The sequence below is a fragment of the Thalia democratica genome, chromosome 2 (genome assembly GCF_965202585.1).
Source record: "Thalia democratica chromosome 2, ktThaDemo2.hap1.1, whole genome shotgun sequence".
In the NCBI taxonomy this organism is placed as follows: Eukaryota; Metazoa; Chordata; class Thaliacea; order Salpida; family Salpidae; genus Thalia; species Thalia democratica.
In genome coordinates this window covers 70,560,153-70,632,241 of record NC_139166.1, presented here as the reverse complement: position 1 = coordinate 70,632,241, position 72,089 = coordinate 70,560,153, and the positions used below count along the sequence as shown (strand labels likewise).

Genomic DNA, 72,089 nt, shown 5'->3' with positions numbered 1-72,089 from the left:
TTTTATATCTTAAGCTATGTTATTTGAACTGTTCTTAAACTGAACTATAAGGTACAACATCTTTTAAATTAAAATTCTGTAGTATAATTATTCAGATTTTCAATTTTAACTGTATATTTTAAAAATTATTTCATAGATAATTATTAATTGAAAATTCATTACAAAAATAAATATAAATAAACGTTATGATCTAATTTAGTACGAATTAGTTTGATTATTCATACAATGTAATAAAATAATTAAAAAGAGTATAATTTAGGTAATTTAACTGTTGATTTTGAAAAACTTACTCAAAGACCGAATTATTTAATGTTTGTTCGTATTTATACTTGTTGAAACTATTTAAAACCGTATTGCTTTCAAATTTGATATGCACGTCAAATCTTTGAAATTTTTTGTTAAAGAGCTTAAAGTTTATTTAAAGAATATTTACGTTACGCTTAATTTTTAATTGTTTTTTTAAATGAATTAATTGTAAAGTTTTCAATATGAATGAAAGAACTTTGTTGCTAAATTAAAGAATTTTTAACTAAACATCTAATTGAGATTTTTAAATATTTTAAACTAAAAAATCATAGCACATTGTTTATAGTTTTAAATTATATTAAAAACAAATTATTAAGAATTTTATTTTTTTTTATTTGTACTAAGTTAAATGCCTCATAATTCTCGTTTATTTATACCCAAAAACTTTGGATTAATTAAAAAGATGTTTTGATCTGTCAGTATAAATGATTCGCTTTCCATTGCAATATTATTTCGTAAAAGCTTTAAAAATGTTGTTCGAGTAAGTAAATTAAATAAAGACATATTGAGTTATTACTAACACCTAATTATACTAAAAAGTAAAGATACCGTGTCATTGTTAAAAATAATTTTTATTGCTGTTTTCGCAACACTTTCTTTGTGTGTACTTTTCATAAGCCTTGTTTGCTCAGATAAAAATATATACTAAACATTGAAGCTTTATTTAGATTTAAACCATAATTATAAAATATTACCTAATATTTTATTTTATTTTTTATCAAATAGACGTACTAGTAAACTTTGCTGTTTACTTAACTATGTTTACTACCGTTTAAATATATCAGGTCATTTTTTTAAAACCGTCAAAAATTGCAAAGTTATGGATACAAATGTAATGTTTCATTTATATTAAACATTTTAAACAATATTGACATTTTTTTGATAGTTATATAAGTTTTATGCAATTTATAAACACATGGTATATATATATATATATATATATACAAAATAAGGTTAATGTTTAAACGTAAACACTTTAAACTGAGCCCACTTGAAGGGCTTTTAAATAATTTATTCAAATGGCGATTTTAAAAATTTTGGAACATATGTTTCACAAAGCTTTAATTTTTCATAAAGCTTTGATCATCAGCCAGTTAAATTCAAAATACAAAGCACTGTACTAAACAAAGATACAAAAGTTATGCAAAAAAACAAAAAACAGTATGACGTAATATTGTACATTACAAATATTCAGTACAAAAATCGATCTACCTTCTAACTAATTAAACAACTAAAATTAACGAAAACAACAGTTAATTGACTATAAAATGCTTGAAAATTTGTTGTGTTTTAAAAGAAGCTTTTTTATATGTCGACAAGACGATATAAATTCGCTTCGCTTATTTAAACAACCTTCCTTTTTTAACGCATACATAACGGCTGTTGATTCTTTTAAGCACAGCCTACAAACAGGGTTGTTACCATCTGCTATTGGCTGTGCTCTTTTTATCACCTCCCAAGTTAATTTAAAATCAATGGTTTTGCGCTTAAGGCCGCAAACATACTTCGAAAGCTCAGTTTCATTTTCGTATACACCACCTTTAACGGATTTTTTATGGTTGGCATACCGAAATCTGAATTGAGTGGAGCATAGGCCGATGTAGAACTTCTTTTCAAGGTCAGAGTTAACTGTTACCTTGTAAATAATGTTCTCTGACCGGCAATTGCCCCCCTTCAAATTGTATTTACAGCCACCGGCGCAATTACACTGATTTTTGATTGAATTACTTTTGTTTAAAATCCCTTGATTATGTGACTTGATTAATCTTTCCAAATTCGCCATACATGAATAACTGATTCGCATATTATGTTTGTTAAATATCTTTGATAATGGGTTATTTTTGTTGAAATATTTTTTTACTAGATTTATAAATTCTCTGCCGATGTTTGTTTTAACTGAAGTACAGAATGGGGGATTATACCAAACTATATTTCGCTTTCTTTTACTTTTATTAGTCGTTTTGTTTTTTTGCTCCGTTGTTTCAAAATTAAGTTTATCATTGTAACCGCATTTTTTCATTATTAGTTCGTAATCTTGTTTTGTCTTTAAAAAGTTTTCTTCGTTGCTTGATCTTTTATTTAAACGTTTATTAATTATTTTTGGTATTTGGTTTATAATATTTTTTGGGTGGCTAGAATATTTATTTATATACATAATTTTTGCGTTTTTCTTTTTATAAGGCATATAGGAGAGATCATGCAAGTTGAGCTTCACATCCAGGTAGTCAGTCGTCAACATTGGTGATTCAATAGTGACTCTTAACCCCATAGACTTGAAGAAGGCGTGCGTTTGTTTTTTTAGCCTTTCAACTATAAAGCCAGAAGAATTGGGCAGTACAGCTAGACCATCGTCCCTGTACAACCCAACTCTTTCTAAACCAAAGATATTCTTCAACCCATCTAACAAAAAAAGACCTACTAATTCACATAACTCTGCACCCATGAACGATCCCTGCGCTACATCAAAAAGAGAGCTGGTGTTATTTGCTCTCTTCTTTTGCCACAGGTTTCCTTGTTCATAAAGTACTGATTTACATGCGTTTTTTATTATACCTAAATCTTCAGTAGGTACGCTAGTATAAATACCAGCAAATTTTAGTGATTTTGTTACCAATTCTTCGCTGATAGAAGGATAAAAATCGACTACATCAAACTTAAAAAAGCTGTACGTTTGTTTTTCCAAACCAGTGAACCAATTTAAGACTTGGTCTGTATCAGTCCACTGCATAAGTTTAGATTTTAAACGCACAGCCTTATTAATACAGTCAATCTTAACCTTAACTATACGACCTACATCGGACTTAGAAGTATTAATCAATCTACACTTGGGATGTGTCAAAAAGTTATCTTTATGGTCTTTGACCGTTATGTATGCGTTTTTTAAAGGCAATTTTTTAATCCTATCGTGTATTTTTAAGTTTTTAGTTAAATTTTTAGCTTCTACATTAATATCATTTAAAGTTTTATCAGTACATTTTTCGTAATCTTTAGTAATATTGTCTTTTAATAATTTTTTATAGTCATTTACTGAAATTTCGTAAAAATTAGAAGTTTTATCAGAAGGCACAATCAAATTTTTGCACTTACTTATGTCCTGCACAATCTTTGAAAGTTCATTTTGGAAACGGCTTCTACTTGTTCTGAACTCCACGTCTTGCACCATTTTTATTAGGTCTTCTTCAAATGCCTGTAGATGTTGTATTGGCTTAGGTGTGCGTGTTGTTTTGAACCCGTATGTTTCATGTTCTTCTGCAGCCACTTGATCTTCTTCTTCGAAGAACTTTGCTTTCCACCGCATCCGTCTTACTAAGTGTTGAGTCTTCTGTATTAATGCTTCCTTATACACATCTTGTTTACCACATGGAATATTCTTAATCGAATGCTTGATATCAAACTTTTTAAAATCTGACATTTTTTATATGAACGTGTTTTTGTTTACTGTGCTCGACAAAAATTTGGAGCATAAATATAAAATAAGGTTAATGTTTAAACGTAAACACTTTCAACTGAGCCCACCTGAAGGGCTTTTAAATAATTTATTCAAATGGCGATTTTAAAAATTCTGGAACATATGTTTCACATATGTTTCACTTTCACACTTTAATTTTTCATAAAGCTTTGATCATCAGCCAGTTAAATTCAAAATACAAAGCACTGTACTAAACAAAGATACAAAAGTTATGCAAAAAAACAAAAAACAGTATGACGTAATATTGTACATTACAAATATTCAGTACAAAAATCGATCTACCTTCTAACTAATTAAACAACTAAAATTAACGAAAACAACAGTTAATTGACTATAAAATGCTTCAAAATCGCCATTTGAATAAATTATATATATATATATATATATATATAAATATATGCATATATATCAATGCATCGTTAATATTTGTACTCTAAAGAAGCGTGTTATATACAGAGTAATATTTATAAAACTTACCCTAGACCGAAACAGTATCTGAACTTTCTAAACACATAACTTATTGTTAGTGAATGCTGGCAAAATAAATTTAAATTCTACAATTTTTTAGCAAATTATAGTATTGCCCTCATCAGTAAATTGGTGCTTGTTTATATGAAAGTGTCTTAAAAGTATAGAAAACTTGCACTTCACCTTATTTAAATTAAAGTATAGCTGTTATCCACTTTGAAGCTCGTTCAAAATCAAAGCAAGTTAATAACGTAAATCGTTGGCCTAAAATTACTGCAGTTTATTTTTAAATAAAAAGTGATTTAAACGCTGTTTTATTTTTAAACAACTAAGCAAAAATAAAGTACACTGTGGACTTAGCTATCTTTCTAGTAACAAAAAGTTTAAGTAGGTATTTGCGTTAATAACTTGATTTCTAATATCAATAACTTAGCTTTTTTGTCACTTTGAAACAATAAAACTGTTTTAATATTTAAAGAGATAATTTAAATTTAAAAAAAAGAAGTTTATCAGCCTTTTTAGCACTAAAAGGTAAATAGTTTTTTTTTTTCATTAGCATTTACAAAAATATAAATTAGCTGTTTCCTCGAACAAATAGTTTTGTGTTATAGTTTTTTGGAATTTATAATTTGAAGTGTGTTGTTAGACTTTGTATAATAACTAGATTCCGACATTTTTAATAACAAGTTAGTGACAAAATATCTAAAAACATAATTTTTTACAATTTAGACTAAATTCTTAAGTACTTAGCGTTACTTGAAGAATATTTCACTAGAAAATTAATTTATTAAATACAAAAAAAAAGTTTAATTTTTAAGTGGGAACTTAGAAATTTATAAAGTGATAAATGTTAAAGACCGACATTGAAGTTGTAATTGCTTTTAACGGGCGTTTAAGATAACCTATGTTTTTAAAAATATTTTTGTGAATTCTTCGAGCTTGTACTATTAATAGTCTGAGAAAAAGTTGTTCAAAAACACTTACTCACTCAGGTAATAGTACTTAATAAGTATGAAGTAATATTAATTTGAAATAAGCTTACCTAAGTTATGTATCTTTAAATTTTTTAAAAATATATGTTGATTGTTCAAAGTTTATTTTTTTAAAGTTTTATGTAAATATGTGCAACCTTTCGAAGAGAAACATTTCGAAAAACAAAAGATATTTAAAACTTTATAAAAAATTAGACACGTGTATAGACATCAAAGCATTATAAGGTTTTATATTGAGTTGTTAAAAAAGAAATGCTTTGAAGTTAAAAACTAGAAAACGTCTGATAAATGTTTGAACTCGGATTAATGATTGTCCTTGTTCTATTGTATGTTAAGATTTATGTATTTATTCAAGCTGTTCAACTATAAAACAATATGAACCACTAAATTTAAAGTTTCTTCACAAGTCATAACAGTTTATACTCTTATTAAAGCACTAAACGTAAACAAAACTAAAAAAGTCTAATGAAAATATTAAAGCTAGGTTAAATTAAATAAAATTTGTTTAACGTAATTTTAAATTGTATCAGATTTATTATAAACATAATTAAAACTTTATTATTAATAAAAATAAAATATTTTAAGGTGTAAGGGCGTTTTGAATTCTGAAAGAATTTTAGCGTAACTGGTTTTGTAAGTTACCAAACTTTCTAATAGACATTAACAATAAATTAATTCATTATCTATGCATAAAATATTTTTGTGTGAATCAACTCAAATAAAATTGTTTCAAACGTTGTATCTAATATCATTAAGGAAAAAAATCGATTTTCTTCTTTTAGCTTAGTGATAAACTTAAGTAGGTCTTTTTGTTTTTTGAAAATTATATTGGAAATAAAATTCAAGAAAATTTGAACAAAATAGTTAATAGCAATTTGTCGAAATTTTGTAACACCTTGTAGTTTCAAGTTGTTTTTGGCACAACAAAAATGAGTTTCAAAACACAACAAACATTATTGAACAACTTTGACTGTTGTTGTTTTCATAACAAAAAAGCAAAATTTGAGCTTTGCTCACAAAAACTGTAAAGTATTTTAGCTTTTATAAAATAAAAAGCATTTTTTTAAATTGTACAAATAAATTTTTGACTATGTTGTTTAAATTACTCTCGTTTATTGTTAGTTTATTATATTTTTATATTAATATTCTTTTTTCTTTTAACAGTCGAAGATTTTAACAATTATTTGTAAGTTTAATTTATAAAACTACTTTAAATACAATTTCTTATAAGAAATAAATAACTTTTGTTTTCATTTTTTGCATATCAGCAACGCTTCTAATAAAGTTTAAAAAGAAATAAATAATCTTTTTTTGTACTTAAATTACACTTTCACAGCTTTTAACCTAAATTATTCAACGTATTTCTCTGCTATAATGAGTAAATTTAAGACTAAGCTACTTATTAATCAAAAGTCTTTTAAAGATCAATTTTTGCAACATTAATTAAGCATTAGGAAATTAGTTATTTGCAAAACGATTGTTTTCTGCTTTTAAAGCTAAACTTGTAAAAATTTTAAAAGTTATTTTGAAATAAAAGGCTTAGTAAAACTTCCAAAAGATTTTAAGATAACTACTATATACTTAATTTTTAGTTGTTAAACCACTATTTTTTAAATTATACTAATTATATTTAAATTTAGTTCCTAGATTTTACAATTCTATTTTAGGTTTAGCTATTAGCAATCAAAAGTTATCTTAGTAAAAATTTTAACAATGTTAATTAAGCACTTAAAAAGTTAATTATTTGTAAAATAACAATTTTTAATTGGAAAAAAAAAATTGTTGTAATTTAGTCACACATGTATTGTGACAACAATGAACCACAAGTTGATGTGACAAAAAAGTAAATTTATTTAGTTCTAGGTTTAAAACTTTAGTAGTAAAGGGTTATAAAGTAAAAGTTGTAAAAATATTACTGAATGATGAAACAAACTTAAAGTCTTTAATAATTAGACTTGATTTATAAGGTTATCCGAGATGTAATTTTATTCAAGAAAATATCAACAGCAAACATAAAAAGCAACTTTAAAATATAAAATTCGCTAATGTTCTGCTAAACTTTGTTTGAGTTCTTGATATAAGTTTCTTATTTATAATAGCGATTTGAAATGTTTTATAATTTTATTTTTCATAAAACAGTTTTAAAAAAGGACAAAGTTTTAAACGTTTATTTTAAAAATACTTTTAATATTTTACTGGTTTTTATTATAATGTCGTTTTTCTACAAGTTCAAATATGTTTGTAAATTGTACTTAACGAGGTCAATTTAAAACTCTATGCGAGCTTTTGCTGTCAACGTACGTAATTGTAAAACTACACGACAATTACTTATCTGATTGCTCTATTGTGTAATAAATGAAACTGTGTTAAAAATTTTCGACATATACATTAAAGTATAATTATGTAAAAAACAAAGCTTTTTATGTTTATATGTTAAACTACAAATATTTGTTTTTTGATTTGTTATTTTAAATTTTAGCCGGCTGAGTTTTGAACTATACTTAAGTATTTTTACTAGTAGTTAAGTATAATAGCTAATTATATAAATTATTCAAGGCTTATATTAATAATAGGTTTTGTTTGTTGGGTTTGTTAGGGTAAACAACTCGATGAGCGAGAGGTCTTTTGGTGTATCCAGGTCCTTGAACCAATAAAACTTAGGCAATTTTTGTTTTTGTTCAATGAACCATCTTAGTTGTAATAAATAGTTGCTAGTAAAACTTAAAAAGTACTAAAAATTAAATTCATCCTACTATAATTTTTTGTTTTCTAATATTATTATAAGCATAATTAAAAGGTTCGCTAAAAATATTGATACTTTAATTAACTTTATTTCTAACTTTACACTAGAAAATTATCAAAGTAATATGAACTTTTTGTGGTTAAGAGCAACTTTTGTATTGTTTTATGTATATATACATTTTATTTAAGTAGAAATATGTAAACTAAACTTAAACTACACAGTTGTTTCATTTATAGCTTTTGACCCGAATAGAAATTTAAAAAGCAGTGTAGCAGCTTTAATTACGCAGTTTGCATTTGACAAAAACGGCAAAATATAAATAAAAGTTAATGTATATCAAATCATAGCATTGCCCTTAGCACGCAATTGGTGCTTATTTATACAAAAATTCAATTTATAAAAATAATATAGGATATTGAGACCTCGCCCTTAACATAAGTGCAGCTGTTATTCTGCCTTCAATGTTTAATTAAAGACAGAAAAGTTTTATTTAACTTGATTTTAATAAATTTACCTAGATGAAAATTAGATCTGAAAAATTAATTGCGTTTTTGAAATAGGGGCTTTTATAAAAAAAATGCTTATAAGCAAGAAATAATATCAATAGAGATTAAAACATAAAATTAGACAAAAATATAAAGTAAATACTTTGTAACAGACAACCTAGTAAGCATTATATTTAAACTTATTATGAAAAAAACAAGTTTTAAATAAAATATAATTAATACGTTTGTTTTACAAACATTGTAGCCTTGTAATCTAATAAATTTACAAAAAGTAACATGAAGTATTAAATCTAATAAAAAGAAAAAGCAACTAATGTAATTTTTACAAAAACTTTTTATTTACAATACTTTATAATCTCATTTGTATTTTTACTTCTCTCATTATCACATGTAAGTTTTGATAAATAACCGGCTTAAAGTAAACATTTTTTTTGTTTTTATTTGTTACCACATTGCATTTATATTTATTCTGATTTATTAATCTGCACATCATTGCTGCAAAACTTGGTATTTATTGATTTTGAAATGAGTTTCAAATAATCATTTTCTCGTTTTATCGAGTTTAACTAAACTTGTTGTATTTACGTTTCTAAATTCTGTAGAAGATTTTTATTAAACTAATTCTTTAAGTATATCTCTTACCATTAATAATTTTTTCTGGTTAAGTCAAATTAAATTTCACTAAATTTCATTTAAAAAACAAAAACGTTCTGTACAATTAATTGCTAATATTACACGATAGTTTTTGTGAAACAATTAATAATCAGTAAACACATTTTATTTATGATTTTTAGTGCACATAAAATTTTTGAATTATTTAATTCATTAGTTGTTTGATTTGTAACAGTAACATCAAAGTTATATCAACTTTAAACCAAACTTTCAACAATAAACCAAACTAATATTTATTTAAAGTTTAAGAAACGTCATTCAAATCTTGACATAATTTGTCTGACGTTTTATTGTTTGTAACAATTTAAACGTTTAATTATTTTAAAGTTTGTTAATAATAATTAGAACAAAAAGTTTAATATTTTAATGGTGTCAGATGTTTAAGTTGTTTTTAATAAGCACATAGCTTACAAATTTATGGGATTTTTTTGTTTTAATTAACTACAGTCAGACGGTAAATTAAAAAGCTTTGATGAAAAACTTGAAAGTTTTCAATTAAACATTGAATTAAAAGTTTCTCACACGGAAAGAATTAAGTTTAAATCATTTTTATTTGTTGTATATTTGCCAAAACGTATTGAAAAATAGCTTCAACATCAAACTTTATTTTAAATTCATTTTGAAGGTTTTCAATGTAGAAACGATTACTTAATTTTAATTGGTCATTTAAAAAATAATTTGATGCATTCTCACAACCTTTAAATTATACTTTATAATAAATTTAGTATATTTATAGATAAAAACAATTACAAAGTTTGTATTTTTTGTTAACTAGAACGCCATTGAAAAAATAGATTATTGCTGATGTTTATTTTCATAAGCACTCTAAGGCAAACCGAATAAAAGCAAAATTGGATCTAGTCCAAATGAAAATAAACACAAGCTATGTAAATAAACTATTTTTATACTGTTTTGATTAACTATATAAAACAACTTAAGCTTAAACTTGTCTTTAAGCCATACTACATCGCTTCAGATAAAATTAAAGCAAAGTAAGACATTAAATACATAATTTTAATTTTTTTATCGAAAAACATTATGCATTGTGCATTAGTGTTTTTCTGTTAACATTTGATTATTCTAATGCTTATTTTACTTTAGCTACTGTCACTCAAAAATTGTAATACAAAACACTTTGTTTTTAAGTTTTATTTAAGTAAACAAATTTTAAAACAAGTAAAAGTTTTTGGATTAATTTTGCTTCATTCTTAAAACATTGCCTTTTTAAACATTTAAACGAAGTTTACAAATAAGGGAAGTTTGAAAGACAAAAATGGTCAAGTATGTACTTAATAGTAAATAAAATTATCAGCAACAATATCTTAACTTCTAAATTAAAAACCTCAAAATCTTCATTTTAAAATAATTTTTTTAAAAGTTCATCAAGTTTGTTTGAGAATAAAAATACAGACAACGTCAAGCACTCAATTGTTAAATAAGAAACATTAGCTTACTATTAAAATTACATTGTCTTTTATTATTTGTTTAAAACTATTGTGTAGTTTTTAGTAAGTTATAATTAATCAATACAATCAAAAATACAAAACTTATTCGCTTGCATTAATTTTTAATTTTACTTTAATACAACTTTAAATAAAATAGAGAAGTTTAGATAAATAGTTTAAATAAAAGTGAGAAACCTTCACACATAAATAAAGTTAGAAAGTTTTTATTTAAAGCCATTTTAAACAAAATAACACATACAAACTTTAATTATACTATATAATAGCTTTAATATTTACACATAATTAATTACTATTACCTCTTCTTTATGAGTTTAATGATTAATTTACTTGCCGTCTATATTTAGGCTTACCAATTGCAAACATCTTTATAACTTTAAAGTCTACATCAGTAAATTTAAAAATAACAAAACCATTCAAACTAATAGAATCATTTACACTAAATTGTTTTTAATTAATGCGTAAAAACGTATATTTTTGATCTGTATTTAAAATAGTGAAAAACTAAAGCAAAACGTTTTGTTATTGTAACCTACAAATAATTTGACATTTTAAGTACAAAAACTAAGCCAAATTAAATTTTTACACCAAGTTGAAAACATATAAAAGCATTTGAATAAGCGGTTTATATCAGTTTGCGAACAACGACTTTTCAAAGCAGATCGAACAAACTTATTTGTTGTTTGTTTTGTTTATCTTTACTACTTTGTAGTTTCAAGTTGATTTTATACCACAGAACATGTTTGAAACTACAAAAAACAACAAACATTACAAAACAGTTTTTTTATTCACAATATATGTTTTCACAATAAAAGAAATGACTTTTAAATACTAAACTTTCTTAAACTAATATCATACTTGAAACAAATCAAACATTTAAAAAAAAACCATTGATAACGTTATTAAATGTATACTTATTTGTAGAATTAAAACTATAACAACAAATATATACTTGTTATTACTTTGTGTTGCATGTCTTAAATGAAAGGTATATGAATAATCGCAACTTAACATTTTTAAAACAAAAAAACACAACTTTTTCTTTTTAAACATATTATAAGAGAAACAGTTGTCTGAAGAAAATAGTTTTTGAACTAATAGTATTTAGTTAAACTTTTGATAGTCAAAAAAAAACGTATAGTAAAATTTATAATATATTTGTGAATAATTATTGCTTTGAATATTTTAAAAGGGTTTGCAACTCAAAATATTTTTAAGAGTATGTAAATTAATACTTTTAAAATTATTTAAATGTAAAAAGTTGGTCCGGAAAATAGAACAAACCGGTTTTAATGTTTCTATAGACAAACGAATAAGTTATACAGTAAATGTCGATTAAAAACCTTTTTGTTTTGATTCGTAGTACTTTACACATTTTTTTTTGAAATAAGTTAAACATCTTATCAAAAAATTACGCTTGAAGCATAATTTTTTACTAAAATATTACTAAATTATTGAAAAATCCATATAAAATGTTTGTTAAAAGTATTAACATTTGTTTAGTTACATGCAACGTACGTTTAAAATTAAAAAATAGCATTTAATGTATTAAGTGAACTGTTACTTGGGTTTCAAATTGACAATCTTTATACAAGAAACTTGTAACACAATATCAATAATAATGTCATTTTTTGCAAGTGTCAATCATATTTTAAAATATCAAACAAACGGTTGTCAGGAAAAAATCACTTAAAAAGTAATTATGTGTACTTAATGTTAAAAAGCATTTTAATATAAATTGCTAATAATATTTAGTTTTTATTGAAACTTTTGTTATTTAATTTTATTCAAATTAAACATAACATAAAATTATTGAAAACTATCAAAAAAACGTATAAAAATAAAATTAATTAAGTAAAAAACCTGTTTTTGATCAGCCTCAGTAGTAGGTTAATGTTTTGTCAAGACTAGTAGAGAAAGTTACTCAGTTTTTATTTATTAAAAAACATATGCTAACACGAATAACTTGACTAATATCAACAATGAAATTTTGACAAGAGGCATATATATAATTAAGATCTTGAAACTATCTAACAAAAAGTTAGTTTATTTTATTTAATTAAAAAAAATATATATTTTGCAGCATAAACTAGTTAATTAAATTTAATATAAAAGCTCATATACAAAATTCTAACAAAAGATAGTTATGTAATAGTGAACAAACGATAATAATGTACATTCAAGGTGAGTTACAGTCAAGAGGCAAGCTGGTTTAGTGTTTTTGCACCAAATAAAATTTTAATGACTGTTTATATGTGTGTATTTTTGGGTAGATGTTTCCACTGTTAATAGGTTACACAGTTGTGCGTGAGAATTGTATTCAATTTCTTTTAATATGTATCTTTGATATACATACATATTTTTTGTTATGTTAGTAATAATCAAACTGTTTATAGCAAAGTTTTAAGTATTGTGCTTGTTTAGTTAACACATTTTAAACATGATACTTAACTTCATCTAAATGTCTTACGCTGTACTTTATCTAAATAAATATTTACAAGAGTTGTTCTAAATACAAAGATTTTCAAAGCTGTAATATACATTAGAAGTTAAACAATGTTTAATAAAACACTTTTGAGTACTTTTTTATCTTCATACAAACTTCTTTAAACTTTAAACAGTTCGTTCCGATAAAACATTTTGAAGGTGTTTGGTGTAAAACTTGTTATGTTTAATCTAAAAGTATGAAAATAAACAGTTCTGTAACATTTATATTTTTCCCATGGTAATGCTACAAATCAGGTTATTTTGTCAGAATACATTACACATAACTTTGATTAATTTTGAAAATAAGAAGCGTTAAGAACTTTTTTATAACTTATTAAATAATCTGTTTACATAGAGAAACCTAATGTATTGTTTATAGATACGATAAATACACATAATTTAATAAAATAAAGATAGGTTAAGTTTTATTTACTTTTTTTGTTTACAAATGCTAAAAATTACTTTTACGACTTACTTGTAACTTTATTAAATGTTCTATTTTAATTGGATTAAAATTAAATTGGTTATTAAAAAAGATGTTAACCATTTTAAACATAAGAAACCAGCAGTTTCTATAAACTTATCAATAACTCGTAAGTATATAGTACAATGGCTGTGAAGTTGATTGAAAAGATATTGAAATCTTACAGTAGATAAAATCAGACTATTTTCTTAATTTTTTTTTGTCTCTCTTTATTATAACTTCTTCGTTATACTGTTCGAAGAGAGTAAGACATTATGTATAACGAGTAACACATAATTACACTTAAAAATAAAAATTACTTGTTACCATTATAAATAACTTCTTATTGCTTTTTGCGCATTTTGTTTTTTAATGTACTTAATGGTATATAAATAAATATAAGCAACAATAGTTTAACTTGTAAATTTAAAACCTCAGGATCTTTATTTAAAAAGATTTTTTTAAACGTTCATTAAGTTTGTTTGAGAAAAAAATGTAGACAACGCCAAGCAGTCAATTGCTAAGAAATATTAGCCTAAACTTAAACTTACATTTCTCTTTTACTTATTTGTTTACAATTTTTGTGTATCTGTTAGTAGGTTATAATTGATTAATACAAGTCAAAATGAAATAATTGATTGTCTTGCATTAAGTTTTAATTGTACTATAATATAAAGTTTAAAGTAACACTAGAAACCATCACAAAGCAAAAAAGTTAAAAATTTTTTTTTTAAAGCCATTTTAAACAATATAATACATATAAACATAATTCAGAATAGAATAGCTTCAATGTTTACACATTCCTATTAGTATTACCTTTTTTTTATCAATTTAATGATTAATTTATTTGCCGTCTATATTTAGGCTTATCAATTGCAAACATCTTTATAACTTTAAAGTCTACATCAGTAAATTTAAAAATGATAAAACCATTCATTCTCATAGAATCATTTACACTAAATTGTTTTTAATTAATGCGTAAAAACATATATTTTTGATCTGTATTTAAAATAGTGAAAAACTAAAGCAAAACGTTTTGTTATTGTAACCTATAAATAATTTGACATTTTAAGTACAACAATTTAGCCAAATTACATTTTTACACCAAGTTAAACGCAAATAAAAGCATTTGAATAAGCGGTTTTATATCAGTTTTAGAATAAAGACTTTTCAAAGTAGATCAAACAAAATTGTTTGTTGTTTGTGTTGTTTGTCTTGTAACACTTTGTACTTTCGAGTTGATTTTATACCACAGAACATGTTTGAAATTACAAAACACAACAAACATTACAAAACAGTTTTTATATTCACAATATATGTTTTAACAATATTCTACTGGCTATTTTGACAATAGAAATAACTTTTAAGTACTAAACTTTTTTAAACTAATATCCTACTTGAAACCTATGAAACGTTTAAAGAAAATCCATTGACAATGTTTTTAAATATATTTGTATAATTAAAGTCATAACAACAAATATATACTTGTTACTACTTTGTGTTACATGTCTTAAATGAAAGGTATTTTAATAATCGGAACTTAGAAACTTCAGTTAATTTAAAAATTAAAAAACACAAGTTTTGTATTTAAATATATTATGAGAGAAACAGTTGTTTCGAGAATTTTTTTTTAAACCAATAATATATAGTTAAACTTTTGGTACTTTAACTTAAAAAACATATGATAAAGTTTATATTTTATTTGTAAATAATTATTGCTATGAATATTTTTTAAGGTTAAGCATTTAAAAAATTTTTGTTTTTTAAAGTATGTAAATTAATCACTTGATTTTATTCAAATCTTAATGGCTGGTCAGTAAAAAAGAATAAATCGGTAAAAATGTTTCTATAGACAAATGAATAAGTTATACAGTAAATGTCAATTGAAAAACCTTTTTAGTTTTGATTTCTATTACTATACATATTTTATTTGAAATAATTTAAACCCAAAAAAAAAATTATATCAAATTATTACACTCTAAGCATGTATTTTTGCTAAAACATTACTAAATTACTAAAAAAGCCGTAAAATGCTTATTAAAAGTATTAAAGTTTGTTTAGTTACATGCAATGTAAGTATAAAATTATAAAAATTAGCATTTACTGTGTTAAGTGAACTGTTACATGGGTTTCGAATTAACAATTTCTATACAACCAACTTGTAATACAATATAAATAATAATGTCTTTCTTCACAAAAGTGTCAATCATCTTTTAAAAGATCAAACAAATGGTTGTCAGAAAAAAATCACTTAATAAGTAATTATGTGTACTTTATTTCAAAAAATTTTAAGAAAAACTACATTTATTTGTTAGTTTTTATTAAAACTTTAATTATTTAACTTTATTTAATTTACTCATATTATAAAATCATTAAAAACTATCAAAAAAACGTATAAAAAAAAAGATAAATAAAAACCTGTTTAAAAATCAGCCTCAGTAATAGGTAAATGTTTTATAAAAAATAGTTAAAGATAGTTACTCAGTTTTTATTTATAAAAAGTATGTACAAACACAATTAACTTTACTAATATCAACAACTAAATTTTGATAGATATATAATTAAGATGTTGAAACTATCTAACAAAAAGTTAGTTGATTTTATTTAATTTAAAAAATCATTTTGCAGCATAAACTAGTTATTTAACTTTGATGTATAAGCTCAAAAAAATACTTATTTGTAAGTGATAAGCTAAAACTAAACAACAAAACATTCAAGTCAGTTTGCTTTTATTTATACAAAATTCTAACAAAATACAGTTAATCATAAGTGAAGAAATGATAACACTGTACAGTCAAGGTGAGTTACAGTCATGCTGGTTAAGTAGACAAATAAAATCTTAATGATAGTTTACATGTGTGTATTTATTTTTGAAAAGATGTTTCCACTGTTAAAAGGTTACACAGTTGTGCGTGAGAATTGTATTAAATTTTTTTTGAATACGTATCTTCTGATTTACATACATATTTTTTGTTATGCACGTAATAATCAAACTGTTTGCTATTGTGCTGGTTCAACTACCACATTTCAAACATAATACTTGACTACATCTAAATGTCTTACGCTGTACTTTATCTAAATTAAGATTTACGAGAATTGTTCTAAATACAAAAAATGCCAAAGCTGCAATATACGTTAGAAGTTAAACAAAGTTAAATGTAACACTTTTGAATACTATTTTATCTCCATATAAACTTCATTAAACTTTAAAAAATTCGTTCTGTTATATTTATTATTTTCCCATAAAAATGATATAAATCAAATCATATTGTCAGAAATATGTACATAACTTTGCTTAATTTTAAAAATAAGAAAAGTTAAGAACTTTTTTATAAATTATAAAATAATCTAGACACATAAAAAAACTTTATGTATCGTTTATAGATACAAATAACAAAGTTCATTTAATAAAATAAAGAAATGTTATCATTTAATTACTTTTTTTTTTGTTTACAAATGCAAAAAATTACTTTTACATCTTACTTCTAACTTAATTAATTGTTCTATTTTAATTAGATTAAAATCAAATTGGTTATTAAAAACGATATTAAGCTAATTAAAATAAAGAAACAAGCATATTTTAAAAAGAATTCACTCGTAAGTTAATTGCACAATGGCTTTGAAGTTGATTGAAAAGATATTGCAAATTTATGATAGATAAGATCAAAATTTTTTTATCTTCATTTTTCTCTATTCATTTAAAATTCTTGGTTAGACTGTTCAAACAAAGTAAGAAATCATGAATAACGAGTAACACCTAATTACACAAAAAAGTAAAAAATAATATATTACTATTATAAACAATGCCTAATTGATTTTTGCCAAATTTTTTGCTGTGTGTGAAACTTATGAAATCATATTTGCTTAGCTAATCAGATTAAATAGTTTAATACAAATGATAACTCAATGAAATACATTAAAAATATTTAATTATAAAACTTTAAAAATTGTACAATAACAGAATTTTTATAATGTATCAATTTTATTTTGTTATTAAGCAAAAAAATTAAATACTGTCAAATAATAACGAAGCAAAGCTAAACAAGTTCGGTGTGAAATTTTTCTTTTCTTATAAGAAAATTACGAAATACACAGTATTTTAATATTTTTGGTCAAAATTTACAATTTAAACGTTTTTAGCACTTTGATTTAGTTTAATAATCTAATAAAGATTCCGATTCAAAAAAGTACTATCTCGTCACAAAATTGTTTTTCGAAATTCGATTAACAATTTTCAAGGCGTTGACTGAAATTAGAGTTGGTAAATTAAATTACAAAGTTTCTTATTTGAATTTATTCAAAATAACTTAAATTTCAATAAATAAACACCTAGAACTAGTTAGATATTTACATAACATCTACAAGTTAACTAATTTTTGTTATAAATAGTTTTAAATGACTAGATAAAGAGATAAATACAATTTTATAACATTATATTTAGACTAGTAACTAAGAAACTATTGAAAAAGTATATAAGTAAATTATGTTAATTGTTTTTATTTTTCATTAGTTATAAGACGTATTATGAAAACAAATTTAATGAGTTATTGATGGAGTTTATTATTGATGTTTTTAAAAACAGTTTTATCTCAAATTTATGAAACGATCTTATCTATTGAGTTGTGAAGTTTGAATGCTAATGAACTTATTTAAACTAAACAGTTTACTTTGTACTATCTCTATCTGTTTTAATCGTAAACTAGTTGAGTCAACAAATTCTAATTCTTATACTTCGAATGCTTAAATACTTATAAATTTCATAAGTAATTCTAGTTTCGAAAAGCTTGTAAAATATTAATAAATAAGATCAAAAAGCTTTAATCAAATTAAAAAAAAAGCAAAAACTAAACAGAAAAATCAAGAAAATAGCAAAAAAATGACAAATATTGGCATCTGGTTTATTGGTGTTATTTGTCCTATTGTTATGTGGTAATTTATTTCTTTACATAAAATATTCAATATTTACCAATAACGAATACTTCGGTAACATCAAACATAGTAATTTAGTTTTCAAGAGTTTTTTAATTTTATTTATAAAAATGAAAATTATTAATTTTTCTTTAATATTTCCGGATTAGATTTTTTAAATTGAGTAACTATGATTATAATGTTTTTCGTTTATACATTTATAATTAAACATAACAGTAATAAATATACATGTATATTTATATGTACAAATATACAACATATAGGTGACTGTTGAAAACTGACGCTTAAAGCTAATTTCAGTTTTTCTTTTAGTTCTATAAATAGTGTCATAAAACTAGATGTACTTCATAAACTAATTGCTCTTAAGAAGTCTTTTTTTCGTTACACTTTTTGTTTCTTTAACTTAATTTAGCAAAGTTGTACAAATAAAAAAAAAAAATTTTTACTAAAAATCAAATTTTCTTAAGTGACTTTTATTAGTTAAGAAATAAAAACTCAAAGACCACATCAAAGAAACACAACAAAGTTGTTTATGTTTGACAAAAAGTGAATGCTATAACGCTTTGTAGCTGCATGTTGGAAAAGGAAAAATTCAAAACACCAAACACAACAAACAAACGTTGATGGAATATTTTTTTTTCCCAACTAAAAAGCAAAAACTAACCAATGTACAATTTGTAATTAAAATTAATCACAAAAAAGAAAATAAATATTTTAAAACTAATGCTTTATCTTTCTAAAACTTGGAAATCTTTGTCAATAAATAACTTAATGTTTTGAATACGTTGGACAACAATTAAGTTTGTTTGATTGTTTCATTGTCTGTTTAAAATAAGCTTCTACTAAAACACATTCTTTATTTACTCTTCTTAAAATTTAAAATTTAAACTTGTGATTAAAGGCTAATGTACTTATAAAATTTTAGTCAAATAAAATAAAAATGGATTAAACAATGAATTCAATAACGAAATGACATCAAACACTCTTATCTGATTTTTGTTTTATGATTTAAAAATAAAAAGTTTTAGTATTGAAAATTAGTTAGAATGTTTTCTGAATGGCTTGAAATTGTACGATATTTAAATGTTATTTTGATATTATTTCATTAAGCTAAGGTGAAAACTTTGTTTTACTTAGAATGTTAAATTCTGTAAAATATTCATCATACGTAAACTTAGTTTTTCTAAGTATATTTTTAAATTAAACTTACAGCTTATTTACAAAACAAGTCACTGGTAAACTTTAGTAATAAAGAATTACAGTGAAATTAGTTCTTTCTAGTTCTGTTTGTTTTATACTTCAATAATAAAAATAAACTTTAATAAAGACTGGTATTGAGTACTTAAAAATATAAGGTTAGTACGAGAAAGTGTTTTACAAAACTTTATATTATTTTGAATAACAACAGTGATGGAAACATAATTAAGTACTTGTAAATTATAGCATCATAAGTTTATTAATGTTAGACTTATTAATAACATATTTGTAATTGATTCAGTTATACTAAACAGGTAATTAAATCAACTAACAATTTGAAATTGTTTTTTTGTTTAAAATACTGTGTTTTAATCTAATTAAATTAGAAATAAAAATACTGTTTAAACAAACTTTTTAGTCAGATCCTAATATTAAATTAGTTGTACGGACTGTAAAGTTTAGTGACAACTAAAGTTGATTTATTATCTGATTAAAGTAAACAAAATTAAAACTTTATAATGTTGTTTTTTTGTAATCTTTTCTTCTTAAGTTCTAAATTTGTAAAATAAAAATATGTTTTACATAAAAAAATACAAACCTTAAGGAATCTATGGGAAAGTTAAAAAAAATAATTATATTTTAAATTTAAACTGAATTACTACAGCTTACTAAAAATCAATTTTTAAATGTTAGTACTTTAACTTACATGAAAGTTGGCATACACACTCCTTAGTCAAAATACTTAGTAATTTATTCTCTTTTGTTAAAGCTTTGTGTATAAAGTTGTAAAGTTTATTATAAAAGCACGTAAACGTTTTATCTACAGTAATTAATTTTGCCTTGTATTTCAATTAGTACAATAATAAAAGCATTTTTTGATAACCATAATTAATACAAGTTATTTTTTTTCGCTAAACTTACAGGTTGTTTATTTTTATTCCAGTCTTATAAAAATGCATTAATGTTAAAAAAAAACTCTTATCTAAAACAAACATAATTAAATATGATTGCCTAAAACTTAAGTTTTGAAAATAAAATTTGTAATACTTAATGTTACAAACAGTTAACGCTGATAAAAGCATAATGAAAACATAAACAAAGTCATAACAAAAAGGACTTCTAATCGAACTATAAAATTATATTGTTAAATCAATATTCAACTTGAAAAACTCTTAATTAGGAAGATAAAAATCTATAACGATATTTTTTGTTATTAAGTTTGTTATAGTTGAATTAACTTATAAGAATAAACCCAGATAATCTTAATATTCAATTCTAATTTTAATTATAAACTTTAAAATAAATCTTATTAGCTTAGTTTGTTTTTGCAACAATGATTTAAGAAATTAAACGTGTATGCACTTAATCATATTAGTAAAATAACTTGCATAAACAGTTTGCGTTGTAAAAGTTTTGTTTGAAAGATTTTTTATACGGTTTTGCGTTTGATGAACTACTAATATGAATAAGGTCATCAACTTTACAAATGTATATGCAAATTAAAACTATAAAAATTAAACTAAGGTTGTATTTCTTATTGTATACACTTTAAATGCAACAAATTTATAATCATATTTTATTATATATGTTTTTCTGTTAGTTGTTAGTAAAGTCTTAAATTTATTAGTGTTTTTTGTTTAAAAAAATTAAACGTGATGTTTGAAGTTTTTATTTTATGTTTTTACAAATTTGATAAAAATATGAATTTATGGTTTTATATACATTCACCGTCCACTCTTATTTTGAAACATATTTTTAAAGTATTTTATTTACATTTGTATTTTTTAAGGTACGTAATTTATAAGGTTTTCTTAAATAATTAGAAATATTTGCACACAACACGTATAAAAGCTTACTTTATTATATATATTATTAGATATAAATAAGTAATTTATAACTTTTCAAAAATTATGGTAAACAAGTGTTTAGAAGCTTATAAATATGCCGTTTTATTTTTATTCAGTTTCTTAAAAGTTTAAAATTTTAGTCTATTAACTGTTGAAACATTGATGAAACCCCCTTAAGTTGCAAATATAGTTAACTATAAAACTAGTTTAAACAATTTAAACTTTACGTTATACAAAAGAATAAAGTTTTCTCTAGAAAAAGTTGAACAGTTTTAAAGTAATTTCGTGGGAATATTTTTAAAAGGCGTTAAAAAGTATCGGAAATAACAGTAATTTATTAAAATTGTCCGAAACTGTCCTTTTATTATATAAACTGCAAATTACTATCGACGCTAACAAAATAGTGTTTTGTGAAATACTCTACTCTATTGTTTTGCTTTTATTATTTTTTTCTTTTTGATATTGTAGTTGTACTTTTCAATACTTTGTTTTACAGCTTTATTTTTGTCATTTCAATAACTCTAAAACATATAACATAACATAACATTATTATACTAATATTTAAAAAATCAAATTAGATTATTTGTTCACTTAGTTTTTACTAGTGTTTTTTATTAAATATTTCAAATAATAATCAAACAAAATTTCATTGAAAAGCTAAGATAAGTGTACGTTACAACTTTTATTTTAAACTTTTAAAAAATAGTTTAAATGATAAAGTAAAAGCTTCGCCCGAACTTTTTTAGTTTTAATCAACTTAGAATATAGTATTAAAAAAACAACAACTTGTTTTTTTTAAAGTCACTAATTCGTTTTTCGATAGTTCTTAGAAGCTATTTTACACGTCTTAGAATCTGAGTTATATATTTATTTTATCAAATAAGTTTTATGACAGCCTAAACTTAGCTGTATTTCAAGAAAGTTTTAGCTAATTTAAAAGGCATAACTTTGTTTGTTTAAAAAAATTAACATTAGTAAAGTACAACAACTTATAATAGTTTTTTTTTTTTATTTTAGTAGTTTCATTCATATCCGTATTATTTAGTATTCGTTCATTGTTATAATTTTTGAATTACTATAAAAATTTTAACATTTTCAAATTTAGTTCATGTGTCAATGCTTTGAAAATGTTTTATTCAGAGTTTAAAGTTTTTTAAATGAATATTTTCGTTACGTTTAACTTTTAATTGTTTTTTTTGATAGAGCTAGTTGCGTAATTTCAAAAAGAATGACAACGCTTTGTTTTAAACTAAAACATTATAGCACATTTTTTAACTTTAAAGTCTTATAAAAAAAAGGTTAATATTTTCTAATTACAGTTTAGTTCTATTGCAAAACTTTGATGCCAATTTTTAATAAGCTGCGATATGTAAGTATATAAAATAAGCTTTTTAATCTTTGCTTTTCCGTTGAAGCTTAAAATAATTCTTCGAATAATTAAACCAACTTAAGACATATATTTAGTAATGATTTACAGAGAAGTACACTTAACTTTAAAGATAACGTGTCATCATCATAAACAGCACTTTGTTGGTATTCTTGCAATAATTTCATTGTATGTTACCTTTTTTTAAACTTTGTTTACTCAGGTCAACATAGCAGTAATTCACATCTCAATGTCTTGTTCGCTTAGATTGTAGTTATAAAGTTATTACATCTTTTTTCATATTTGGTTTTAAAACGTTATTATGTTTTATAATTAAAATTATTCGCTATACTTAGTTATGTAGTTACGTTAAATATATTCGTTACGTTTTTATTAAAGTTTTGAAAAAAAAAATCATTTATGCAATTGTAATGTTTCTATTGAATATCCTAAAAGAATATTTTTTTTTACAAAAGTTATGTAAGCTTCATGTAGTTGATAAAAGTTTGTAAAAGTGAAAAGATACTAATGTAAATACTCATACTCAAGATCTTGGTTTTTTATATATGCGTGTATTACATTAGAAATAAAAATTATCTTAATATTTTGACATAAAAATTTTATAACTTACTTATAAAGTATAGAATATGCGCATGATTTATAAATAGAGATATTAAAACTTTATCTAGACTGAAAAAATATCTAAAAGCTCTGAACACGTTGTTTACTGTTTTAGAATACAGCTAAACAAAAATTAAAACTTAGATATCGTAAAGTAAAATATAGTTTTGTCCTTAGCATGTAAATATTGATATCATTTAATTTGTTAAAATAAAGGAAAACTTGACTTCACCTATTTAGTTAAATTACAATTTTCATTTCAATTTTGAACCCAAAAAATTTTTTTACTCATCTTTTAAAATTTTAAAGCATTGTGTAAAACAAAATTTGTTTTAGTTGCGATTTTTGTCTTTGAACATGAAAACAAGATTAATTTAAATATTAAAACCAACAACACTGTAAAAATATTTATTTATTTAAAAGTATAAATAGAAAGAAAGTATTTTCTCTGGTAACTAGATGTGCAAAACTAATAAACTTACAACATTTCTTTTGTAGCTTCTAAACAATAAAACTGCTTATACTTTTAAAGTATTAATTCCGATTTCCCGAAATCAATTGTAAAATTAGTCTCAGCATTTAGAGCCGTGAGAAGGTTACAAGCTGATATTTTTTTTTATCAAATATTTTGTAAGTTTACGAAAACTTTCGTAGGGTTAGTGTTGTACTAGAACTTTTTAATGATACATACTTGAAGTGTGTTGTAAGAATTAGTATATATGCAAGTTAGTTATAAAACATATTTACAAACACAAGTCAAAAATGCAGATTAAATTTTAAATAATTTTACAATTATTAGGTTACATTGACAAAAGACTCAATTTATTTAATATAAAAAAGCTAAAAGGTCAAACAATTAAGTGTGCACTTAAAAATATATAAGGTCAAAACTTTGAAAGACGATATTAAAATTGTAATGGCTTTTAAGGGGCTTTAAGGATGACCTATGAATGTTTTTTTTTTCATTTGTGAGTTCTTCTATCAAGGGTCTGAGAAAAAACTTATTAATTAATTTTATTACTGAATATTTTAAATAAATAACAACTTCTACGCTTTTACGTAATAATTTTAAATAAGTATTAAGTAATAACTATTTCCGAGTAAATTTACCTAATTTATGTGTAGCTAAATTATTTCAGTGTATGATTATATTTTTTAAAGATTATTTATTTGAACTTGAATGTGATAGTGTGCAACTTTAAAAAAATAAAAACTACGAAAAAAAAAGATTATTAAAAGTTGACAAAAAAAATTAGACACGTTTATAGACATATAGGCTTTATAAGTTTTTTATTAAATATTATTAAGAAAGAAAGGTTTTGAAGGTAAAAAATTCAACTAACATTTGAACTTAAATTAGTTGTAGTCTTTTACTATTGTTTGTTATGATAAATGTATTTATTCAAACTTTTCAACTATTTAACAAAATGAACTACATATTTTCTTAAAAAGTGATAAATAATTATACTTTTAATAAAACGCAACATGCAAACCAAACTGAAGTAGTCTAATAAAAGTATTTAAAACTAGATTAAAATAAACTGAAATTCTATAAAACAACTAAAGGTTGTAACTTATTTATTTGAATACTGTTAAAGCTTTAATACTTATAAAACTAAATTATTAAAAAAAAAAAGCGATTTTGAAATTTTAAAGGACTTTTAGCATAACTGGTTTTATAAGGTACCAAACATTTTAGTAGACATTAGTTATAAATAAGTTTAATGTTCATACACCATGCTGTTTTTGTATAAACCAACCAAAATGAAATTGTTTTAAACGTTATATTTAATTTCATTACGACAAAATCCTTTAAACTTCAATTTACTACTTTTAGCTTATTCATAAACTTAAGTAGGCGTTTTTATAATTTACAAATTAAATTTGGAAAAAAATCAATAAAATTCGAACAAAGTAGCCTGAATATTTTTCTTGAAAAGTAGTAACACTTTGTAGTTACAAGCTGTTTTTAGCACAACGTGAAAGAAATCCAAAACACAACAAACATTATTGAACAACTTTGAGTTTTTCATAACGTTGTTTTTATAACAAAATAGCAAAAATTGAGGTTTTATTGCTGAAAATTGTAGTTTGCTAGCTTGAACTGTAAAATATTTTAGCTTTTTTACCATAAATATATTTGAATATTTTGTTTTAAAGACTGTATCATTAAATTTTTGATGATGTCGTTTGAAATACTCTAGTTTTTTTTCTTTTAACATTTATTTTAAAATACTACGTTTAAAGTAAACGCTATTAACTTTTTGTTTTTTATAAACTATTTAATAGTTTAGTTTATTTCTTGTTCAAAAAATTAATTTCTATTCAAACTTTACAAAAATGGTAACTAGTTCACTTTCTTAAAGCTCAAACCAATTTGTCATATTATTTTCAACTAGTGGTTTTAAGTTAAACTACTTAACAATCAAAAGTTATCTTAGTATAAACTCTGAAAATGTTAATTATCCACTTAAGAAGTTAATCATTTGTAAAATGACGGTTATTAAATCAAAAACATTTGTTGTAACTTGGTCACACATGAATTAACATGTGACAACATTGAACCACATATTGAAGTGACAAAAACGACAGTTTACATGTAGTTGTATAAACATTTTGAGTAACTAATGAATTTTGGAGAAAAAGTAGAAGTGATAGTAGCGGTGTGTTAGTTTAAAACTAATTTAAGTTGATTTGTAGTGTTGATAGTTGATTTTTAACATTATTTAAGACGTAATTTTACTTAGAATAAAATATTATTAGTAAACGTAATAACAAATTTGTGATAGAAATCTTGCTAAAGTTTTGCTCAAACTTTATATAATCTAGTTAAAATGTTTTATAGTTTTAATTTCAAAGAGCTTGTTTAATACTAAATAAGATATACTTTACTTTTTTAAATAAATAACTTTCAGTATTTAGCCAGTATTTCAGAATAATGTCATTTTCTACAAGTTTTTCAAATAAATTTGTTAATTACTTTTCCCGGTCAGTTTAAAGCAGTATGTGAAGTATAGTTAAACAAGTATGTAATTGTAAAACTACACGACAATTACTTATCTGATTGCTCTATTATATAAAAAATATAGGAAAATATGCATTTGTAGCGAATATTACAAAATAGTTGAATGACACAAAATTGTAATTGTTTTTGGCAGATATCAAATTATGTATTTGACATTTTGTAACTTTTTAGTTTTTATTGACAAGTATTTAACTAAAAACTTTACTTGCTTTTCAGTGCAATAAAGCAATTGGTATAATTGTTAAACAAAAAATTTAAATGACTTGCTTAAAAACGTTTAAGGTAAAACTGATCATATTGAAACATATTTAATTTTTCAGTTATTTAACCACTAGTTTTTAACTTGTATTAAAGTTAATAAGCTTAATTCTTAACTTTTACAACTTGATTTACTCGTTAAGCTACTTGGCAATCAAAAGTTTTCGTGAACAAAACTCTCTAAACTTATAGAGGTCACAATATTGTGTCACCGAAACTTAGTTGTATATAAAATTGCTAGTTGCACATCTTTACTTAAGCTTTATTTATTGATATAAACTCTCAACATGATAATTAACCACTTAAGAAGTTAATCATTTGTAAAATGAGGGTTATTGAATGGAAAACATTTGTTGTAATTTCGTCACACATGAACTAAATTAAATTAGTGTAGACATTGTAAATAACACCTTATTGCTTTTTCACAACGTCTATTTTATGTGTGTGAGTTTTTTATTTTTTTTTGCACAGCTCAGCAAAACAATTCACAAAAACAGACCATTTGTTTCAAAATTTAAAAGTTTATTTAGCCAATTTGAACGTGATATTATTAAACAATACTCTTTTTCAAAAGTTTTAATTACCGACTTAGATATTGTATTTATTCTAAAACTATACGAAATAAAATTAACTTTTTTTTCTAACTTAATAAATTATTAAGATATTTTTGAATAACCTAGTTGTGTTATTTAAAAGCATAAAACAAATAAAACTAGATTACTTATATATCTATACGTACTTTCAATAACTATCAGTTTGAGCTATAAGTATATATTTTTTCATCCTAAAATGTAATAATTGAGTGCAAATATTTTATTGTATAACATCAATTTTATAAGTATAAATATTTTAAATCGTATAAAACTTAATTAAACTTAAAATTCAAGTTATACTATTAATACAAAAAAAATCAAACTATATTTTTTTTTTAAATATTTTTTTTTCATTCTTTACTGTCTCATTTTTGAATTTTTACTATCTTAACACCACATGCTAGTTTTTTAAATAACCGGCTTAAAGTGATTTTTATTTGTCACCACAATGCAGATATATTTTTCCTAACTTAATAATTTGCACACCATTGCTGCAAAAGAGTTGCAAATAACTTTTTTTTTCTCGATTTAATTTAACCTCGTTGTACTTAAGTTTTTGTAATATTTAGACTTTTTTTAACTAATCTTTACCCATAAACGGATTACGTATATCTTGACCCATAAACAACAATTGTTTTGGTTAAACCAAGTATAGATTCAGTAAAATTCATTTGACGAAAAAAAAGTTTTTTAAATTTATTGCTAACTTTACACGTTAGTTTTTGTGAAACAATTAATGTTCAGTAAATATGTTTTGTTTATAGTTGTTTATGAAAATAAACACTTTAAATCAATTAATTTAGTTATTTATTTGTTTAGTATTAGTAACTTAAATTTTATATCAATTTTAAACATATCATTCAACAATAAACCAAAAATATTTTTTTAAAGTTTAAAAACTTCATTCTACCCTCGTCGTAACTTGAACACGTCTTATTGTTTGTAATAATTTTAACAAAATTATACTTTATAAATTTTTTCACGTATAGAAATTGCAATAAGTAGTTTAATACTTTAATGATTTTATATGTTCAAGTTGTTTTCTATAAACGCATAACTTATGGTTTTTGAGATTTCTTTGTTTTTATTAAATGTTTACTTGAGTCAGGCGGTCAATAAAAAAGCTTTGATAAAAGACAAAAAAGTTTTTAATTGAATATTTTATTAAAAGTTTCTCACACGGAAAGCATCATTTTAAACAATTTTGACTTGTTGTATATTCGTTTAAATGTATTTGTGTTTATTTGTTTCAAAACTAAATTCATTTATTTTCAAAACTTACAAATTCTACATTTAGCTTATTTATAAAAAAAAAAAACCAAAATTTAATATTTTTTGTTTTATTGAACGCAATTGCAAAAATAAATTAATGCTTATTTTATTTTCATAAGCATTGTAACGCCAACCGAATAAAAGCAAAGTTGGATCTAGTCCAAATGAAAATAAACACAAGCTGTATAAATAAACTATTAATATATATTTATGTTTTTATTACGTATACAAAACAACTTGAGCTTCAACTTGACTATAAATTATACAGCATCAATTCACATAAAAAATCAAACTAAGTAAATCAGTCAAAATTGTAAAAAAAAAACTTATATAAAACGATGGGAAAATTTTATGCAATTTGTTTGAGTAATTTTTTAAGCTAATATTTATGATTATTTTGCTTAAGCTAACTGTCACTCAAAATTTGAAGTACTTAAACACTTGTTTTTGTAGTTTAAAGATAAAAAAGCTATGTGAATACCTTTTAAACGAATATTGCTTATATTAAAAAATTTTCGTTACAAAATAACTAAAACTAAGCTTAATAACAAAATGATATAATGACCAAGTTGTTAAGTCCGAACTTAACGATATTTTAACTTAAGAATAAATAGTATATAGTTATATATTATTATAAGTATATAAACAAAATAAGTAAAAAAGAAAAATATAAATATTTACACACAGCTTAATGGTGTTACCTTTACTTTACTAACTTAATAATTTAATTAATTCAATTACAAAAACTATTCAGGACTTACCAGTCGCAAACATCTTTACAAAGTCTACTGATTTGTTTTACAAGTTAAAAAGTTTTCATTATACTATAAAGTACAAAGTCATTATGACAAAGTATTGAAATTCGAAATTGTTAAGTTAACATCAAATATAACTACAATTACTATTATCGCTCGTATCAAATTATTTTAAAATTTCCGTAGAAAGAAGCTTTTTATTCTGCCTTTAGGGATTTAAAACTGTATTAAATTGTACGTAATAAAATAACGAAACCGGTTATTTTTTAATTTGCGCTATAAATGGTTTACATATAATTTCTCAGCTAAATTGTTTAAATTGTGTTTAAAAGATAAAATAATTAGTTTTAAATATCTACGCTAGAGTAAATCAATATCTTTAACACTCAAACTTTAATTTTTTCACCTTCAATTAAACTTATTCAAAAACATTTGAATAGGCAATTTTCATCAGTTTATAAGTTGACGAATATTTAAAACTAGTTTTATTATTTGTAGAATAATTAACATTTAAAAAATATATTTAAAAAATAACTGTTTTGTTGTTAAGTTTTGTATATAAACTAAAAGGAGATTTGAAACTTTGGCTAAATTAAAAAATAAAGAATATACAATTTTCTAAGTAATGTTTAGTTATTTAAAAGAGAAATAGTTTATAGATTTATAGATTTTTTTCAGATCTTTTTATTTTAAACTAATAATAATCAGTAAAATCTAGTTGATTTTATGTTACACTAAATTTAATAAAATCTTTTAGTAAAATACTATAATTTAGTCAAAAATGATGATTTTGTTATACATATCTTTGTAAGGTTAAACTACTCGACAACTTAATTCTTCCATAATATGTGCTAAACAAATTTAATTTAATTAGTTACCATTAAGTTGGTCTTAACCATGTAATAACATTAAGTTGTAGAAAGCCGGTTGGAGAGTTAAAATATTGTTGTAATATTGTCAAACACAAATAAATATTTTGACCAAATGTAGGCTTTAACCAACTGTGAACACTTTAATTCTTAATTTCAAACTGAAAAATTTATAACAGTAACTTGTAAAATATTACCAATAATAATGTCTTAGTTTACAAAAGTGTCATTCATCATTTTAAAGATCAAACAATTGGTTGTTAGAATAACAAAAAGTTCAAAGTATTTATATGCACTTAAGTTAAATAAAAAATATTTTAAAACAAATTGCTGCTTTTTAATTTTTGTCTGTGTTGTCAATTAGAACATTATAAAACTTGCTTAATACTCTATGAAAAAATAAAAAGTACTAGAATACAAATTACCAACCTGTTTTAAAATTACTTTTACGATTAGTTAAGTGTTTTGTGCAAGTTAGTTAAAGATCGTTTCTCAATAGCACCTTTTTAGTAACACATTCATAAAAAACTATCTACTAAACTAATAGTAACTGTAAGATTATAAATAAATATATAAAAGAAGCAGAAACATAATTCATTGTAAAATTATGTTGAAACTTTACACTTGAAAACTAATTAATGTTTAAACACCATAAAAAAAACGTATAGACTAGTCGTTTAGCTTCAATGTGAAAGATAAAATTATCATTTGAAATAATAACAAGAATATTTACGTTTATTGTAAGTTGACTTACCTTAATAAACCTATGAAAATTATAGCTATATTTAAATGAACAGCTTCTACAACAAACAAAGGTAATCAAGGTCACTTATAGTCAAGAGGCAAGTTATAAAGCTCAATAATATACAAAGTCTAAATGAAAGTTAACATATGGGTATTTTTGAAAATATGTTTCTGATGTTAAAAGGTTAAACAGTTGTGGGTGAGAATTTTATTTAATTTATTTTTACTACGTATCATTTGATATACTTACATTTATTTTCATGTGCGCGAAATGATCAAACTGCTTATAGCAGAGTTGTAACTATTGTGCAGGTTCAATTACCATATTCTAAACATGATACTTAACTTAATTCAAACATATCATGGTATACTTAATCTGAATAAATAATTAACGATCTTATCTTTTGAATTGTGATGCTTAAGTGCTAGTGAATTTATTTAAAATAAACATCTTACTTTATATTATCCCTATCTTTCTTCTTTGAAAATTAATTCAGTTCAAAAAATTTTAGTTTCTAATAAAACGAAGTACTGAATAACTTATAATTATGACTTTTAAAAAATAATATTAATTTGAAAAAATAGAATTTAAAAACAATGTAATAGAAAACGAGAGGCTTTTATCAAATAGATTAAAAATAAAAAGGAAACTAAACAAATAAATAGTAAGAAGTGACAAATATTAGCATATGGTTTATTGGTGTTACAAGTTCTTTTGTTATCTAGTAATTTATTTGTTTACATAAAATATTCAATATTTACCAATAAGAAATATATCGGTAACTTCAATCATAGATTTAAGTTTTTAAGAGTTTCTCAATTTTATTTGAAAATATGAAACTGAATAATGACTTTTTTATATCTACGGATAAAATATTTTTAAAATCTTATTTTCTAGTGATTAACTATAAATATGATGTTGTTAGGTTATAAATTTATATTCAAACATAAATAGTTACAAAAACATATACAAATAATTATCAAATAGATGAGTGTGAAAAACTGATGATCAAAACTAATTTTAGGTCTATAACTTGTGTTTTAAAACTAGATGTACTTTATAAGATAGTTAACATTACAAATCCTTTTTTTTATAACATCTTTTATTTCTTTAAAGTTATTTAAGCAAATCGTAAAATTTAATCACTCGAAGTCAAATTTTTCTTTAGTCAATTTTATCAGTAAGAAAACAAAAACTGAAAGACTATTTTAAAGAAATACAACAAAGCTGTTTATGTTAGACAAAAAATTAAATGTTGCTTTGTAATTTGTACGTAGGTCAGAAATTTAAAACACAAAACAAACAAACTTTGGTGGTAAACTTACAGATTGCTTGTTTTCACAACTAAAAAACAAAATGTTAACCAAAGTGGAATTTGTAAATTAATTAATAAAAAACACACTTTTAAAATAGTATTTTATGATTCTAAAACTTGGAAATAATAATCAATAAGTTACTCATTGTATACAAAACAAGGGACTACAGTTAAGTTAGTTTTAATGTTTACATTTCCGTTCAAAATAAGCTTCTATTAAAACACAGTGTCTTTTTTCGTTTATAATGTTAACATTTAAAATTAAGTTTCATGGCTATTTTACTTTAAAAACTTAAGTAAAAAAATGGTTAAAACGATGAACTTGATTGCAAAATGACATTAAACTTTCTTATCTGGTTGTCGTGTTTTGATTTGAAATTAAAACATTTTAGTTACAAGGTTGTCTGAAAAGCACAAATTTGCAGTTGTGTTGTTTAGATGTTATTCTGATTTCTCTGCGCTGAAGTGAATATTTGAATTTAAGTGCAAAAATATAGAATATATTCATCGCACGTAAGCCTAGTTTTTAAAATACAGTTTTTAATTAATTTAACAGCTTATCTAAAAAACAAGTTACTGGTTAACTTTAGTAATACAGAAATTATGTTTCTTCTAATTAGTGCGTTTAATATTCGAAACAAAAAAATAAATCTTAATAAAGAGTGGTATTTAGTATTTAAAAAAATAAAGTTAGTGAGAAAAAAGTGTTTTAAAACCAAAGAATAGCCGTTTTATTTTTTTTTCTTTTATGACTTTACTTTAAACTACACTAGTAGTGGAAACATTTTTTTAATTGATTACTTTTAAGGCTAAAAATGTTTTATAAAAAAGTTTTATGTTATAGCATCATAAGTTTATTAGGGTTACATTTATTAATGACATCTTTGTAGTAGATTCAGTTTTACTAAACAAGTAAATAGATTAACTAACTGTTTTGCATAAGAAACTACTTGCCAACCATAATGCCTCTACGGGAAAGTTTTAAGTTGAATAAACATTTTAATTATATTTTTAGTTACTACAACTTACTATACATTTTTTTTTACTGTTAATACTTAAACTTGTATGGATTTGGCATTCACACTACTCGGTAAGAAAGTTTATTCTCTTTTGTTAATTGTTTATGCATAAAGTTATAAATTCCATTATAAAAATATGTAAAAGTTTTATCTACAGTAACTAACTATTGCACTTGTACTTCAATCAGTGTTTTTTTGCTTAACGTACAAGTTGATTATTTTTGTTTCAATTTTATAAATAATGCATTAAAGGTTTGAATTATAAAACTTTTATCTAAAACAAACATAACTAAGTATGACTGCCTCAGACATACATTTTGATAAGAAAATTAATGATACTTATAGTTACAGACAGTTAGAGCTCATTAAACCATAATGAAAACATAAACAAAACTATAAGAAAAATAATTTTCAATCTAACTATAAAATTAAATTTTCAAGTCAATTGTTATCATAAAATAATTTTAAATAAAAAGATAATAATTTTTAACGATATTCTTTTAAATAGGAAGATAAGAATCTTTAACGATATTTTTTTGTAATTAAGTTTGTTATTGTTAAATTAACGTTTAAGATTAAACCCAGATAATTTAAAATTTTAATTCTAATTGTAACTTAAACCCTTAAGAAAATTTGCTAACATAATTTGTTTTTGCAACAATGCCTCACGAAATAAATTTTTTATTTAACTTATCATTCTAGTAAAAAAACTTGCCTAAACAGTTTGCGTTGTAAAAGTTTTTGTTAAAAGAATTTTGACACGATTTTAAAAATGATAAATTATTAACATGATTAAGGTTTATAATTTTACAAATGAATATAAACTTGAAATATATAAAATAAATTAAGGTTTTGTTTGCACATTATATAAATTATAAAGTAAACAATTTTAAAACGATGTTTAAACATATTAGTCTTTTGTTAGTTGTAAATAACTAAATTTATAAGTTTTATTCAATTACAAAAATTAAACGTATTATTCAAAGTTTTTAACTAATGTTTTTCAGTTTTTAATTAAAAGTCGCATTCTACTTTTATTTTTAACACGTAACTTTTTTTTCATAAATATACACAGAGTCTGAATCAGTAAAATAGTTATTTCATTTGAACTTTCAAACTACATAATTCGTTAGGTTTTGTTAGACAGTAAGAAAATAATAGCCTACTGCACGTAATAAAAGATTTTAAATAGTTTAACATAGTTACTTAATATTTTTAAGACTATCTTTTAAAAATTTGTAGAAATTTAACTTTAATTATACGTTTCATTTATATTTTGCTTACTTGACACTTTAAAGTTTTAGTTTACCAATTGTTAGAATATTAATGTGATCACTTTAAGTTGTGAATATAATTAAAAATAAAACTAGTTTAAATAATCTAAATTTTTTCGTTATACAAAAAAAAGCAAGTATTCTCTCGAAAACATTAAACAGCTGAACACCTACAAAGTAATTTCATGGGAATATTTTTAAAATGCAACATAAAAAATAAGAAATAACAGTAATTAATCCAAATTTTCCAAAACTGTCCTTTTATTTATACAAATTGCAAATTACTATCGATAGTAACAAATTAGTGCCTTGTGACAAACTCTATGGTTAAGCTTCTTTTCTTTTTTTTTATTATTAATATTGGATCTGTTTTTGTTTTTATTTTATTTTATAGCTTTAGCTATGTTACTTGATATATTCTAAAAATAAGCTAGTAAATATATTGTCTTATGTACTACTAGTTTTCATTTGAAGTTCTCTTATATGCTTACTTAGTTTAAAAACTTTTACTAGTATCTTTTGATGATTATTTCAGATAGCTATCAATTAACATTTAATTACGAAAACAAAGAGAAGTGTACATTAGAGCTTAATTTAGTATGAAATACTTTGACTGTTCTTGAAATTTAATAAATAAATTAATAAAATATGATTTTAGTAATTTAATTACTAATCAATTAAAAAATCATTAATTCATTAAAATTTTACAAAAATTCACAAAAAAAGAAATCATTAAAAATCCGAATTGTTTAATTTTATTATCGTATGAATTTTTCTTGAAATGGTTTAATTGCATATTGCTTTTAATACTTGATATGTATGTCAAAGCTTTGATTTTTTTTCAGAGTTTAAGCTTTTTTAATGAATATTTTTGTTACGCTTAATTTTTGATTGTTTTTTGGACGAGTCAAATGTATAATTTTCAAAGTGAGTTATAAAACTTTGTTTCAAATTTTCAAAAAATCCAACTATAATTATTTATATTTTTAAAATTTTGAAACTTGTTTAAACAAAACATAAAGCCACATTATTTGTATGACAGTAGTATCATATTAATTTTGATTTATGTTATTTTATTTAACATTTGTTAGATATGTGAAAAACTTTTTAATTTTAAAAGTTTTTTTTTAAATTTATTTTGAACTAATTGCATAAACTTCAATATTAAATCTAAGATATTGCGATCTGTGAGTACAAAAAATCAGCTTTTTATTGTCAATTTCTTCCTTAGGAGCTTAAAAAATTAGTTCGACCAAGTAAACTAATTGAACACATATTGAGTAATGGCTAACACCTAACTGCATTAAAATTTAAAGACAACATGTCAACATTATAAATAGTGCTTATTGCATTTTTTGCTACATTTTTTTTATCTGTTATTCTCTTTGTTTGCTTAGATCAATATTGTACTATATCAAATGTTAAGACCTCACTCGATTAAATTATAGTTATGAAGTTAACTCATTAGACTTAGTTTTTGTTATCAAGAAGATATGCTTAAAATTATTGAGTTTAAATTTTTTTATTTTAATTTTGAAACTAGGGTTTGAAAAATAAAGGAACATTTATAGAATTTGACTAACACCGAAACAGTATTTAAAGGCTCTAAACACGTGAAAAATTGGTGAAAAAATATTAAAATTTAACAAATGTTTAGTAAGTTATAGTATTAATGAAATTAATTAATTAGTGTTTGTTTGTTTTAAATTAATGTTAAACAATAAAATACAGAAAAATGTTGAAATATTGAAAAATTATTTTAAATACTGTTTTGAGTATTAAAAAATATTTTCAGCTCGTACAGAATCGAAAAGAGTTGTTTTTTATCTTTAACATCGTAAACCGTTGGTAAACAATTTATCCCGAGTTTTAATTTTGTGTAAAAAGTCTTACAAGGTCGTCTTTGTTTCTGAACAACGTAGCAAAAATAAAGTACACTGTAGACTTAGTTAACTTTATAAAAATAAAATAGTTTAAGTAGGTATTTGCGCTAATAACTTGATTTCTAGAACCAATAACTTAGCTTTTTTGTTGTGTCTAAACAATAAAACGATTTCAACTTTCAAAAAGGTAATTTAAACTTGCGAAAGTTAATTTAAAAAGTAATTATTAGTTTTCTATGCATTAAAAGGTTACAAACTAATTAATTAGTTAATTTCTTAATAATTTTTATAAAAAAAATGTATCTTCTAACTGATAGTTATATGTTATACTGTTTTTAGAATTTGATATTTGAAGTGTATTGTTAGATCTTGTTTATTAACTTAAATAATATGTTTATTATAATAAGTTAGTTAAAATGCATTTAAAAACATACTTTTTACAAAATGAAATTAAATTTTTAGTTACTTAACATTAAATATATTAAAGAGCATTTCACGAGAAACTTAAATTAATAAATAAAAAAGTCAAAAGTTTAACCCTTAAGTGTGTACTTAAAACTATATAAGGTCATAACTTTGAAAGACGACATTAAAACTGTAATGTCCTTTAACGGGCTTAAAGGATGACCTATGAATGTTTTTTTGTGTGAGTTCTTCCACATTGTACTATCAAGAGTCTGAAAAAAAATAATAGATAATGAATTTACTCTTTTACGTAAATGAGTTAATAAATATGAAGTAGTAATAGTTTCAATATAGTATACTATAATTTATTTTTCTCTAAATACTTTAAACTTAATATTTCATTTTTTAAAGTTTAGTTTCTAAAAATTTAATGTAATAATTTTCAACTTTTAAAAGAGAAACATTAAGAAAAACAGTAAGAAATTGATAGTTTTCAGAAAAAATTAGACACTTATATAGACATCAAAGCTTTATTAGGCTTTATAAAAAATTATTGAAATAAAATGCTTCAAGGTAAAATTCTGATAAATGTTTGAACTCGGATTAAAGGTAGTCCACGTACTTTTGTGTGTTATGACTTATGTAATTGTTCAAACTGTTCAATTGTTCAACAATATAAACTTGATTTTTTTAGAATAAATAATGGTTTTCTTAATAAAACAATAAATGCAAACCAACAAAGTTTAATAAAAAATATAAAATTAGACTAAAGAAGCCTAATATTTTTTTAAATTATTAAATATCCAATCTTGTTTATTATAACATACAGTTAAAACTTTACTATTGACAAAGCTTTAACAATTTAAGATAATATAAATTTTTAAACTTTAAATATTTTTAGCATAACAACTTTCTAAAAGTACCGAGTATTTTAGTAAACATTAACAATAAATTAGTTCTTTGTTTAAACATAAATTGTTTTTGTATGATACAACCAAAACAAAAAATTTTGAAATTTTTTATTTAATAAATAAGATTAAGAAATACACTTTTAAACTTTGACTTATTAATTTTAGCTTTTTACTAAGTTTTAGTAGACGTTTTTATTATTTACAAATTAAATTCGAACAAAGTAGTTTACAACAATTTGTCGAAACTTTGTAACACTTTGTAGTTACAAGTTGTTTTTGGCACAACAAAAAAGAATTACAAAAAACAACAAACATTGTTGAATGAATTTGACTATTGTTGTTTTCATATCAAAATGTAAAAGTTGAGATTTATTTTCTGCAAAATTTGTAGTTTGTTCACTAAAAATGTTGAAATAGTTTAGATTAAAAAAAAATCGTGTTTTTTTTATACATTGCACGAACAAACTTTTGATTTTGTTGTTTAAAATAATCCTTGTTTTGTTTTTGTTATATTTTTTGAACAGTTGACAATTTTACTTTTTGTAAGTTTATTCTAGTTAATCTTTATGAATTATTTTAAAATTCATATTTTAATTTCAAAAAATTAATTTTTGTTTTTAAAACTAGTATTTAAAAAAAGAGAAATTAGCAATACTTCTAATAAAATATATAAATAAATAGAGATTATTTTTATGTAGTTAAAATACAATTTCACAAGTTTTAACTCAAGCTATTTAACGTATTTATCTGTTATAATAAGTTAACTTGATACTAAGCTACTTGTTAATTAAAAGTTTTCTTAACATTAACTTTTGCATTATTAATTAACTATTTAAGATGTTAGTTATTTGTAAAATATTGATTTTCTGTGTTGGAAACTAAAATGGAATATGCTTCTTAAACTAATTTGAAAAAAAAGGCCTAAGACAAACTCCCGAAAGATTTTAAACATAACTAATACATACTTAATTTTAAGCTGTTAAAACACTATTTTTAAATTCAAATTCAAACTATTAAATGTAGTTCTTAGGTTTAGAAGTAGTTTTTAGCTTAAGTCATTTAAAAACTTAGCAATAAAAAGTTTTCCTATTATAAACTTTCACAATGTTAATTAACCACTTAAGAATTTAATCATTTGTAAAACGACGGTTTTTGTATTGAAAACATTTGTTGTAATTTGGTCACACATGAATTAACATGTGACAACAATGAACCACAAGTTGAAGTGACAAAAAGACAGTTTACTTAGTTTGATTGATTTAAACAATTTAATTTAGTATTTAAAGGGTTGTAGAATAAAAGTAGTGCTAATAGTACTGAACCATAGCTTAAAAGGAACATAAATATGTTTCATGTTTACACTTAATTTATAACCTTACCTGAGATGTATTGCTGTTCAAGAAATTATCAATAGCAAACATAAAAAGCAACTTTACAATGTAAACATTGCTTATGTTTTGCTTATACTTTGTATGAGTACTAGGTATAAGTTTATATTTCTATAAGCGGTTTGAAATATTTTAGAACCTAAAGTTTTATACTTACTCATGAAACTAAACTAAAATATGTTCTTAAGTTAGACTCAGTTTAAAACAGTAAGTGAATTATAGTTGTACAAGTTAGTCATTGTAAAACAATATCACAATTACTTATCTGATTGCTCTATTGCATTATAAATATAAGAAAGTATGTATTTTTAACGAATATCTTGTTACAATATGATTTGAACAGCGTAGAATTATAAATGTGTTCGGCAGATATCAAATTATCTGTTTGACGTTTTGTAACTTTTTAGTTTTATTGACAAACATTTATTTGTACAACTTACTTGTTTCATTATATAACAAAAGCAATTTATAAGGTTGTAAAATAAAAAAATCATTACACTTGCTTCAAAACCATTAATATAAAACGGATTTTTGTTAAAACTATGACTATAAAAATTAATTCATAACCTATAAAAACTGAAAGTTTTTAAAGACAAAAATAATTCGTACTAAAGTGCAATTCTACTTGAAAAGTGTTATAAAATTTTATGTTAAACTAATAACTATATCTATATATATACGTAATTGAATTATAACTATTTTTATCAGAAAGTTAATTTTAAGAGAAAAATTTTATTTCGCAAATATAAAAATAAATTTTGCAAATAAAATATGTGCAAATATAAAAAAAACGCATAGAAATTATAAAAAAATATTTCAAGGTTAAAAATGTAAACAAACAAAGTTTTCAACAACTATATTTCGTATCTAAAAATATTTTCTCTCTTTTGTGATTGTTTATTCAAAATTAACACATTTATGCTGAGTAGACAAAAAAAATTTCTAAAAAAAGCAGAACTTTTAAAATCATTAAAAACCATATAGTTTGCACTTTACAGAGTATATATTTTATAACAATGTAAAATAACAAACTGTAAAAAAATAGTTTTAATTACTTTTGAAAATTTTAACACAAATAATTAATACAAACAAACAACACAGTTTCTAAAAAAATGTTTTAATTAGTAAAATTATCTAAAAAATAGTTAAACTGTACAAAAATAAGACTGGTTTATTTTCTAAACATCAGTCAGGACGGAATACTGAAAGGAAAATATTTGGCAGTTAAAAGTAAACCATAAAAATTCATTTGCAAAAAAAAAGTCTTTGTTGTAAATTTTAAGTCTTTAAAGCGTTAAAAGTTATTAAAGTTTTTTCGCGTACTTCTCTTAAACTTTGAGGTAAATGATAGAAAAAAGTATCATGTTTAAAGGTAGTCAGAGTACAACAAAAAACCCTTGATTAAATTTCACTTTAATTTTTTTCAACTTTTTATATAATAAACTTTGTAGCAGCTGAAATACATAACCTTTCTAAACATCATAAAAAAAAATCGGGTCACGTGTAGAAAAAAGTAGTGCATTTAAAATATTTCAAAGTTTTTTTTGTTGTAATCCATTTATTCTGTGCAAAATACATAAATTAAGATTCACTTAAAACTCAGTGCTTTAAATTTAAAATTTACTAGATATACTTTAAAAAAGAACATCATTTTAAAAAAATCTATAAAGTCTATAAACATTTTCGTTATCAAAAAGTTACAATTTGAAACAGTTTAGAATGCTGGTTTTCAGAACTCGCAGATATGAGGTAATGTTGATTGTCGCTTGTAGTAAATAATTCAAAATCGCTACACGGGTGGGTTGGAATTTTATGATCCGAAACAAACCCTTCTATTCCTTTCCATCTAAAATTATAAAACAAATTTTAAAAAAGTAATATTTCTAATCTTTTATTTCTAATAATAACAAAACTTTGCTGCAGTAACTTTTAGAACTACGTTTTTATCATTTAATGGACTAAAACTTGTTTTTGATTATACGAACAACAAAAATGTTTTGACATACGTGTATAAATTCTTGACCGTATATTTTTTAATTAATATTTTATTATCTATAAACAGACTATAAATTACAGTAGTTAATAATATAAAAATTTTACAAATATATGATTGAATAGTCCGTATTTTTACTTAATAATTTAGTAATTAACCTATATAAATTACTGTACACGTTATTATTTCCATCTCCAGAATTAGATGCGATCAAATAGGATTCTTTTCCGATATTGAAAAATTCAAAATCAAGAGCTCTGTTTGATTTCATATTTAGTTTTTATTAATTGGATTTTTTTGTATGTTTAATTCTATGTAAAGTCTAAGTTGAATAGATATCGCTAAAAAAACAACCAAAAAATGCTACATAATAAATTTTCTTTGCAGTTGCTATAACGGTAGAAAAAATAAATTACAGTACTTTATTTAACATGTGCACTCTAGAGTTAACTATTATGTACAAGTGTAGATTTGACTATACACTAACCCGTAAGTTGGTATTTCCTGAAACTTTTCGAAAAGCTTATTTTCTTTTCTATATTTGTAGATATTTGAAACTAATTGGTTGCTTTTAATCTCATGGTCGTAGTAGTTGGTGATTGCAATAAAATTTATTCCTTCTATTTTGAAATATTCGATATCTGTTGCTCCAGTTGTCTGAAAATAAGGAAATAAAAGCTCACTTTGATATATCTAAAGTAAACAAACCTGTTACAAACTTGTAAGTTAGAGTTAAGTATAAGTATTAAAAAGTACATAAGTAATAAAAAAATCTTTAAAATAATAAAAGTTTTTACAGTAAAGTTTTACAGTTTTACAGTTTAATATGAAATGCATAAAAGTTTTATACATATTTAACAGTATACTGGAATAGAATTAACAATTAACAAAAAATTATATTAACGGAGATTTTGCATTTTTAACTAACTGGAATATACTGAAAAGGAGCGAACATTGACGAGTCCCATTTGTACACAACGCTATCAATTTTGGTAGTTACCCCATTGTAAGAATTAGCAATAGCAAGATAGTGCTCGTTTGATGAAAGTTTGAAAAACTCAATGTCGTAAGCTCCAACTGTTTCTATCGGCTTAAAAATAGACATTTGTTAAAGTGACATATACTTACTTTGTTAAGTCTTTTAGAAATGCCGAAAGAAATGGAAACTAGTTATTGATATCTTTAAATTAAGAAAATTAAAATTATATGGCTAACTGTATGGTTGTTTAAGTTGTTATAGCATAAAGATTTAATCTCACTTTAATCATTCAAAAGCATTAGAATATATTGGTTGTTTATTATAGAATCATCCTAACTATTTTCATATTTTACAACCAGTTCATATCATTTAAATAATAACCTGATATTTAATAAAAGCCCTTTCGTCTTCTTCCCATCTATAAATCCAACTTATTGCATTATGGCTGTTTTCTAAAAACATTATAATTAGAACTTAAAACTACATGTATAAACAATATACCTTCACAATTTATTTTCTAAAAAATTTGTAAACAGTTATTAAAATAAACTTTAAGCTTGATTTTTTTTTTCAAAGTTTGTGAAATTTAAACTGGTACGTTGTTAAACTAAATTAAAAAAAAAAACACTTTAACTATGTTTTTATAAAACAACATCGTCTAATAATCTCACGCTATGTAAAACTACATGTATAAACAATATATTTTTACAATTTATACTATTTAAATTTCTTAAACAATTATTAAATTAAACTCTAAGCTCGGATTTTTTTTTTCAAAGCTTGTGAAATTTAAAGTCGTACGTTGTTAAATTAAAATTACAAAAAAATTAAACACGTTAACTATGTTTTTATAAAATAAAATCGTCTAATAATCTCACGCTAATCTAAAATTGTTTTTAAAAAACATATACTTAGGTTAAAGTAAACTTTTACTAAAAACAGTATCAAGTTATATATTGAATGATAGCATGTGAATATTAAACATATATCCGGTTAAACTAAATAAAAAACAAGTTTATTTTGTTTATCTAAAACCGTTTACACACTTATCAGTCGTGAGTAAACATAATTTAATTAAAAATAACAAGGAAGTTAATTATCGTTTACCACTTAATTTTCACATTCGTGAAAATACTTATACTTACAGCTAAAATTGTAGTACATTATACAATAACTAAGCCACAAAATAAAACATTAATTTTTGGAAAACACCTTTTGTAGACATTCTTAACTTCTTTATTTTGTATAAAAATAAACTAACTTGAAAATAAAAGTTTAGAAATAACAAACTTTTTCTTTTTTAATTATATTTTTATAGAAGCTTAAGATTATTAACTTCCTTATGAATGACTATTATAAGTTATCTAAACATTCAAAACATTTCATATTTTAAAAACTAATTTTATTAAAAACAATTAATACAATGATTGTGCATTTGTTAAAAACACAAATTTTTTATGTTAGTTTAAAAGATGCAGTACAAATATTTTTCACTTAAAGTTTTTAAAAACGTCAAAACTAACTCTTTTGATAATTGGCAACAGCTAGATAAGTTCTTCCGTCAATTTTGAAACTTTTCAAGCATTTTGCTGAAAATGTTGTAATCAGCTGATGAAGGACATATTTTTTAGTTTCTTCTTTCCATCTGAATATTTTACTTTGAGCTTCAGCATTGAAGTCGTTTAATCCTTGAATTGCCACTGCTAGAAATTGCTGAAAAAAAAACAAGTCTTGGAAAACAATTAAAACTGAAAAAACTTATTTACGTTTAATGAGTTATAAATAGAATAAGTTTTTTAACTCATAGTGGAAAATATCAAAAAAAATCAATTTATTTTTGAATTTTTGTAACACGAAGTTGATACAGATCTATTGATTTTTCATACCCATTTTGCATTTAAATACAAATTGCTAAGATTTTGAATTTTATTAAAAATGTACTCGAAAAAAAGTTCAGGAATTTATAAATTTATGAGTTTATCAGTACAAAAGTAGTAAAAAACTAAACAAAATAAAAACTTTAATCATTTTACAAACTAACCTCTGTACCAATGGTGAAAAATTCAATTTTCCTAGCGTTTTCAGTTGAAATATTTTGATAAATTTCAAGCTTATTTCCAGTCCACTTGAAAATGGTCGAGTCCATACGTTTGTCTCGACCCTGGTTTGCAAATGCGGCAAAGTGGCCGTGACCAGCAATTTTAAACACTTCAACATCGTGAGATTTACTATGGGTGTTTACATTTGAATATTCCGATATATAATCAAGTTTTCTGTTTGCTAAAAAAATGTGTTTACAGCTTTGGTTACTTTAAAATTTTTAATTGCATGAGTTTATTTCTTTTTAATAAACGAACAAAATACGTACAGTTTTGAAAAATTAAGGGTTTTAAATATAACTGTTTTTAAATTTTGGTATTATTTTATTTTTGAAAAACAACATAAGTTGTTTTTGAAAATATATAAAAGTACTAGTAATGGTAAAAACAGTTTTATTCAGTAGGAAAATAAAACTTAAAAATTTAAAATTATTAAGTTAATTAAATTATTGACAAAAAAATTTGCACTTATATAAGAGTTCAGTAAATAAGTTAAGCAAATACTTACTTGTAGCAAATGTTTTCCATTGTTCTTGATGACAAATTTCAACATTTCCGTCTTCTTCCCTATAAATTATTTGTCCTATGTTGTCAATTTTACATGTAAGCGGTTCTTCATTTTGAATTTTCACTGATGCTTTAACTACATCTGAGTTGATGTATATTGGTTAATGACTTTTATAAGTTGGAAACTAAAATAACATCAAATTCTTTCAATTAACTTATTAGAAACTACAAATGAGAATCAGCTATACTTAAAGTACTTAGAAATTATTTATTTTTAGTTGAGCGTTTTTAAGAACTGGCATTGTAAATATTAATTTCGAGACTCTTTTGTGATCTTTAAAAGAAACTCTAAGTGGGTAATTACAGACTTAAAAGAAAATGAAATTTTTTTACATGGACAGCTGAAATTACACATGAGAACATATTTTGAGGTCAGCCAAGTCAAGAGGAAAATTACTACATGAATGAACAAAAAAATTGATGATAGTTGAAAATCACAAATTTATAGTTTCAAGATAAGTTTATAACTTTTAAAAGGTCATACATCTATAAATTAAAGAAAATCCTCAAATAATATTTTGTAGTTATAATTGTTTACGTTTTTTTAATAATTTTATTTTTAAAACAAAAGCTAAAAAACATAGTTTTTGATTTTTTTCAGGACTATAGGATATATAACTGTTAAAATTAATGAAAAAAAAAAAGCTTATGTAAATAAAAACTTATTGAAAATACAAAAAAGTACTGGCAAGGCATTACGTGTTAATTTTTAAAATGTGCAAGTAAACATTAGCAGTAAAACACAAATTTTATATTTTATAAGAACTAGAATTTTTAATTCTTAATTACGCACATATATTTAAGTAACCGTCAATCGTGTAAACTAACATTAAAAATTGCAATGAACGATTACTAACTTTTCAGTTTTAAAATATTTTGTATAAACTTTCAAACATTGAACTTCTTAATAGGCTAATTATTAAAAAAATACTTCATATGTTTTAAAAAATAAATTAACAGTATTAATGCTTTTTTTATGTTTGTGTGTGATTTGAAATTAAAATTCTAAAGAACGCAATTATTTTAAAGTAAAGTTTTTTTTGTCAGTTTAAGTAAAATATATTAATTATTAAAGATTATCGCTAACTTTGTTTTTTAAATACATTTTGGTATAAACTGTCAAAAAATGAACTTTTTGAACATCTATTTGATGAAATATCAGCTCCTGGCGTCAATAGAATTTCACTAAGAACTCCCTGTAAAAACGTTAATAATATATGTAGTTTTGCTTTAAATTAAAGCTAATTAAGTTAATTAAATAAATTGTGTTGTTTCTAGTTATAAAAAAAATTAACTGTAGCTCAGCAACTAGTGTGTAATTAAGTATTAAATTATTTTAAATAGTATGCTAAATGTTTTTAATACTTCTCAAACATAAAACTTTCATATTGATTTTAAAATTTATTTATGTTTTACCTTTATGCAAAAAATTATTATTTGATTTTTAAACAACAACTTACAGTAAATCTATTTTTTCTACTTCTTTTACTTGCGATATGAAATTTTGAAAATGGGTAAACTGGTAGATCAGGTGGAAACCCTTTATGATCACTGTTCCTGCAAATATCAAACAGTAAATTATACTAATCTTTAAATAATAAAATTTATGCATTTACTGCTAGTTTTTATCGAGACGAGTACATTTTTAATTGTTACAACATATATCTAACTTAAACTGAGTCATTTATAAAATAGATATTTTGCTACAAATTTAATAGGTTACCAAAAACTTACTATTGAGGCAACTGTTATTTTGACGTTTCTACAAAAAAAACTAGTTTAAAAACTAGCTGAATTCAGCAATAAACAAAACGTTTGCACAAAAAATGAAACATTTAATAAAACCTATTTATTTAAGCAAGAAATATTTTAAAATCCGACAAGTTAAAGTTGTTTTGTAAATTTACTGTCATAAACAGACTTATTTCCGTTTAATATAGAGACATAACTATCGTGTGAAAGCAATATAAAAGCAATAGAGTACTGTTTAGCAACTTTAGATCTTAAAAGCAATCATCTACAAGTTCAGACAAGATTTAAGACATACTACACTATATGCAACAATAAATTGTGTATATAAGCTTGACGTCAAACATAATAAATTAGATTTGAATACGTCAAACTCTTATCTTTAAACTTATAAAGTTAAAAAACATATTAGTGTAGGTTTTGTGACAAGTAAACAAATAAAAAATAATTTATCAAAAAATGTTTTTAAATTATATTCAAACTTTGAAACCAAAAATTGTATTTCATTGGTATACAACTACAAAATCATTTACAATGGTTTACAAAATAGTTAAAGTTAATTTTCTAAAACTAAGTTCAGAATTGAGTAATTTTAGTTGTAAAAACTTATATGCTATCCAACAAACTTAACAACCGTAAACGTTGAAATTACGTCACAAAACTTACTCTTTTACGTTGCTATCGATGGCGGTATACTGTACGCAGTCAAGCGTGAAACTGACGTAATTACCGGCAACAACGATTATGACGGTGTGCCAATTTCCGTCGACGATTGATGACGTCATGTTTGAAATTTCGTCATCAGGCTTGAATGAATATGAGTTAAGAATCGGTTGATTAGTTGGCCATTGTTTGGTTTGAAGGTTCTATAAAGTTTGACCGAGACAAAAGTTTTATTTTAGAACTAGTGGTGTGTGTTGTTCTAAGTTAAGTTTAAAGTTTACTAGTTTTAGTACTTTAATTTAGGCGGTATAATATTTAAAGTTTTATTTCTTGAAAACCAAACATACCTTTAAAATGGTTGTAATTTATTATCTGTATATCAAGTTTGAAACTAAGATTTTCGTTCATAAATAGGTAACTCTAAACTTCTTTAAAACATAATAGTTATTACCTTATCAATTCTGTCATTTATATTATTTGTTGATGCATATTCGAAATAAAGTGTTGTTCTTTGAATTCTAACAGCTAGTAAGATACTCCTTCTATCCTGTTTAATATAACGTAATGTGTTTCTTTACAAACAAATTAAATTGTCGAGCATTTCTTTAAAACTAATTCTTACCGGAGCAAGTAATGTCAGCAAATATTCGTTTTCGTTCCTGTGACCGTCTTTGAAGAAAGTTATTGTCAATGAAAACTCAGAAGGAAAAAATTCGCAATTTTTCATCAACTTATTTGCATCCATACTTAGTAAACGATCTTTAGGGTCAAACCTATCAATAAAACATTAATAATGAATATTAACCTCAGATTTTTGAGTTTTATAAGTATTTGCGCAACAATTTTTGTATAGTTTATTTTTTTCAAGCACTTTATATTTCAAAAATTCTAAAAAAAATTAGTTTAGTAGATAACTACAAAATTGTTATGCCCAGAATAAAACTTAAACTATTTTATGCTTAAAAGGTTTAAATACTCAAAAACCTTTAAAGTTTTTGAAAAACTGAACTTTCTTAATTTAACAATTTGAACGTTGTATCGTTGTTAAACTATAGCTTAACAACAAAAAATTTATATAAATATTTCAAACTAACACAATAAAACAATGATAAATCATATTTGCAAGTCATATATACTGTAAATTATACAACCGTAAGCTATAAAACGCATTTCAGTATTATTTTCAACTTATTATGTTGTATAAATTTAATATTATTTTGGAGCAAAGTGTACACAGTTTTAACTCAAAAACATATAGGTTAAAATATATTTAAACATACCTATAGCCTCTACGACCATTAATAGTAACAATTTCAACGCCTTTAATTTTATTCCAAGTTGAAGTTATTGATTCAGCTAAAATATCAACCGGTGAAGTATCTAAAATATTCAAATGTTATAAATTTAAAACAAATGTACGAAAATACATACTTTAAATAAAACTCTTATCTCTCAGTTTTGACACAACAATGTTTAATTTTTTTTTCGTTAGTGCCTTTTGAATCATTATATAATTACAAAATGTCTTAAAATGTATATTTAAAGTATTAATATCGAAGGCCAGTTTGTATGTTTATTTAAAAAACTATTTTTTGTAGAACTATCATTTTTTAATAAAACACCAAACTGGTCAAACAAAGTCAAGGCTGAAAATTACGTTTAAATCAACGGAACACATGTCAATCAAAGCGTGTTGTTAATCAAACAGATATGCAAATATATTTTTTTTGTTTAACTTAGGTTTAGTGATCCGTTGCAAAAGTTAATTTAAATTATGGTAAATTAACTTTAAGAGTAACACATTTTTATGCAAACACAGTTTGTGCAATAAAAAATGTATTAACAATTAATTATTTTACCTTTTAAGTTACATTGAAAGGTTTATGTAACAATAACTTTTAACATAGCTTCGTTTGTGTTTAGTAAGTGAAGTTTTAATAACAAGTAATTACTTCACATATCATAACTTTTTTATAATTTTATTTTTACTTTAAAGTCTAAAATAACATTGTATCTGTTGCACTTTTGTTTGAGCCAATGTATTTATATAAACATATTTTATACAAAAAACAAGTGTTTCAAACATATAGCTACGATGTTTTTATTCATAGTTGTTAGACCAAAGCAAATATAAAAGTCTAAAGCACGTAATTGGTCGTTTGTGAATACAAACTAAAAACAAATTAAAATTTAACAGTTGCATATCAAATTATAGCATTGCCTTTAGCACGCAATTGGTGCTTATTTGTATAAAAATTCAATTTATAAAAATAATATAGGATATTGAGACCTCGCCCTTAACATAAGTGCAGCTGCTGTTCTGCCTTCCATGTTTAATTAAAGGCAGCAAAGTTGTGTTTAATTTGTTTTTAACAAGTCGTTGAAAAAGGGAAGTTCCATCTTTGTTCTTTATTGTGATTTAAAAAAAACTGCGATTTATTTGAAGTTTGCTTTAAACAGAGAAAGTTATTCAGATGAATTTGAATGAAAAAATTGATTGAGTGCGATATTTTATCATAAAAAGAAATATTTGCTTTAAGTAAATATTTGCTGACAACTAGTAAACATGTTTTTATTAGCTTATGATAAACAACCAATTTCAAAATAGTATATAATAAAACCTTAAGTAAAAAATTTATGCACATAAGTTTTTATTGAATATAGTTTAAAATAGTTTTAATCACTCGAGAAAACTACTGAAGCTTTTTGTTTATAGCGAATAAAAAAATTGAGTATATGATTTAAGATATGTCAAAAACACATATATCTTTTCAAACCTGTGCACAAACGAGCTACTGGCTTTCCATTTGCAAAAAATATCCAATGAAAAACGAGCAAACTAAAAATTTGTTGTAAGTTTTTACTTGAGTTCTTTGCGCTTGTCATTGTAATAATTAAGTTAGCGCTTGTTTAGTTGGCAACAACCTTGTGGTAAATTTTGCGTGAAAATTTGCAACACTTTCCAATACTGCTATCCATTTACATTTCGTATTAAGTGAACAGTAAATCTGTAAACTACAAAAAAACGGTTAGCAAGCTAGTTTATTTAGTACTTTTTGTGTATAAAAAAATATTTGATATTGTTGGGTAAACGGCTTACCGAAAGAATTCGTAAATTTTAAAGCTATATTTGTAGTTTTCAAGTTTGTTTTTGGTTATTTTGAATATATCTAATCATCGTTTAGCACTGATTTAATAATATATGTATTATATAATAATTGTATTTATCTATTTTCAAGTTTAAAAGTTTGTACCAAATGTTTATTTCTAAAAGTAATAACTTTAAGAAACTGTTAAGTTTGTTGTTTCACTTTAAATAAACGGATAAGTTTTATTACAAAAAAACCCTAACCTAACATTTATAAACCTACACCAACGGTTTCTAAACACTCTACTAACTGATTACTGAGTTTTCATCATTAACCTTTTAAGAATAAAGTCGTTAATAACATACTTTAAAATAAAAATAACACTACGTTAAGCATAGAATACTTTTCCTGTTTTATGTTTTAAATTTACATCTAAATGTAGCATCTCACAAAATATATTCCATTTATCCCCTTCTTGACAAACAACATATACTGATTCTTGCAAAAACAAAATTTAGAACGAAAACCTTTCCTATTTATTTTTTCTTTTTCGTTTTCTTCTCTCTTTCTACCGGCATTCAGTAGTTTTTATTTATACTCTAATTTGTTTATATATGTCAATACAGCGCAAGTATATTTAATGAAAGTTTATTAGCACATTATTACTTCAATACCTGACGCTTATGGATTTTTATTTTGTTTTACTTTTAAAATTACCACTTTACATACCTTTCCATGATTTAAAGTTAAGAGTTGTCTACTTACATATTGAGCTTTACTTACAAATTAATTAAACTTATGTTTTTTATTACTGTTTGAAGTACTAAGTATATTAACCAAATACATCCTTCCAATATAACATAACAAGTACTATAGTTTATATTTACAGGAAGTAGTTTTTATCGAAAATCAATATTGAAGCATAAAAAAATCTCATAACAATTTATTTAAGTTTCAGAACATTTTACCTGATAATAAGATTTAGTATTAGACAAAACAAAGAAACAAGTTACACACTAAAAAACCTAAGTTAAAATTTTTCTAAAAATATGGTAGAAATATTGAGTAATGAGTAACACCGGCTTAAGTAAAATATTACGTGTCACCGTTATAAATAACACCTTATTGCTTTGTTCACAATATCTATCTTCTGTGTGTGAAATTTATCAGTTTTTGTTTGCACAGCTCAGCAGATAAATTCATCAAAACTGACAAAACAGAAAAGTTTATTTAGCTAATTTGAACGTGATGTTCTTGGAGAAAACTAAATCTTAAACTAGTTTTATCTATTTGTTAAATTAAAAAAAAAATTAATTAAAAAAAAACGAAACGGTCATCTGTAACTTAATTTAAAAAAATAATTAATCAAAATAAAACAAAGAAAATCCAAAACGATAGACCTTTTTTCTAAGTGATAAAAAAATTGGTGTAAGTTCAATATTTTCTAATTGAAAACCGAAAAACTTATCCAAATTGTTTTTTTTAAACTTAAGCGCTTTAAGTAAATAAAAGAGTAAATGTTTTTAAGTGTAAATATAAACAACTCGGAGAATTATAAATGATCATAAAACTATATGAGGAAAAAAACAAAAATAAATCTCAAATAATAAAAACTAACGTTATGACTAAGTCAACTAATTCTAAATTAATTGCAACTAAACTAACCAGTAAATATAAATTTTTTTTTTTTAAATCGAGCAAAATTTTAAAAATATTGCAAACTAACCCTTATTTTAAGTAACACCTAATTTCTAAAGCAATTAAATTTAATATGTTGTTTGTACTTGAATAACTAGACATAAACAGTACTTTTTCAATCACTAGAGAACATTTGTTCAAAATTGTGATTAAGTTTCTTAATACGACTTTTAATAATTATCAATACTAGCATTTGTTTTTTTAATGTTGAAGTAGAAAGTGTAACCGAGTTTTTAAATAAACAAATTTTAAAGTTTGAGTGATATTTATAGACCAAGCTCTTAACCTCTAACGAACAATAAATTTCTTGTTATTTAGAATCCCTGATCTAATTGATAACACTTGTTAAAAAATCATATTACTTTTTTTCTATGGCTAAACGTCTTAAAACAAAAAAAAAACTATAATTTTAATTAAAGTTTATTGAATTATTTACAAAAACTTGTATTTTCGCATGTAATGGTAAAAGTAAAACTACGCTACTTTAGCTTACAACAATTGCTTAGTAAATGAAATCTTCTATATATTTAAACAAACTAATAAAAAAATTATCTAACAGAAATACTCTGCCTGCTTCAAGAAACATAATTCTTTATATACTTTAAGTCTTGTGTATAGTTTAAAAATCGTTTACTGATGTAAGTTTGAATTAAATCAGAAAACTTTCAAAAAAAAAAATGTTTTGTTTTGTTATTTTACTGCTTTTATTTAGAACTTTAGAAAATATATTTGTAAATATAAACCACATAAGTTTTACTTATTTTGCTAATGCTCAGAATTACATTTAAAACTTAAGAGTTGCAAAAAAAAAGGGAATACATTTACACATAATTAATAAGTAAAGATATATAACTAAAATATCAAAATTAAAAATAACTTTCATGTTTATAAAAACATATCTAAATAGTCACAATATCATATTTAAGTGAAATTTTAAGATTTTTGGACTAAGGTTAGATGGAATAACAAGAAACAAAAGACTCGAAAATAATTTTATAAACAATAAAAAACATGAAATAAGAAATATGAGAAATTTTTTTTTTGTACATTTCACGTCAAATTAAATAAACTAACTGAACTTTGCAGCCTTAAAGATCCAGCTTAATAAGTTTAAACCTATATTTAATAAGAAAACATAAATCTATCATCGAAAAATTTCAAATGACTAAAGTTTACACAATTTACTTGTCAACTTTAGATGGTTTAGCTTAAAAAAATATATAATTTTGAAAAAAGTTTAATCGTAAAACTTAAATTGTAATATTTTATGTAAAACAGAAACAGCTTTCTGTGATATAAGTTTTAACAAAAATAAAAAATAAACTTCTTGTTACATAAACAGACAAAAAATAAAATCTTTAATACTTTTCTATAAAAAAGCTAAGTAGATTCAAAATGCAACTTTCTTGAGTCCTTAACTGACGTTTAGAAAAATAATTTTATCAAACTAAAAGTTTATTTTACAAGATTTTTTTCCGATACTACATTGTCTCATTTGTGTTTTTACGTCTCTCGTTGTCACGTTTTTTGTTAATTACCGGCATACGGTACAAATTAAAACAGTTTTCACCATTTCTGTTTATATATGTCACCACAATGCTGTTATATTTATCCTAATTTACTAGTTTGCACATTATAGCTGCAATACCTAAAACTTTATTGAATTAAAATTAGTTAAAACTAGTAGCTAAGTTAAACGAACTATTTTCAGTTATACCCAAAAAAATAAGTTTTTATTCATTATTTTTTAAATGGTACTTTAAGGAAACTACAAATACATTATTTAACAAATAAATACTAATAAAAAAACTTATAAATAAACGTAAAGTATTTTAATTATTTTATTTTCTGATCAGAAAATAATTCCATTTTTTTATAAAACAAATACTTTAAGAATTTCTTCTGGTTTAAATTTTATATAGTATGTGAAATACCTGATTTATTTTTTTAAATAGAATATAGAACATTTTTTATATGTTTTATATAAAAAAATAGTTATTAAAATAACATAATTGTTAAACATTTTGAGTTAAACTTATATTATTATCAACATATATTATTTACAAGAAGCAATATTACGTACAACATTAAAACTTTTATTTTATTTTAATAAAAGTATTAATTTTAGTAAGTAACGCTAATGAAAACTTGTTGCACATTTGAAAAAATATGTTTATTATCAATGTAGTACGTAACTTATTTCTATGAGGTAAAAAGCTTGACTATATAAAACAAAAATGGGTTAAAGATTATTTAAATCAAACTGATGCTTAATTTTGCCAATTTGTTTTAAAGAGTTACTTATATATACTTATATTTATTTTACAGTTACAAAAAACAGTTACTCAACTTAGAACTACTATAAGACACCGCTGATTTGTTTATAAAATAGTAAAAAATAGCATTATTTACAAACCTATGGGAAAGTTATAAGCAAAGTAACTTTTTTCTGGCTTATTAAGTATTACTACAGCTTACATTGTGATTATGTTTGTGAAACTCTGAGATCTTAACATTTAAGATTTTGCTAAACTTTTACTTGTTAAAAGTAATATTATATTTAAGTTTAAAAAAAAATTCGTTTTGAAAAAAAAAATAGCAAATAAACTTAAAGAACTTGAAAAAAAACAGTTATACACTCTATAACAAATATTTCCATAAAAATGGTTTAAAAACAAAATGAAGGTATTACTACAGCTTACCAAGGATATTTTATTATAATACTCTAAGATCTTAACATTTAATATTTCGCTAGACTTTTGTCAGTATTCTTAGTATTTTATTAAGTTTTTTGTTTTTAATGTAAATTTTTGAGCAAATAAGTTTAGAGCTTTGGTACAAACTATTTATTAACTTTATTCATTTGCAAAGGTTAACATGAAATTGTTTTGAAAACGCATTTGAAAACCGAAATATGAGTTTCGTTTTTTATTACTTTTATTACTTACGTATTTAAAATTTTATAAATATAGTCTACACAAAACAGTTACAAGCACTAACTTGTAATTTAGAAATTGTTCATGGGAAAAATAAACTAATGGAAAAGCTGTTAAGTTAATTAAGTCGTTAATTTTACAACAAAAAACTTTGAGCCAATAATTAATTATGCATTGACGCTTTGTATACAAAATATTACAGCATTTTTACCTGTGACAAGTACACGATTCTAGTTTGAGCTGATATTAATTTCTTAAACAGTTTCAGTTTGCTTATAAAAGAAAACAACCATTAAACTTTATTTTAAAAATATTTTTTTTGGTTATAACGTAAGAATATTTTATTTTGTTAGAAATTTTGAAACTTTTTGCACAATATTTTTTTAGTTTAAAATTTTTGTTCTAGAAACTTTTGAAGACTTAGTTATTTGCTTCAAGTGGTCTGCAAATATTTACCAATTTTTTATTGTTTGTTTCATGAATACAGTCAAGTTCTTTGTAAACTACCAATAAATTTCATTTTTTATTACAGCTCCTCAAACAAAAGCAAATATTTATAAATATTTTTTAAAATGAATCTAAAAGTATAGAAACGTATTTTTTTCAGTGTTTTTCTAATTTTTAAGTGAAAACGATTTTTTTCTTGTTTAGTGTTTTCTGTAAAAAATAAACTGCTTTGTAAACTAAACATTTCTAATTATTCATTTTATTAACGAACTTATACTATTAATAGATAATCATACTCTGTCTTAACTATAAATATATTTTTTGTCAAGTTTGAAAAAGTATATCGAGTGAAAATTAATACACATGTAAATATGCAACTAACAATAGACTAGTTTAAATGTAAATTTTTTGAAATTAAATGGTTTGTAACAACAACACACATTTACTATATGAACATAATATAAAAGCATTGTCTATTTTTTGAACATCAATGCTTTAAAAAATACATACTCCGCCAAAAGTTTAATGAATAGTTGTCTTTAGTAACATCAAAGTAGTTTGCTGTGGCAAAAAGATATTACTTGATATTGATGTTTTATACATAATTCCTAAACTTTTATTGTTTTGTTTTCTAAATTACATAATAAGTACACTTGTGTACATGTAGATACCAGGGGCGTAGCGTGGGGAGGGACACTGGCGCATGCGTGCCACCCAAAAAAAGAAAAATGTAAAAAAAAGCATGTAATATCTTTATCCTTTATAGTTTATTTTTTCTGCTTAATTTGCCTTTTTTCAACTATGTTTATCTATTATTCAAAAAGTTAAACGAAATTTTAATACCAATTAGTGACAAGTTAGGAAAGTACATGTTATTACTTAATATACTGATTCGGTGCGTTATTGCAAATGCGCACCGATGTTAATGAAAAAATCCATAAGGAAGAATTTTATAAGTTCATTAACTTCATAAGAATTTAGACTCAAACAGTACGCAATTAATATAGCGCACCGCTGTAGTATAACCTTATGGCAGAATATTTTTCTACAAAAAAGTTTACAAAAATACGTCACGCTTAAAGAAAAATTAAACAATTTTACAAATTTTTTTTATGCTACATTGTTAAGACTACTGCTAGTTTTCCGAATTTTATTTTTGTAAACATACAAGATAAGCGTGTCGGCCGATGAGAAATAAACTTTGTTTGTGATTTTTATTTTAAACAAATACAATCAAGTGAACTAAATTTAAAAAGTATACTTTTAACTATTTTACAAAGTTGTAATAAACTGTAATAACAGTTATAAAGTTGGTCTATTTTAACTTATGTGTAACTTTATTAAAATTATGTGCAATGAGGTGTTGTTATCACTGTTGTATTGTATATTAAAGAGATTGATATTTTTTCGTAAATAAAACAGATACTTTCGTTTTATTGAATATATTAATTTTTAAAGATATAAAGTTTACTGTAAGTTATAAAAACAATTTTTATTTAGTAAGTTTACATTTTTGCAAGTATAAGTAATTCTAATGAAATTTAAACTTTTATTTAATTGTTTAATTTTGTAATATATAAATATTTTTTAAAACAGTTAACGAACTTGTTTTACTTAATAAATTTATTTCAATTATATTACTTATAAAACGTTTTTTATAGCTAGTTACAAAAGTTTTAATTTAGAGGTTTTTTGAGAAAAAAAATTTGCGCACCGCCTGACCAAAGTACCACGCTACGCCACTGGTAGATACCAGGGGCGTAGCGTGGGGAGGGACACTGGAGCATGCGTGCCACCCAAAATGCGTATATTTTAAAGAGATTGATATTTTTTTCGTAAAAAAAACAGATACTTTCGTTTTGCTAAATGTATTAATTTTTAAAGATATAAAGTTTACTGTAAGTAGTAAAAACAACTTTTATTTAGTAAGTTTACATTTGTGCAAGTAAAAGTGATTCTAATGAAATTTATACTTTTTTTTTATTGTTGAATTTGTAATATATAAGTATTTTTTAAAACAGTTACTTAGAACTTATTTTACTTGATGAATTTATTTTAATTATATCACTTATAAAAAGATCTTTTTATAGCTAATTACAAAAGTTTTGATTTAGGGGATTTTTTGAGAGAAAAAATTGCGCACCACCTAACCAAAATACCACTCTACGCCACTGGTAGATACTAACTTAAATTTGAGTTTTCAATTTTAAATTAACCAAAAATTGTTACTCTGTGTATATAGTAATATAAAAAAGAATCTTTTTAATATATAGGTTTACTATAAAACATTCAAAAACAATACAGTAGTAAGTTTGGTAAACGTTATTGGCAAACTGTTGCTATATTTGTTTACCGTATTTTTGTTTTTATTAAAACAAAGAAGTTTTCTATTTATATACTATAACTGACTAAAACTTTTGCAAAAAACTTAATTATAGATTTATGTAAAGTTTAGTTTATTTCAAACTAGTGGATAGTTTTGCCGTTAAACTAATGTGTTTTTACTTTTGTTTGGATATAAGTACAAGGTATATTTTGTTTTATTTTATCAACTACGTGATCAGTAAACGAACTTAGTCATGGGAGAGTGAAGTGATAATGCAATGCTGTTAAGCTAATTAAGTACTACAACTTTACAAACAAAACACATCATAATGCAGTATCGTGTTTTAAGGTAATTAAAGGTACGTCTTTGGAGACCAAAAGCATCAAGCCAATAGTTATGCATTGACAGTTTGTATACAAAATACTAAAACAGTTTTTGCTGGATGCAAGTACATAAATTACTTCTAACATTTACAATTAGTTACTCTTTGTTACTTTTCTTCTAATTAATGTAAAACATACATTTTAATAGTATTTGTCTTCAAAACAAAAAAAAAACAACATATTGTTTTGTTGTTTTTATTTTGATAGTTAAATTGCTAACTTTTCTAACTTTTAATTGTAAATAACAACTTATAATTTAATTTGTTTGCTTTAAATGTATGAAATGTAACAAGCATTTTTTTTACTTTTTGCTCATCTTTAATAGAAATTATTAAAACTCTTGTAACACAGTCTAAATTTTTTGTTTTATTTTTACAAAATTTAAAGACTTAGTTATTTGCTTTGAGTGGTTTGCAAATATTTACTAAAGTTTTATTGTTTGTTTCAAGAAAACAACTTACAATGAAGTGGAAGTTATTTACAAACTACAAAAAACAAATCATAAAATTTCACTTTCATTACAGCTCTGTAAAAAATGTTTTAATGTGCAAACATCGGAAGGTTATCCGAAAATGAAAGTTTACTCCACACAAGTTAAACGTACTTCACATCTTACTTCTTTTTGCTTTTTCAGACTTCGGACTTTTGATAAGTGATGACTTCTAACTCATATTATTTATCAAAACTATTTGACAGAATTCCAAGACTTAGTTATTTGCTTTGAGTTGACTGCCAATATTTACTAAAGGTTTATTGTTTGTTTCAAGAAAACAACTTACAATAAAGTCAAGTTGTTTGTAAACTACAAAATGCAACTAATAAAATTTTGCTTTCATTACAGATCTGTAAACATTGTTATACTGTGCAAACATCAGATCATTTAACCGAGTATAAAAATTTACTCCACACAAGTTGAACTTCCTGTGCATCTTTCTTTACTTTTGCTTTTTCAGACCTCGGACTTTTAATAAGTCATAACTTCTAACTTATATTATTTATCAGTCGTTGTATCTTTTAAACAAATATTGACTTCAGCTTTTGAAAATATACATAATGTAACTTACATAATTAAATAAATATTAAATCAGAAAAAGCGTTATAAAACTTTTTAAAGATAACCTAGAAAAAAACAAAATAAGGTTAAGACCTTTAATTTTTTAAATGTAAACTTTTTAAAAGTTTTCAGTAAAATTTTGCGCTACTTTGTTGAATATATTTAATACATTAATTTTTAAACGTAAGAGTTAATATAACTTACTAACTAGTAAAGTTATTTAAAGAATACTTAGTTTAGTCTATAAAACTTAATTGTTTTTTTTTTTGTTAACAATATATTTATTTTCAAATGAATATTTCTTAACTACCATAGGTCAACGTAAAATGTTGATTTTTTTGATTAGCTGTGCCTAAATACTTTTTTTGTTTATTTATTTATTTATTTATCTTAATCTTATTATCATACTACAAATAGTACTTTTTTTTAAATTTAATCAATCTAAGTTTTACTAAGTATGATAAATATTTATTTCACTAAAATTATTTTAAGACGTCAAATATAGGTTTGTACTCTTTCATTATCTGTACTACCAAACCTTATATACAAAGAGTAGTACTAATGTTCGAAATTTTAATTTCATAGAGATGTATATTATAAAGTCATTTATTTTTTGTAATATTCGTGAAAACGTTTTACTTGCAGATAATCCAACAATATTTTTTAACATTCTTATTAAGTAACCTTTGATCAACTTTGACAATTTGTTTTCAAACTATTGACATATCTAGTCATCAAGTGTTTGAATCATAACCTTACTAATATTTACTAGTAGCCATGAGATTATTTGTTGAAGTGCATACTTATCTTTTAATTAGTGCATAAGTTATTCCCCTGAGAATAGGCATAAAATAAAAAAAAAGGCTTTTTTTATTTTAATCCTTTTAAAGTTATTTTCATAAAATTGAGGCATAAAATCTAATTATTTATTTTTCCCTAACGCATATTTTTTTTAATGGGATTATTTTATACATAATTAGAAAAAAAAAACATTTGTTTTAAAAAACTGTATGTTTTTACAAGCTAACTTTGGTAGTATAGTTAATAATTTTACTTTAACTAATTACGACTGATTTTTTCTAAGCTGCATCAAACTATAAAGAAATTTCTATGGAACTAGCGATGTGCTAAAGTTAAAAATATAAATACGATGAAATAAAACTATATTTTAGCATTAGCTTTGACTGAAATGAGCTTTAAAGTTTAGGAAACTAAACTATTTTAAAAATATACACTCGATAAAAATATGATTAAACTTGCATTAAGACTTGTTTTAATTCAAAACGATTTCGTAATTAAACCAACAACGTCAAATATAATAAAGTGTTATAACAGCGTATAAAACTGTTTTACAAATGCTTTAAATAGGAGGTTAAATGTTAAATAATAATAAATAATACAGCTCTGTCATGTAAATTGATTTTCGTAGTAGCAGTTTTTGTATTTTTGTAATCTAAACAACGTCGAAGACAATTTTTTCTTTACCTGATTAGACTTGTATAGAAATATTAACTTATTTCTGTTATCACACCAATTAATTAAGTTAATCTTTCAACGTTTCAACGCCCAGTTTAGTGATAATACATTTCAACCGGATATTAACTTATATTTTGTCAACAAACTTACTATTTACCATTTTAACACCTGGAAAAATTCGTGCTACTATATTATTGATTCAGTTATATTAATGATCAAAATTGTTATGGAATAAGTTATATTATTGATTATAATTTTTGACAACAGAAAACAACCTTAAGAAGCTTAAATATGGTAACTACAAGGTTATAGATTAGTTGTATTGTTAAACATCGATTTATAGTGTAAACTACTTTGCAAAATTTTTTACTTTGTTGTTTTATTTCCAAAACATTGTTGTGCTTTAATGATTCTATATATAAATAAAATGATTTTATCGTTAAACGTTTGTCAATGTTTGTTTATATTTAAATAAAAGAAATACGTTTTAGAAAAAAAATCATTTAACATTTGAAGTTGCATAAAAGTCCATCGATAAAATACATTTACTGATTACTATTTTATTACAATTTTTAAAATTTTTTTACAACTTATCTGTAAAATCATTTTCTAATTAAAAAAATGTTTATTTATTTAGGTTTAGTATATTTATTCAAACAAATTTAATTTTTTATTTCATTTCTCTAACAAAATAAAGGTTTATTTTAAAGATAAACTTAAAATTTTGATTTAAAACAAGTTTTAGGTTTGAATTTATCAAAGTAAATACAACGAGGTGCAGTTAAAACGATAAACATAAGAAAAATTTAATTATCTCTTAGTCGTTTTAAAATCAATGAAAATTCAGGTTTTGGAGCAATATTCTGCAAGTTAATATACCAGGATAAATATAACTGCATAGTGGTGACATATATAAACAAAAATGGTGAAAACTATATTAATTTGTAGCTCATTGCGGTAATTAACAGAAAACTACATGTGACAACGAGAGGCGTAAAAATAAATATGAGATAACACAGTATTGTGAAGGGAGAAAAACAGTTTTCTAAAAAATAAACTTTGTTTTAAAGTCAAAAAAAATTATTAAATTAAATAAATTTTTTTGTTCATAAAAACATTTAAAAGACTAAAATTTTAAGTTCTATAAAATATTTTACAATATTAATTTTTTAAGTTTATAAAATTACTGCTTTTAAAACTTAAATTTTACATCTCATCGGAATATTTTTTATGATAGAAAAAACCATTGTTGCATTAAATTATTGCTGATAGGTATTAGTGTTGTTAGTTTAAAACTATTTAATAACTTAAATGTACTATTTTTAAATTATTATTAATTAGTTTACTAAATACATTAGATAAATTCATCTAGAACAATTCAAAACATAGTACAAAATTAAAGTAGTTTAAATCTATATCTAAATCTATAGATCATCCACATTGTTTAAGAAGTGGTTATTTTTTAACAACATCACGTTCAACTAACTTTTCTGTTTTGTTAGTTTTGATGAATTTATCTGTTGAGCTGTGCAAACAAAAATCAAGACACACAACAACCTTGGGAATATAGCAATAAGGTGTTATTTTCATAAATAGTATATTACTGTATTTTCTTGTACTTTAAGTGAGAAAATAAAAATTTCACACAATATTTTTTTAATTGGCCTTTATTACTTTTAAATATTTTTGTTTTCCAGTGGAATATAAAAAAACAAAAGTAAAAATTTTTTTGTTGCTATCCATTCTTTTAAATTTTGTTAACTAAAAAACTTTTTTTTACATAAGTTAATTAAATTGATCTGTTTTGTCAGGTTTGATGAATTATGTGTTGCAAACTAAGTTTAACAAAATTCACACAAAAAGATTAATTTTGGTAAAAAAACAATAAGGTATTTTTAATAATAGTGAAATGTACTTAACTTGCTCGTCATAGCCCAACACTTTGATTATTTCTTATTCCAAAAAAAGATATAATATACTTTAATTACTAAATATTTTACCATTTTTAGTATTTTGTGCTACTTTTCATGATTTTATTAAATTTATTTAATTTACAAAGCTTCATATACAATGTTTGTTTAGTGTTACTTATAATTTCTTTGAAAAGTGTGGTTTACCAATAAAATAAAAAAAAGATTACTATATTTAATTAAAATAATTGCTCAAATTTTATTTCAGGTTTTTCAGAGAAATATATTTTTTAGTGCCATTTTTCTAATCTTATTTTTTAAATTCAGTCGACATGTTTTCTTTGTTTAAATAGTTTTAATCAAAGCTTTTTCTTATAAAGGTAATTAAAGCTGAAGATAATTTTCCCGTTTAAAACAACTTGTTAAAAACAAATTAAACACAACTTTGCTGCCTTTAATTAAATATGAAAGGAAAAATAACAGCTGCACTTATGTTAAGGGCGAGGCCTCAATTCCCTATATTATTTTTATAAATTGAATTTTCATATAAATAAGCACCAATTGCGTGCTAAGGGCAATGCTATAATTTGATATGCAACTGTTAAAATTTAACTTGTTTTTAGTTTGTATTCACAAACGATCAATTACGTGCCTTAAATAGTTATATTTGTTTTGGTCTAAAAATTATGAATAAAAATATCGTAGTTATACATTCAAAATACATGTTATTTCGTACAAAACATTTTTATAACGATTTTACCTTAAATAAAAGTACAATAGTAACTAAGTCAATATTATGTTATAACAGCAAAAACTTTATAACTAAAAAGTTAATGATATCTAAAACAATAGTCTCTTATTAACAATTTGTTTATCAATTAAACTAGAGTCTAGTTACTAGACTATGTTAAAAATTATTATTACATAAATCTTTAAATGTATCTAGAAAAATAATCAAACTATAAAGTTAATACATTTTATATTGTAGAAGTTGATTTGCTTAAAAAGATGTACTTATCATTTAATATCAACCTCTTTTTAAATTTACTATAATTTAAATTGACTATTTCAACGGATCACTACAACCTAAGTTAAACAAAATAACTTTCTTGTTTGTCTATTTGATTAACAATATACTTTGATTGGCATATATTCTGTTAATTTTAACGTAACTGTCAGTCTTGGCTTTGTTTGAATAGTTTTATACTTTATTAAGTTATAAAAGTTAAGTCTGTTTTTAATAAAAACGTACAAATTGTTGTGACTGTTTAAATGTTTTATAATTGAAATAATTGATGCTTCTAAAGACTTGTAATAGTCACTAACTAGGAAAACAATTAGTAAAACTGTTCCAATACTAACAGTTAAAAGTTTTATTTTGTTTTAGACACTTGTCCAATTGAAATTTTAGCAAAATCGATAACTTTAACTTGAATTAAAATAAAAAAAGTTAAATTTGTTATCCAACGATCGTAGAGGCTATGGTAGATAGAAAAAAAATTCACTGGTATAAAAGTATTTATTTTTGTTTAACACTGTTTTTATTTCGGGTAAAATTGTTTAGGAGACAAATAAAAAATTTTTTAGAACAAGTTAATGTGTTTTATTATTACGGTTATTATGTTACTTACAGTAATTTTGACTTGCTAATATGATTTATAACTGTTTTATTACATGACTTTATATATTTTACTTAAAGTTTTGGTTACTAATATAAAAATAGTTTAAAATACTTAAATATCAATTAAAAAAATTAAAAAACTATTGATAAGCATTCAAACAGTGTTTAAATCTAATAGGTTAAAAACTGTTTTATGTTATTATTGTATTTTAAACTTTGTTTCTTTTTTGATTCAGTTTTATCATTACATAATGTTTATTAAAATTTATCTCTTAAAAAATAGAGATTTTTGAATGTATTTGAATAACTTATCAATAATACCTGTTCTGCGAAGATTCGACGCTAAAGATCGCTTACTGAGTATGGATGCAAACAAATTGATGAAAAACTGCGAATATTTTCTTTCTTAGTTTTCGTTGACAATTACTTTTTTCAAAGACGGTTACAAAAACGAAAATGAATATTCGTTAACATTACTTGCTAGGGTAAGTTTTATTTTATGAGCTTACGGTACTTCTTGTAACTTATTTACAGATAAAATCAAAATTAAACTATAAAACTTTTGAGATAGAAGAAGTATTTTATTGGCTGTTCGTTTTCAGGAAGTTTATTTTGACTAGACATCGACAAAGGGCTTATATAATATAAATAATAAAGTAAGAAATTTGTAGACTTGTATTTTAAGTAAACGAGGGTGTTTTTAACTTTGTTTTTACTGAATAGTTGTTTCATTCACTTTCAATAAAAATACTCGAAAACCTTTTATACTTAGAATTGTGAGTAGTCATAAGCTTAATATAAGCTTCTAAGCAAGAATAAACTTATTTTAGTAGAAACAAATTGTATTAGCTTTTGATAAAAAATTAAAGTATTTGTTAAATTTAGAAAAACTACCAAAACAAGCAATGGCCAACCAATCAACCGACTCTCAACTCATGTTCACTCAAGCCTGACGACAAAAGTTATAACATGACGTCATCCTTCGTAGACGGAAGTTGGCACATCGTTATGATCATTGTTGCCGGTTATGACGTCAGTTTAAAGTATGATTGCGTTCAGTACACCGCCGTCGATAGCTACGTAAAAGAGTAGGTATTACGACGTAATATTAAAAAGCAAATGTTTACGGTTGTTGAGTTTGTTAAGTAGCATGCAACATTTACAACTAAAAGTTCTCAAATCTGAACTTTGTTCTGAGTGTGTAATTTAAATTACTTTGTAAACTTTGTAAACCTCATTGTAATTTACTTTTGTAGTTAAATATCAATGAAATACAATTTATGGTTTAAAAGTATGAATAAAAATCAATTTTTTTTAAGTTTATTTTCTATTAGCTTGCTACTCACAAAACTAAAACAAATATTTTGTTTACATAATTTTAAACTTATAAACTTGTAGTTAAGAGTTTGACGTAGTTGTTTCTAGTTTGCAGTGTTTGACGTCAAGCGTGTATAAACAATTTATTGTTGCATATAATGTAGTGTGTCTTAAATCATGTCCGAACTTGTACATGATTGCTTTCAAGATCTAAAGTTGCTAAACAGTACTATATTGCTTTTGTATTGCTTTCAGACGATAGTTATGTCTCTATATTACACGGAAATAAATTTATTTATGATAGTATTGTTTACATAACAGCTTTAACTTGTCGGTATTCTAAAACATTACTTGCTTAAATAAACAGGTTAAACTAAAAATTTTATTTTTGTACAAACGTTTTGTTTATCACTGAATTCAGCTTGTTTTAAAATTTCTACAAACGTAAAAAATACAGTTGCTTCGATAGCTAGACTTTGGTAAACTATTAAGATTTCAGAAAAGTTTTTATTTTGTTAGTTATTAAGATAATAATTTTATTTTTGTAGGAACAGCCAGAATAAGTTTCTACCTGACTTGCCGGCCTATCCATTTACTTAACAGATTTAAGTGGAACAAACAGTAAAAGAATGGAACAACAGATTTAATGTTAATTATAAAAAGGTATAGTTATATTATGTTAAGCGTAAAAGTATAACTAAAGTAAACTTTAGAAAAATAATAAAAACTTTTATTCTAAAAAGTTTTGTAAACATTAAGCTTACTTTTTGAAAAAGTTTGAAATTAACTACACATTAGTTTTTTGACTGCACATATTTTTTTTTACATCGAAATACATAAGGACAACTAAACATTAAGTAATTTCTTTAAGTTTAATAAGCTAAATTTTAACTCAAAAGTACATGCATAACTGATTTTTTTGTTACAGAGAGTTCTTAGTGAAGTTCTTTTAACATCAGGTGCTGATATTTCATCTAATAAATGTTGAAAAAATTCATTTTTCGACAGTTTATACCAAAATGTTTCAAACATAAAAGTTAGTAATAGTTCGTCGTATTTTTTAATGTCATTTGACAAAATTGAAGTTTACTCAAACAACTGTGTGCAACTAAGAATTGAAAACTATAGTTCTAATAAAATATAGTAGCTGTACCTTAATAATAATGTTTTTAGAAATAAAAATTTTAATGCTTTGCCTATACTTTTTTATTATCTTTAATAAATTGTGATTTATTTAAGTTTTATTTATTATCAAACTTTGATAACTATATATCTTATAGTCCAAAATAAAATCAAAAAGCCATGTGTACTTTACAAAACTTTGCTTTTCGTTAAAAAAAAAAAATTAAAAAAATTAAATAAGCTTATCTATAAAATATTAATTTATTATTTTTTAAACTTTGTAAGTTTATGACCTTTTATTAGTAATAAACTTATCTTGAAACTATAAACATGTGCTTTTCAACTATTATATTATTAAGTTTTGTTTGTCCGCTCAATGTAGTAATTTTCCTCTTGACTTAGCTGACCTCAGAATATGTTCTTATGTGTAATTTCAGCTGTCCATGTAAACAAAATGTCATTTTCTTTTTAGTTTGTAATTACCCAAGTTGAGTTTCTTTTAGAAATTACCAATCACTAAAGAGAGTTAAAACGGATGATTATTATGCGAACTCTTAAAAAGTATGACCGTAAATTTTTGTTTCTTATAAATAGATGACATGCAGGTTGTGCTTAAAAGAAGCCTTACTAATCCTTGAATCCGGTACAAATTGCATCAACAAAAGAACGGAATTAATGAACTCATGCAGACACAGAAACAGATTTTTACTAATAAACTGGAAAGCCGACAAAACTTAAACCAAATCTTAAAGTATAAAATAGGTTATTTTTCTTGATTTTTCATAGAGTTTTTGTTGACATTTGACTTAAATTGGAAAAAAAAAGTTTTTTTAGACAGTTCTTAATTCAACTTAGATAAATTAAAAAAATTTTTTTTTAGATAGTCATTAAATCTGTTTAAATTTTGACTGTTATGTTAACTTAACATAAATTAGATTTTGAAATCTTCAGCGACTTTGAGTTTTATTAATGTTTTGTTGACTTTTGGTTTAAAACCACAATTTTAGACAATTCTTAATTTCATTTAGATAAATTTTAAGGTATAAATATTTTATTATTATTATTTTTTTAAAGAAAAGGTATAAATTTTTTATTATTTTTATTATTTTTTTTTAAAGAGAAGCTTTGGATTCAGTTTTTTTATTTGACTCATTATATTTATATTAATTCAATCCTTTTTTTAAAAACTAGTACCAATTTTACCTAAATATATTCTGATATGCTTGAATTTTCGAATATGCAACATTTTTGTTTTTGTTTATATTCTTCACGCATGAATAAGTTTTTAAACAACAGTATAATTAACTAACATTATTATATGCAGTTTCATATTTTATTTTTGCTTGATAAGGTCGCAATCTCTTGCCACCGAAACCGGTCGCGAATAAAATATAAAATTTGCATAAATCTATTTATGTTTCTTATAAACTGATTATTTTATAACAGGTTGATCGTTTTTGATTAATCATATTAAAAACCGTATGTATTTACTTTTTATATAAAATATAAATTATAAAATTTAGTAATTAAATTTATTTTGAAGTAATATGAGTTTTAAAATTTTACCAATATTCAAATTTCTTGATTATATATCTGAATATTCAAATGTTAATACACATAGTAAATCTCACGATGTTGAAGTGTTTCAAATTGCTGTCCACGGTCATTTTGTGACTACACAATACAGAATTAACAAGTATAGTAAAGAAAACTATTTTTAAACTTAGATTTTTATAAGTTACTTAATACTGATTTTAATTGTTTATTTTTTTAGTTTTTACGATACTTATGTATTTCAAAAAAATTAACTGATTGCTTATGTTTTAAGAATTTAGTAGAAAAATTGTTACACTTTTTTTTTAAACTTTATTTTGTGATTATACTTTAAACATAATTCAATAAGACTAAGTTTAAAAAAAAGTTTATCAATGAAAAAAATTTAAAACTTCTAAGTATGTAACAATTTTTGTATTTTAATAGCTGTGTTTTAGAATTAAGTCTCCAAAATAAAAAGTATGTATTTTTTTAAGCCTGTTTATCTAAACTACTAATGATTATTACTTCCGTGTTTTTTTAATAAACAAATGTTTACTTATTAAGTTTTTTAGTTTAGCGTGAGATTAATACATAATGTTATTTTATGAAAACATAGTTAACGTGTTTAAAGAACTTGTTTTTGGTAATTTAACAACGTAACGCTTTAAGTTTCACATGCGTTGAGTTAATTTTTAAATTCAAATTCCTAAATTCAATTTAGAAAAAACAGTTTTAAAAAATTTTCAAAACTTTTTGTTCTATAGTTTAGTTGAATAGTTGCTCTTTTTTAGAAAATATTCTTATATAATGCAATTAGTTTGATTTAAAGAAAGGAAGAAAATGAATGAAGTTTCATCAAATATCAAGTGAAATTTTAATAAATACACAATCTCTTAAGTTTATGTAAAACTAATTCAATAAAAATTTTATTGAATTATAATAACATTATTTTATTTTTTTATTCAATTATTAAACTTAAAAACAAAAAAAAAGTATTAAAAACCCATAGAAAAATTAAGTGACTTAATATTAGATTGATTATATCTCAATGATTTCACTAAGTATATGCTTTTTTTAGACAGTAGAAAACTGTTGTTTGAAATTATGTTACAAAAATTTATCAAGTATCACTTTATCACAAGTAAAAATTTATTTATAGCCAATAAAAACGGTTGGAGTTTTTCAAACTTTCATCAAACGGGTATTAACTTGTCATTGCTAACTCTTACAATTTTAAATTGTAACCACAAAAATTGACAGTGTTTTTTACAAATGTGAATCATATATGTTTACCCCTTTTCAATATATACCTGTAAAATTAAAGTACTAAATTTTCGTACTCTGATTTCGAGTATGTATTTGTTATTTTCAAATTCTGTTTTAGCATACTTTAAAATATTTTTAAATATGTTATGCATTCGTATGAAAACGAAACTCTAAAAACTGTTTTTATGAAGTGTTTATTAAAATAATTCAGTCAATTATTTCAACCTATTTTTAGGTTACAAAAATTTTAATATATTTCTTAATTAAGATATATCAAAAAAAAAAAGTTCAGCTGAAAGTTTTTTAAACAACTCAAGCAATTGACGTCGAATATTTCAAATTAGGAGGAATAAGCTTTATTGCAATCATCAACTACGACGATCATGAGTAAAAAAGAAACCAATTGGTTATAACTGTTTATAGATACAAAAACGATAATAAGGAAAAACCTACCAATGGGTTTGTATATATTTGAAAAAACACATAATTAAAATAATCAAGTCTAGTTTTATTTACAAAATAAATTAATCTGGTTTTATTTTTTCAACCACTAAAGCAACGACATACTTTCATCGTTGTAAAAGTTATTTTTGTAGCACTTTTTAGTTGTATTATTTGTTGTTAAAATAAAGCTATTTAATTTCGATACAACAAAGAATTAAATAAACAATATTCAAAAAAATTAAGAAATAATAAACAGAACTCTGGAATAAAAGTTTTTCAACATTGAAAAAGAGTTGTATTTAATTTTGTCTGATTCTGGAGATAGTAGTAACAATATGTTCAGTAATTTGTACAGGTATTGAATAAAATATTACCTTTTACATTGTTATTCCCTTGTTATTAAATAAAATTACGGACTGTTCAATTATAAATTTGTAAATATTAAGAACATTTAAGTACAGTATTTTATAACTTGCCTAGAAAACAAATGGAAAACTGTCGAAAGTTTTATTCGATAACGTGCAAGTTGACGTAAGTTTAAAAGTTATTACATTTACAGTTTTGATATTATGAAGAAATTTAAGACTAAAAGTATTTATATTTCTTAAATTTATTTTATAATTTCAGATGGAAAGGCATAGAGGGGTTTGTATCAAAATACAAGATTCAAACTAACCCGTGTAGTGATTTTGAATTATTTACCCAAGCGACAATAACCATTACCTTATATCTGTGAGTTCTGAAAACCAGCATTCTAAACTGTTTAAATTGTTACTTTTTGATAAAAAATAATACATAATTGTATAAATGATATTAAATATATTTTTTGGTTAAAATCTAGTTAAATCATCGTTTCACGCAGATAAAGAAAATTTTAATTCTATTCATGCATTTAGCCGAGAATAGATTATTTACAGTCAAAAAAAAAAAACTTTTAATAACTTAAAGCAAAAATTTTTGCTGATTAAAATCAATATGTAGAAGGGTTCTTACTGTATTCCAGCTTCTACCAAACTTTTAAATAAAAATCTAGAGTATTGATATCAAACTTACGCAGAATGTTACTTTTAATAATAATCTTAAATTAAAATACATTTTTCTATCATTTTTATTATTTACCTCAAGTTGTTAATAAAAGTACTTAATTAAAACTTTTTAGTTCACAATAATTTAAATTTTGATTTTATTTGTTTAATTTTATTGATTTAAATAAGGCACAGTATATAGATGTTTTAGAACGTTTGCTTATCACAAAACATTAAGATGACGTTTTACTTTTTCTTAAAAGTTATTTTCTTAATTTATTAATTTTAAATTTTTGAGATATAATGTAAAAAATGTACAAACTTTTGCAAACTATATATAAGACTTATACAAGCATAACATAAATTATTCTATTTAAAACATTCATTTGAAAATTATCTTTTTTGTTTACTTTTAACTGCCAAGCATTTCCTTACAGTTTTCCGTCTTGACTAATGGTTTCAAAATGAACCAGTCCTTACTTCTACAGCTTTTTATTTTAATAGAAAATTCCATCAATTAAAACTTTTGTATAATAACTGTTCTATTTTTGTTTTATTATTCTGTTTATAAAAAGTTATAAAAATTGTTAAAACAAATTTTGATACTTTGTTTTTGTTTTAAATTGTCGTATATCAAATATTTAAAAAAGAAAATACCGCTGAGTTTTAAATGATGCAATCCTATTGTTTTCTAAAACTTTGTTTTCTATAATTTTTCAGCAAAAGTGTGTTAATTCAAAAAAAAGAACTTAAAAAAAAAAAATTGTCAAACAAAACTTTCTGAATTAATATTTTTTGAAGATAATAGTTTATGAATCAGTTAGTTACATTATTATTTCTACAACATATAATTATTAAATCTTTTTTAAGTATACTTGCACATTTGTACGAGGTAATTATATGGTTTTTAATGTTTTCTTACCGTATACTTTATAAATTTAAAGTATCATTTATAATTTTAACAAAAGTATTAACTTTACATCAAACGAGTTATAAGTTGCTTTTATTCCACGATACAAAAAATAAAGTGTTACATCAAGTATTTGTCAACGAAACTAAAAATTTACAAAATGTCAAACAAATAATTTGATATCTTCTAAACATAATTACAATCTTACGCCATTCAAGCGATATTGTAATAAGATATT

The 72,089-nt window shown here is 23.2% G+C and overlaps 1 protein-coding gene across 1 annotated transcript; it reads right to left on the bottom strand.

The window, feature by feature from the left end:
- Nucleotides 1–40,930: 40,930 nt before the first annotated feature.
- Nucleotides 40,931–50,177, bottom strand: LOC145828905 (thrombospondin-type laminin G domain and EAR repeat-containing protein-like). Its single transcript, XM_082936651.1, has 15 exons — nt 50,069–50,177; nt 48,572–48,671; nt 47,914–48,064; nt 47,743–47,838; nt 47,295–47,434; nt 46,340–46,436; nt 46,012–46,075; nt 44,821–44,961; nt 44,255–44,493; nt 43,737–43,926; nt 42,595–42,665; nt 42,163–42,324; nt 41,722–41,891; nt 41,393–41,491; nt 40,931–41,087 (listed from the first exon to the last, which is right to left on the bottom strand). The coding sequence occupies exons 1-15, from the start codon at nt 50,175–50,177 to the stop codon at nt 40,931–40,933; spliced, it is 1,986 nt and encodes a 661-aa protein (XP_082792777.1).
- Nucleotides 50,178–72,089: the final 21,912 nt, after the last annotated feature.

What these genes read in the sequence shown, in the direction of transcription:
- LOC145828905 (XM_082936651.1), bottom strand. Translation starts at nt 50,177, where the DNA reads ATGACAAGCGCAAAGAACTCAAGTAAAAACTTACAACAAATTTTTAGT. An exon ending in TGCTGACATTACTTGCTCCG is followed by an intron (nt 47,839 to 47,913) that starts GTAAGAATTAGT and finishes TATATTAAACAG; the next exon opens with GATAGAAGGAGTATCTTACT. An exon ending in GTGTACAGTAATTTATATAG is followed by an intron (nt 41,088 to 41,392) that starts GTTAATTACTAA and finishes TTATAATTTTAG; the next exon opens with ATGGAAAGGAATAGAAGGGT.